This window comes from Ranitomeya imitator, chromosome 4 (assembly GCF_032444005.1).
Source record: "Ranitomeya imitator isolate aRanImi1 chromosome 4, aRanImi1.pri, whole genome shotgun sequence".
Lineage (NCBI taxonomy): Eukaryota > Metazoa > Chordata > Amphibia > Anura > Dendrobatidae > Ranitomeya > Ranitomeya imitator.
In genome coordinates this window covers 196,649,828-196,707,099 of record NC_091285.1, presented here as the reverse complement: position 1 = coordinate 196,707,099, position 57,272 = coordinate 196,649,828, and the positions used below count along the sequence as shown (strand labels likewise).

The 57,272-nt window shown below is 43.2% G+C and overlaps 1 protein-coding gene across 3 annotated transcripts; it reads right to left on the bottom strand.

Moving 5' to 3' along the window:
- Positions 1–9,253: 9,253 nt before the first annotated feature.
- On the bottom strand, positions 9,254–34,640 carry UQCC6 (ubiquinol-cytochrome c reductase complex assembly factor 6). 3 transcript variants are annotated; one of them, XM_069764244.1, is made up of 4 exons: positions 34,513–34,640; positions 25,038–25,161; positions 21,189–21,290; positions 9,254–9,776 (listed from the first exon to the last, which is right to left on the bottom strand). In XM_069764244.1, the coding sequence occupies exons 1-3, from the start codon at positions 34,623–34,625 to the stop codon at positions 21,201–21,203; spliced, it is 327 nt and encodes a 108-aa protein (XP_069620345.1). In that variant the 5' UTR covers positions 34,626–34,640; the 3' UTR covers positions 9,254–9,776; positions 21,189–21,200. The 3 variants fall into 3 exon arrangements, with proteins under 3 accessions (XP_069620345.1, XP_069620346.1, XP_069620343.1); XM_069764245.1 differs by lacking the exon at positions 9,254–9,776 and adding an exon at positions 9,802–12,845; XM_069764242.1 differs by lacking the exon at positions 9,254–9,776 and having other exon boundaries at positions 21,075–21,290.
- Between the last annotated feature and the right edge of the window lie 22,632 nt (positions 34,641–57,272).

The window sequence follows — 57,272 nt, the reverse complement described above, 5'->3', positions numbered from 1 at the left end:
TCCTGAGACCAAAGCATTTAATAGCAGCGTGACGGGAAACCTTCGATATTATTTGCTTCACTAACTATAGGTCTAAAGGAATCATTTACAAAGCCACATGTCAGGGCAGGATAGAATATCTGAACAAGACTAAAAGAGAATTTAGGAGAAGCGTGGGGGAGCATCTTTGAGATCAGAAATCGTAGAGAGACCCCACTGGCCAGACATGTGAATAGTGAACACCAAAGAAAAACTGAGCGATCATCAAATTTGTGGGGATAGACCAGATAATAATCTTAATAATAATAATCTTTATTTTTATATAGCGCTAACATATTCTGCAGCACTTTACAGGTTGCACACATCATTGCTGTGCCCGATGGGGCTCACAATCTAAATTCCCTATCAGTATGTCTTTAGAATGTCGGAGGAAACTGGAGTACCCGGAGGAAACCCACACAAACAAGGGGAGAACATATAAACTCCTTGCAGATGTTGTCTTTGGTGGGATTTGAACCCAGGACCCCAGCGCTGCAAGGCTGCAGTGCTAACCACCAGATCACAGTGCCACACAGGGGAGGCGACTTGGACCATAAGATCCTACAGAAGGAAACATGATGGATATACCAGTTGAATACCACTGCCCCTAACTGTCTGAATGAGCAACTCTCATACCAGAGCTACCTATAAACTCAAGAGAGAGATAGGGAAAGGCAGATAGGGTACAGCCGTTGCCGAGTAGGGGTGCCATTGCGCAGGGACACTAGGGTGCCAACCTCCACTGTTAGGTAGCATCATAATAGATCAGATGTTAATAGGGTTGAGAACATACTATCCATCCCCTGGCATCGCTTCTGAGGGCCTCTCTCTGCTTACCTGTCACCCAAGTCCTTATTCTGTTTCTCCATTTAGGGGCCTCTTTTTGTCTCTCTTGGTTTGCCCACCTCCCATTAACCTATGACATACCGACTCCCTGTGTGGTGCTTGCATCACATAATCGTACCTCTTTCACTTCATGTATACGTGTGAACAAGGTTGAGGACACATTTATATATTAGTGCTGTCCTTTGGCTATTGGAATCCTCCATGGTTCTAATCTGGTCTATTCCCACTCTCTGGGGTGTTGATGTACCAGGAGGGGATAATCATTGACCCTCCAGGACACAAGAATTGTTAAGCCCTCAGGTTTTACAGTCAAATGTCCTGAACAAAGGAGCTGAAAATGCGCACGCGGTCTCAGGTGTCCACATTGGAGATGCTGTAGGGAGCGTTTGTCATATCCCTCCTGCGTCACCCATCATGCTTATTCAGATCTGGGAACCCTGTGCGGATGATTACACTGCCTGTGAGTGACATATGCATGTCACCGCCGGCTGATGCGCTCCATGCACCGGAAGTGTAGCAGTCACTACCGCAAGTGACGCAGCGACGAGATAACGCAGCAGTTTAAAGCCTACCCACAGGCACCGCATGGCTACCGCTATTAGCAGTGACAGGGTGCCAATAAGATGGGATGGTAGCCCATAACATAGCATAAGTCTGCAAAGAAAAACATCAGCTCACCTTCACAATACAGTAGATTCCACCTAAGGAAACCTGTAGTGCTGTAGTTAGAAAGCCACCTGGAAAAATAGGAAAAAATCCAGCGTGTTTAACATAAAATTAGAAGTCTTTATTGAAGATATTAAAAAGTTACACCACTGTGCATGGGTAAGAAAAAATGTGCAAATCTGCCAAACGCGTTTCGGAATTCAATCCTTATTCATTGAATTCATGAATGATTGAATTTGGAAACACGACTGGTGCAACTTTTTAATATCTTCAATAAAGACTTCTAATTTTGTATTCAACACCCTGGATATTTTTCCTATTTTTTCATATAGTATAAGTGTCTCCTGATGAATCTGCTGCCAGAAGAAAAGCGTCGAGAGCAGTGCACCACATACCATGCCCTGGATATGATGTACTGAGATCAGGCCCATATGAAGGGAACATGTTGAACCAGGCCATGTGACTCCTGCAAGCTGTATATGGGGTGAGAGGGTTCCAAATCTCAATTTAATATTATGCATATTGGTATCTCTTGCTGCGAGACAGGAGTTTTCATTAAGCCACTAATACACTGAGGCGGGACACATACTGCACCAATAACTGGAGGTTTAAAAAGTGGCAACATTTTTGTTGCATTATTTTCATATCTGTCACAGAGTGTGCTTGTTTCGAGGTGTTATTATATTTGCCAGGGTTGATACCCAATAGACCCTTTTAGGGAACATATTAAACACCCCTAAACCACTAACAAACAAATATAGCGGTGCTTTGAACTGTATTATGTTAACAAATATTTTGATCAAGAAGGGGTTCTCACAGTAGTGGACAACCCCTTAATCCCATATAACGTACTATCCCGTCAAGGTGACCTGGGCCTTAATTCCCAGTGACGGGATAGTACGTCATATGCGATCGGCCGCGCTCACGGGCAGAGCGTGGCTGATCGCGGCCGGTTGTCAGCTGACTATCGCAGCTGACATCCGGCACTATGTACCAGAAGTGGTCACGGACCGCTCCTGACACATTAACCCCTGGCACACTGCAATCAAAGATGATCGCAGCGTTCCGGCCATACAGGGAAGCTTTGCGCAGGGAGGGGCCTCCCTGTGTGCTTCCCTGAGACCCTTGGAGCAATGCGACGTCATCACGTTGCTCCGAGGGTGTCCTACCTCCTCCTCCCTGCAGGCCCCGGATCCAATATGGCCACGGGGCTGCTTCCGAGTCCTGCAGGGAGGTGGCTCAGAGCAGGCGCCTGCAAGCCTCCAGCAGTGCATGTCAGATCGCTGATCTGACACAGTGCACTAAAAAGTGCCCCCCCAGGGGCAATGTTGTAAAGCAAAAAAAAATATTCACATATGTAAAAAAAAAAAAAAAATTCCTAAAGAAAAAAATATATATATATTGTTCCCATAAATACATTTCTTTATCTAAAAAAAAAATAAAAGTACACATATTTAGTATTGCCGCGTCCGTAACGACCCGACCTATAAAACTGTCCCACTAGTTAACCCCTTCAGTGAGCATTATAAAAAAAAAAGCGAGGAAAAAAAACAAACACTTTATTATCGTACTGCCGAACAAAAAGTGGAATAACACGCGATCAAAAATACGGATATAAATAACCATGGTACCGCAGAAAACGTCATCTTGTCCCGCAAAAAACGAGTCACCATACAGCATCATCAGCGAAAAAATATAAAAAAGTTATAGTCCTCAGAATAAAGCGATGCAAAAATAATCATTTTTTCTATAAAAGTTTTTATCGTATAAAAGCACCAAACCATAAAAAAATGATAGAAATGAGGTATCGCTGTAATCATACTGACCCGAAGAATAAAACTGCTTTATCCATTTTACCAAACGTGGAACGGTATAAACGCCCCCTCCCCCCCCCAAAAAAAAAGAAATACATGAATAGCTGGTTTTTGGTCATTCTGCCTCACAAAAATGGGAATAAAAGAATAAAAAGCGATCAAAAACTCTCACGTGCCTGAAAATGGTACCAATAAAAACGTCAACTCGTCCCACAAAAAACAAGACCTCACATGACTCTGTGGACCAAAATATGGAAAAATGATAGCTCTCAAAATGTGGAGACGCAAAAACTATTTTTTTGCAATAAAATGCATCTTTTAGTGTTTGACAGCTGCCAATCATAAAAATCCGCTAAAAAAACCCGCTATAAAAGTAAATCAAACCCCCCCTTCATCACCCCCTTTTTTTTAATCAGATATTTTAATTGATCAATAAGGATAATACATGGAAATTGCATTAGTGTAAACAGTAAACATACGTATTTTTACTTTTTGAGAAACATTTTAGCCCCAAACCACCTCCCACTCCCCCTCCCCCCCACACTTTAGAGACCTGACGAGAGCCGCCCCAGTTTGCTACATCATACATAGATAAAAAAGAAAAGGAAGATGGCATATCGATAACGCTCCCGAGAGGGCAAAAGGCCCAAGAACAGGAACAAGGTCACTTAAATCAAGTTGACTCAAGCCAAGGATTCCACAACCTGTGGAAGAGGTCCATCTTGTTTTTCTTAAAGTAGATACTCCTCTCCAAAGCAATAATATAATCCACTTGCGTCATGAAGTCTCTTCTTGTTGGTGGCTCTTCCCTAATCCAGAACTTGGCGATCAATTTTCGCGCAATAAATAGCAATCTAGCAATAACCATTTTATACAAATTGTCAGTTACAATCTCTTCTACGTAACCTAGAACACATACCAAGGGATTTCGCGGTATAGAACAATTATATGTCAGTCCCACTTTGCTCAGCACCACAATCCAAAAGGAGGACAGCCTGGGGCATTACCACATCATATGGAGGATACCCGCCTCGGACTGCGAGCACCTAGGGCATTCTGAATTAGGTCTCAGACCAGCCTTAAATAACATGTCCGGAGTTCTGTAAGCCCTATGGATAACAAATAGTTGTGACAACCTCCCAGGCTCACTCATCGAGATTTTGGGTACGTATTCCAATATTGAGTCCCAACGATCATTGTCGATCACGCCCAGATCATTTTCCCATTTCGCTCTGGTTCTAATAGGGTGCCACTCTAAGAAAGAGAATAGAAGAAATTCATATATTCCCGAGATCGCCCCCTTCGTGCCTCCCCCCATAAGGATAAAATCCAGCATGAGGTCTACCTGAATCTCCACAGGCCCTCTCCTACACTGTGCCTGAAACGCATGAGAGATGCGGTTATACTGATATACCTCAGAGTTTGGCAGTAGAAATTCTTCCTACAGTACCTCGAAATTCTGCCCCGATGTAAAATTTGTCCCATACGAGAAATGCCTGCCTCCTTCCAGACATGGAATCCCGGCATCTGTCTGAACTCCTGTAGAAAACAGTTATTCCAGATGGGTGAGAACCTAGTAAGTGCCCTCACTCCCCTAATTCCCTTTACTTTGTCCCAGACCTTACGAATAAGCCTAATAGTGCAGAATTTAGAACCTTTCTCCCGGAAATGTCCACCCTCCAGACCAGTGGTTCTCAACCTTTCTAATGCCGTGACCCCGCAATACAGTTCCTCATGTTGCGGTGACCCCCAACCCAAAAAATAATTTTGGTGGCTACTTTAAAACTGTAATTTTATTAGTTATGATTCGGAATGTAAATATCTGATATGCATTATGTATAGAGGTAATACAGAGATCACTGGTGACATTATACACAGGACCTCTATATAGTATACAGTGTATAGTGTCAGTGTATAGGTCAGACTGACTCACCAGTGACGTCTCTAGGTGAAGTCCTTCATCTTTCATCCAGCACAGACCGCCATCATTCCTTCCAGCCAGGACTCGTTTCTGCAGGAAATAACACAGTTATCTAGAGCTCCGCTTGCAGAACACATTACTTAATTTTTCACAACTTCTACATTACACCACATCAAGATAAAAAGGCGATATAGTGTCACTCTGCACAGTAACAGGACCGCCCCCCCATTTAAAACAGTATACTCAAAAAATAAAATAAATACATCACTGCAGTAATAATATCCCTTAATTATCCCCTATTATGCCTATGGTAACACTATTCCCCACCCTGGCCCCGTTTATCTCATTCCTGGCTCCAGCCATATGTTCTCGCATCCTGCCCTCATGAGTATCCATTCTACTCCATATGATCTCCCCATCCTGCCCCACCAGCCTCCATCGTATCCATCCTGCCCCATGATCCAATCCTGCCCCGTGTCTCCAATCATGCCCCGTATCTACATTCTGCCCATGCCTCAAGTCCTGCCCCCAGTGTGTCCAGCATATTACCCCCATGTTGTCCAGCAATCTGCCCCAGTGTGTCCAGCATATTACCCCCAGTGTCCAGCATTGCCCCAGTGTGTCCAGCATATTACCCCCAGTGTGTCCAGCAATCTGCCCCAGTGTCCAGCATTGCCCCAGTGTGTCCAGAAGTCTGCCCCAGGGTCTCCAGCATTGCCTCAATGTGTCCAGAAATCTGCCAAAGGGTCTCCAGTATTGCCCCAGTGTGTCCAGCAATCTGCCCCATAGTCTCCTGTATTGCCCCAGTGTGTCCAGCAATCTGCCCCATGGTCTCCTGTATTGCCCCAGTGTGTCCAGCAATCTGCCCCATGGTCTCCAGTATTGCCCCAGTGTGTCCAGCAATCTGCCCCATAGTCTCCTGTATTGCCCCAGTGTGTCCAGCAATCTGCCCCATGGTCTCCAGTATTGCCCCAGTGTGTCCAGCATTCTGCCCCATGGTCTCCTGTATTGCCCCAGTGTGTCCAGCATTCTGCCCCATGGTCTCCAGTATTGCCCCAGTGTGTCCAGCAATCTGCCCCATAGTAGTCTCCTGTATTGCCCCAGTGTGTCCAGCAATCTGCCCCATGGTCTCCTGTATTGCCCCAGTGTGTCCAGCATTCTGCCCCATGGTCTCCAGTATTGCCCCAGTGTTTCCAGCAATCTGCCCCATAGTCTCCTGTATTGCCCCAGTGTGTCCAGCAATCTGCCCCATGGTCTCCAGTATTGCCCCAGTGTGTCCAGCATTCTGCCCCATGGTCTCCTGTATTGCCCCAGTGTCCAGCATTCTGCCACATGGTCTCCTGTATTGCCCCAGTGTGTCCAGCAATCTGCCCCATGGTCTCCAGTATTGCCCCAGTGTGTCCAGCATTGCCCCCAGACAGTCAGACATAAAGAAAAAAAAAAAAAAGTAAAATCCTCACCTCTCCCGTTCCTAGCGCAGGTCCGGTGCAGCCAGTCAGCGTCTCTCCGGCTCTGCGACGCTCAGGACAGAAAGGCAGAGCGGCGCGCACAGTGGTCACGTCATCGCGCCCTCTGCCCTGAGACGTCGCAGAGTCAGGACGCTGCAGCTGCCAGTGCCGCAGGAACCAATAGAGGTGAGTATTAGAGCGGGGGCGGGGGGAGCTGGCCCTGGTCGTGGCGGCGGACGGCGCCGCCCGAAGATTTAAAGGGGCGTCTTTTTTTTTTTTTTCTTCTTCTCCCCCCTTCCTACGCCACTGGTGGCGACCCCTGTGTTTTGGTCGTTCGACCCCCCCTCGGGGTCGCGACCCCCAGGTTGAGAACCGCTGCTCCAGACCCTCACTCAATACCCTTAAACCCATCAGTGTCTTCAGGCTACAGGGTGCCCGCGCCCCACCAGACTTCTCGCCCTATCCCCTAAAATGCTGACATTGTGATGCCAAAAAGTATAACCAAGGATTAGGGAGCACCAACCCACCCTCCATCTTTAGCCTTTGTAGAATTTCCTGTTTAAATCTGGGGCTTTTTCCTCCCAAGATCAACTCACCAAACAAGGATCTGATCCTACGAAATCTATTCTGCGATATCCAGATAGGGGAGTTGTGTAACACATAAAGAAGTTGCGGCATCACAATCATCTTTCTCAGATTGAGTGCCGTTGACTTATTGGGCATAAAGCCTGACTGATCCGGGAGAACTAGTTTGTCAATCACCCGAGTCAACCTATTTGCCAAGGCTTTTGCCAAAATCTTTATGTCAGCCGTCAGAAGTGATATTGGTCTATAGGATTCTGGTAGCTGTAAGTCCTTGTCGGCTTTAGGGATGACCACCACAATAGCCTCTCTCATTGACAAAGGTAGCTCCCCTCTTTCCAAAGAACTATTGTACACCCCCGCCAATTTGGTCAACAAAGTTTCTTTCAAAATCTTATAGACCTCAGCTGGAATACCGTCCGCCCCCGGAGCCTTACCCCCAGCAACGCCAAAGCAGCCCCCAATTCTTCCTCCCCAATCGGCTCCTCCAACAACTCACATTCCTCTCTGCTCAGCCTAGGCAAATCAATCCCCTTCAAGTACCTGGTCATGTCCTCTGACCCCCTCCCCACACTAGAAGTATGTAACTTCCCATAGAATTTTCTAAACACTTCCAAAATTTGCTCCCCCCGAGTAACCAGAGTCCCATCCTCAGTTTTTATGGAGTAGACATGCGAGGAACCTCTCTGTGCTGAAACCACTACCGAAAGTAAATGCCCCACCTTCTCCCCTTCTGAATAAAAAGTTTCTTTTTGAAAAGCCCGCAACCTCTCCGCTTTTCTCAAATATAGCTGATTAACCTCCTGCTGAGCCAGCCTCATACGGCTCTGAGACTCCTTAGTGCAATGGGCACCCAGTGCCACCTCAGTTGCCTTCAGTTCCTCCAAGACAGCTTGATCCTGTGCTCTAGTCTTCGTCTTATGTCTTGAGATGTCTCGGAACAAAATTCCCCTTAAATACACTTTCATAATGTCCCACACTACATGGCGTTCAGCACTACCTTCATTGATCTTCAAAAATGTCCTCAATCTCTGCCCCCACCCTTTCCATGTCCAAAAGTTGTAGCCAGGAGGGGTGAATTTTCCAACCCATCCTCCCCGATCCAGCCTGATCTGACAACTTCAGAGAAACCTGAACTGGGCTATGATCTGACAAAATCCTAGGACTACATTCTACCCCGCTTAGCAATTCGTTCATCTCATTACCCAAGGCGATATCAATTTGTGACATAGAGCTGTAAGTAGTCGAATAACAGGAGTAAGAGTATGTGTTAACATTGCGAACCCGCCATAAGTCGATCCATCCTATTTCTCTAAGATAGTTTCGAAAAGGAGTGTCATTGCCGTCTCTGCGCAACAATGGGTGATTACTTTTGTCCCAGTGGTCATCAGCTATATTGTTCACATCTCCCACCACAAGAAGGGGAACCCCATCCCATCCTCTCATAGACTCCAATATCTTCCTGAATTTTCTTACCAGAGTATGGCGGTGGTATATATAAAATAACAATGTAGATCAAACGATTGAAGATTTTACACACTAAAAGAATATACTGATCGTCCTTATCAATTTTAACCTCAATTTCTTCAAATGGGGTATTCATATGAATTAAAACTGACACCCCCCTTGCATGATTAGAGAACGTCGAGTGATACGCCTTGCGCACCCATCGCTTCTGTAGCATATCGACTTTTTTCTTCACTAAATGGGTTTCTTGCAGACATATCACCGAGGGCCTCTGTTTCAGTAGGTACTGAAATATTGCCGCACGCTTGGTAGCGTCCGCTAACCCCCTGACATTCCAACTTATAATATTAACATCCCCTCCCATTTCCTTAAAGATAATAAGTGAGTACCGTCTCCCCCAGGTCTCCGCCATTACTGCCTTCCCCCCACCGCCACAACCAATCCAACCTTCCCCATCTGAAACTCAATAAAATTCAAATAAAACAAACTTTCTCTGTATAAGAACTGAGAGCATTTAATAACAACCTAGAACTATGCCCTTCACCGTCCATCTCTCACACTCCCACCCCGACCAGTATGAACTATTCATTGCGCCGCCAAACAGAATACTTTGACTTTTGGGTGCATTCTGTATGATAACACGAAACACATTCAAAGATCAAGAAGAGGTAAAACCAGTAAAATTACGAATCCTCGGTATCAGTCTCATCGGTTCCACTCTGTGCCAATTTTCTTGGCATTAGTATCCAACCAATGCGTAGCTTCCTCCGGACTTTGGAAAAAATGAACACGATCCAGCACCACCACCCTGAGCTTAGCCGGGTAGAGCATCGAATATTTCAGGTCCAGTTCTCGGAGCCGCCGCTTGACTTCACCAAACTTCATTCTGAGTTTTTGCACCGATGCCGAGTAGTCCGGATAAATGGAGATCCGATTTCCGTTTATACTTAGGCCATCACTGATCCTAGCCTTCCTTAGTATGGTTTCTCGATCCTGGTAGTTCTTCATCACCCCCTTAGTTACAGAAAAATAATAAAATTAAAAAAATGTATTTATTTCCATTTTCCCATTAGGGTTAGGGTTGGGACTAGGGTTAGGGCTAAAGTTAGGGTTGGGGCTAGGGTTAGGGTTGGGGCTACAGTTAGGGTTGGGACTAAAGTTAGGGTTAGTGCTAAGGTTAGGGTTTGGATTACATTTACGGCTGGGATTAGGGGTGTGTCAGGGTTAGGGGTGTTAGGGTTCGGTTGGGATTAGGGGTGTGTTGGAGTTAGGGTTGGGATTAGGGTTGTGTTGGGGTTAGGGGTGTGTTGGGGTTAGGGGTGTGGTTAGGGTTATGGTTAGAGTTGGGATTAGAGTTAGGGATGTGTTTGGGATAGGGTTTCAGTTAGAATTGGGGGTTTCCACTGATTAGGCACATCAAGGGCTCTCCAAACACGACATGGTGTCCGATCTCAATTCCAGCCAATTCTGCATTGAAAAAGTAAAACAGTGCTCCTTCCCTTCCGAGCTCTCCCGTGCGCCCAAACGGGTTTACCCCAATATATGGGGTATCAGCTTATTCAGGACAAACTGGACAACTTTGGGGTCCAATTTCTCTTGTTATCCTTGGGAAAATAAAAATTTGGGGGGCTAAAAAACCATTTTTGTGGGAAAAAAATGATTTTTTATTTTCACAGCTTTGCGTTATAAACTGTAGTGAAACACTTGGGGGTTCAAAGTTCTCACAACACATCTAGATAAGTTCCTTGGGGGGTCACTTGTGGGGTTTTCTACTGTTTAGGTACATTAGGGGCTCTGCAAACGCAATGTGACACCTGCAGACCATTCCATCTAACTCTGCATTCCAAACGGCGTTCCTTCCCTTCCGAGCTCTGCCATGCGCCCAAACGGTGGTTCCCCCCACATATCATATCAGCGTACTCAGGACGAATTGCACAACAACGTTTGGGGTCCAATTTATTCTCTTACCCTTGAGAATATAAAAAAATTGGGGCGAAAAGATAATTTTTGTGAAAAAATATGATTTTTTATTTTTACGGCTCTGCATTATAAACTTCTGTGAAGCACTTGGTGGGTTAAAGTGCTCACCACACCTCTAGAGAAGTTCCTTAGGGGGTCTACTTTCCAAAACGGTGTCACTTGTGGGGGGTTTCAATGTTTAGGCACATCAGTTGCTCTCCAAATGCAACATGGCATCCCATCTTAATTCCAGTCAATTTTGCATTGAAAAGTCAAATGGCGTTCCTTCCTTTCCGAGCTCTGCCATGCGCTCAAACGGTGGTTCCCCCCCCCACATATGGGGTATCAGCGTACTCAGGACAAATTGGACAACTTCTGGGGTCCAATTTTTCCTGTTACCCTTGGGAAAATACAAAACTGAAGGCTAAAAAATAATTTTTGTGGAATAAAAATGATTTTTTATTTTCACGGCTCTGCGTTATAAACTGTAGTGAAACACTTGGGGGTTCAAAGCTCTCACAACACATCTAGATAAGTTCTTTAGTTGTCTACTTTTCAAAATGGTGTCACTTGTAGGGGGTTTCAATGTTTAGGCACATCAGGTGCTCTCCAAACGCGACAGGGTGTCCCATCTTAATTCCAGTCAATTTTGCATTGAAAAGTCAAACGGCGCTCCTTCCCTTCTGAGCTCTGCCATGAGTCCAAACAGTGGATTACCCCCACATATGGGGTATCGGCATACTCAGGACAAATTGTACAACAACGTTTGGGGTCCATTTTCTCCTGTTACCTTTGGTAAAATAAAACAAATTGGAGCTAAAATAATTTTTTTGTGAAAAAAAGTTAAATGTTCATTTTTTTTTTAAACATTCCAAAAATTCCTGTGAAACACCTGAAGGGTTAATAAACTTCTTGAATGTGGTTTTGAGCACTTTGAGGGGTGCAGTTTATAGAATGGTGTCACACTTGTTTATTTTCTATCAAATAGACCCCTCAAAATGACTTCAAATGTGATGTGGTCTCTAAAAAAAATGGTGTTGTAAAAAATGAGAAATTGCTGGTCAACTTTTAACCCTTATAACTCCCTAACAACAAAAAAAATTTGGTTCCAATATTGTGCTGATGTAAAGTAAACATGTGGGAAATATTACTTATTATTAAGTATTTTGTGTGACATCTCTGTGATTTAAGGGCATAAAAATTCAAAGTTGGAAAATTGCAAAATTTTCACCAAATTTCCGTTTTTTTTCATAAACGCAGGTAATATCAAAGAAATTTTACCACTATCATGAAGTACAATATGTCCCGAGAAAACAATGTCAGAATCATCAGGATCCGTTGAAACATTCCAGAGTTATAACCTCATAAAGGGACAGTGGTCAGAATTGTAAAAATTGGCCCGGTCATTAACGTGCAAACCTCCCTTGGGGCTTAAGGGGTTAAGCAATGTGGAAGAAAAAAAATAATTTTTTTTCACAAACATTTTTACTTCAGACCCAATTTTTATTTCACAAGGGTAACAGGAGAAAATGGACATAAAGAATTGTTGTACAATTTCCCCGAGTACTCTGATACCCTATATGTGGTGAAAAACTACGGTTTGTGAGCACAGTGGGGTTAGGAATGGAAGGAGTAACGGTTTGGAGTACAGACTTTGATGGAATAGTCTGCACTTGCCTTGTCTTGTTTGGAGAGCCCAGGTTTTGCCTAGACTGGAAACCCCTGCCCCCACGTGACCCTATTTTGTAAACTTGACACCCGAAGGAATTTATCTAGATGTGTGGTGAGCACCTTGAACCACTAGGTTCTTTACAGAAATTTATAATACAGAGCCGTAAAAATTAAAAAAAACAAACAAATTTTTTGGACAAAAATAATTTTTTTATAAGAAAATTAGTATATTTTCTCAAGGGTAACAGGAGAAAATGGACCCCTTAACTGTTGTGCAATTTCTCCTGAGTGCGCAGATATGCCATATGTGGGTAAAACTACTGTTTAGGCGCCTGACAGGGCTTGGAAGGGAAGACGCACCAAGTTGGACTTTTTGAACACAAAATTGGCTGGAATCGAGAGTGGAAGCCACCTTGAATCTTCAGATGCTTCGTAGAAATTTATAACGTTGAGCTGTGAAAATAAAAAAAAATCAAGTTTATTTTCCACAAAAATGTCTTTTAGCCCCTTTTTTTATTTTCACAAGGGTAAGGCTACGTTCACATTAGCGTCTTTGGGCGCAGCGTCATCGACGGATACCGACGCATGCGTCATGCACCCCTATCTTTAACATGGGGGGCGCATGGACATGCGCCGGTATGCGTTGGCAAGCGTTGTACGACACATGCGTCATTTGGGCGCACCAGACAGGGCGCGGCCGACGCTACATGTTGCATTTTTCCTAATTTTTCCAAATTTCCAGTAAACAACGCATGCAACGCACTTGCGTCATAAATGCTCCAGAAAAACACATTAGTGTCTATGTAAAACGCATAGGGCGCAGGTGCCTGCGTTGTTCGACGCATGCGCCTTTTGAGTAAAAAACAAGTGATGAAGTGTCTAGACAGTGACAAGAGCATTAGCCAAGACAAAATCCAACTCCATATTCATGTAGATACTCTCCATGGGACACTCCATCTTGATGCTGGAAACACAAGCAAAATGGGAGGAATTCATCTCTGCAAGGGCATATATACACAAATTCCATTACACCCACCCTCTTCTATCACATTGGTGGTCTTTCTCGTAGTGTCTAGACACTTTGTGGGGCGTTTTTATCTTCAATTGTGTCAAGAATAAATAACATTTTAGGACAACGCATGCGTCAAAAAACGCTGCGTTGTGTATGCGGTTTGACATGCGTTTTGGGTTGCGTCGATGACGCTGCGCCCAAAGACGCTAATGTGAACGTAGCCTAACAGGAGAAAATGGACCCCAAAAACTGTTGTGTAATTTCCCAAGTATGCAGATACCCCATATGCGGTGGAAATCTATAGAAGATTTTGTGAAAATTTTCTTTTTAGAAATCTTTTTAGATTTTTTTTTTTTAAATTTTTCACAAAATGTTTTTAGCCCCATTTTTTTTACTTTCCCAAGTATAAAAGGAGAAAATGGACTCCAAAAATTGTTGTTCTATTCCCCCCTGAGTACGCTAATACTCCATATATGGTGGAAAGAGGGACATGCACAAAAGCATTGTACAGTGCCGTCTGTACAATGTGCACACCCAAATTTTTGTACCATACTTTAGCTTTTCGCATGACACTGTATGGTTTGAAGACCTGATCTGAGAGATCTGCACCCACCATGTATTTATTATAATCCAAGATACAATCTGGCTTTGGGACTTGTGTTGTGGTACCTCAGACAGTGACAATGGAGCTGCTGTCACGATGTATGGTGGTCAAGATACTGGTTGTCCTTATATTTAACTACCAGTGTGTTGTCGATGCTTTGTGTTCTACTTTTGCCCTTTCTCAGCAATTGCCAAATTAGTGGCTTAAGGAGGCCTCTCTGATGTTTTTGCACAGTGCCACATGCAACTGGCAGAGAGGGTCTTGAAAAGTGGGATGCCAATGTAAAAGTTATTTATGTGCAGAGGATAACCCTCATCCAGCAGTGGGTGCAGCAATTCCCATACAATTTTCCCACTCACGCCCAGGACAGGAGGGCCTTCAGGGAGGTCAATCTGTGTGTCCTCTTCGTAGACCACAATTCTGTGGGTGTACTCTGAGGTACTTTCGCACAGCTTGTATAGTTTAATTCTGTACTTGTCCCTCTTACTGGGCAGGTATTGTCAACATTTTAAATTAACCATAGATTCACCTATACAGATGTCCCTTTGGGGGTTGTGATTATTTCACTATGTCCCGAACAATTAATGTCCAGATGCTGCTGGTGCTAGTACAAGAGAGGCCTGAACTGTGGGATCCACGAGACCCCAACTATCAAAACCGAAATCTAAGGGACGCATCGTGTCAGCAATTGTTTACGAATTATGCTGAAAGTGCCCAGGATGTGCAGCTGGGAATTAGTAACTTTGAACATTTTTTTCCTATATGTAGAAGCTGTTTTTACAAGAGCATTGTTTTAGTGTACATTTATATTTAACACAGAAAACAGGTCCCCTTTGCAACTTTTAAAGTGCCATTCTTTTTTTCACTGTACTAGAAAATGTTTCTTCTTTACACCCATACAAAAATTGCTTAAAAAACACCCTTGTCTCATGTGTTGGGGTCGTATACATGTACGTATGAGTTTTTTCACTCTCTACTTGTTCCCATACTGTTTGCTTACCAGCCTCATTTGCCATTCTGACATTTAACCCCTTAGTGACAGAGCCAATTTGGTACTTAATGACGGAGCCAATTTTTGCAATTCTGACCACTGTCACTTTATGAGGTTATAACTCTGGAACGCTTCAACAGATCCCGCTGATTCTGAGACTGTTTTTTCGTGACATATTGTACGTCATGTTAGTGGTAACATTTCTTCGATATTACTTGCGATTATTTATGAAAAAAACGGAAATATGGCGAAAATTTTTAAAATTTTGCAATTTTCAAACTTTGTATTTTTATGCCCTTAAATCAGAGAGATATGTCACGAAAAATAGTTAATAAATAACATTTCCCACATGTCTACTTTACATCAGCACAATTTTGGGAACAAAATTTTTTTTGTTAGGGAGTTACAAGGGTTAAAAGTTGACCAGCAATTTCTCATTTTTACAACACCTTTTTTTTTTAGGGACCACATCACATTTGAAGTCATTTTGAGGGGTCTATATGATAGAAAATACCCAAGTGTGACACCATTCTAAAAACTGCACCCCTCAAGGTGCTCAAAACCACATTCAAGAAGTTTATTAACCCTTTACGTGCTTCACAGGAACTGAAACAATGTGGAAGGAAAAAATGAACATTTAACTTTTTTTTGCAAACATCTTAATTTAGAACCATTTTTTTTATTTTCATAAGTGTAAAAAAACAGAAATGTAACCATAAATTTTGTTATGCAATTTCTCCTGAATACGCCAATACCCCATATGTGGGGGTAAACCACTGTTTGGGCGCACCGCAGAACTTGGAAGTGAAGGAGCGCCGTTTGACTTTTTCAATGCAGAATTGGCTGGAATTGAGATCGGACACCATGTCACGTTTAGAGAGCCCCTGATGTGCCTAAACAGTGGAAACCCCCCACAAGTGACACCATTTTGGAAACTAGACCCCTTAAGGAACTTATCTAGATGTGTGGTGAGCACTTTGAACCCCCAAGAGCTTCACAGAAGATTATAACGTAGAGCCGTGAAAATAAAAAATCGCATTTGTTTACACAAAAATGATCTTTTCGCCCACAAATTCTTATTTTCACAAGGGTAACAGGAGAAATTAGACCACAAAAGTTGTTGTGCGATTTCTCCTGAATACGCCAATACCCCATATGTGAGGGTAAACCACTGTTTGGGCGCACCGCAGAGCTTGGAAGTGAAGGAGTGCCGTTTTACTTTTTCAATGTAGAATTGTCTGGAATTGAGATTGGACGCCATGTCGCGTTTGCAGAGCCCCTGATGTGCCTAAACAGTGGAAACCCCCCACAAGTGACCCCATTTTGGAAACTAGACCCCCCATGGAACTTATCTAGATGTGTGGTGAGAACTTTGAATGCCCAAGTGCTTCACAGAAGTTTAGAATGCAGAGTCGTGAAAATAAAAAATATTTATTTTTTCACAAAAAAGATATTGTAGCCCCCAAGTTTTTATTTTCACAAGGGTAACAGGAGAAATTGGACCCCAGAAGTTGTTGTCCAATTTATCCCGAGTACGCTGACGCCCCATATGTGGGGGTAACCCACTGTTTGGGCGCACGGCAGAGCTCAGAAGGTCAGAGCTCAGAGCGCAAAATTGGCTGTCGTGTTTGGAGACCCCCTGATGTAACTAAACAGTGGAAACCCCCGAATTCTAGCTCCAACCCTAACACACCCATAATCCTAATCACTAACCCTAACGATAATCACAACCCTTACCCCAAAACAACCCTAATGTCAACCCTAACCATAACCCTAATCAAAACCCTAAATCCAACACACCCCTAATCCTAATCTCAACCCTAACCTCAAACCTAACCCTAATCCCAATACACCCCTAATCACAACCCTAACCTTAACCCTAATCCCAAACCTAACCCTAATCCCAAGCGTAACCCTAATGCCAACCCTAACCCTAATACCAACTCTAATCCAAACCCTAACCCCAAATCTAACCCTAACTTTAGCCCCAACCCTAGCCCTAACTTTAGCCCCAACCCTAACCCTAAGGCTACTTTCACACTTGCGTCGTTTGGCATCCGTCGCAATCCGTCGTTTTGGACAAAAAACGGATCCTCCAAATGTGCCCGCAGGATGTTTTTTTGCCCATAGACTTGTATTGCCGACAGATCGTGACGGATGGCCACACGTCGCGTCCGTCGTGCACTGGATCAGTTGTGTTTTGGCGGACCGTCGGCACAAAAAACGTTCAATGTAACGTTTTTTTGTACGTGGCGTCCGCCATTTCTGACCGCGCATGCGTGGCCTTAACTCCGCCCCCTCCTCCCCAGGACATAGATTGGGCAGCGGATGCGTTGAAAAACTACATCCGCTGCCCACGTTGTGCACAATTTTCACAACATGCGTCGGTATGTCGGGCCGACGCATTGCGACGGCCCCGTACCGACGTAAGTGTGAAAGAACCCTAACCCTGAATTTAGCCCCAACCCTAACCCTAAATTTAGCCCCAACCCTAACCCTAAATTTAGCCCCAACCCTAACCCTAAGCCCTAACCCTAGCCCTAACCCTAATTTTAGCCCCAACTGCTCTTCTCCTGTCGGCCGGCAGATGGCGATAGATGGCGGGCGAACTGCGCATGCGCCCGCCATTTTCTTTTCCCCCGGCAGCCAGGAGAAGCAGCAGGAGGATCCAGGGACACCGGTAAGTATAATAGGGTCCCCGAATCCCCCATTTCTCTGTCCTCTGATGTGCGATCACATCAGAGGACAGAGAATTACACTTTGATTTTTTTTTTTTTTTTTTTTTGCAGTCGCCGGTAAACAGTTAATTACCGGCGATCGCAAAACAGGGGTCGATAAAACCGACCCCGATCATGTTCTTTGGGGTCTCGGCTACCCCTGGTAGCCGAGACCCCAAAGATTCTCCCGGTGCCGGCCGGCGGGTGCACTGCGCATGCGCCCGCCATTTTGAAGATGGCGGCGCCGACCGGGAGCCACGAGGAGCATCGGGGGAGATAGGTGAGTATCGGGGGGCTATCTGGGACCCCTTTTCTCTGTCCTCTGATGTGCGATCACATCAGAGGACAGAGAAATTAAAAAGAGATTGCGGTTTTTTTTTTTGCGATCGCCGGTAAACGGTTAATTACCGGCGATCGCAAATGCGGGGTCGGTAAAAAAAACCCCGAATCATGTTCTCTGGGGTCTCAGCTACCCCCGGCAGCCAAGACCCCGGAGAAAATCCGACTCTGGGGGGCGCTATTTACTTTTTCCACAGCGCCATTAATTAACGGCGCTGTGGTTTAAGTACCCTTAGCGGCCGCCGTTAAAAGGCGTATCGGCGGTCGCTAAGGGGAAATGCGAGCATCGCTGACCCCCGTCACGTGATCGGGGGTCAGCGATGCATCGGCATGACAACCAGAGGTCTCAAGGAGACCTCTATGGTTATTGATGCCGGATTGCTGTGAGCGCCACCCTGTGGTCGGCGCTCATAGCACTGCTGTAATTCTCTTACATAGAGGCGATCTGAGCGTCGCCTCTATGTAGCAGAAGCAATTGAGTTGTGCCAGCTTCTAGCCTCCCATGGAGGATATTGAAGCATGGCAAAAGTTTAAAAAAAATGTTTTAAAAAAATATGAGAAAATAAAAAAAATATATATAAAAGTTAAAATCACGCCCCATTCAAAATAAAATAACAAAAAAAAAAAATTAAATATACACATATTTGTTATCGCCGCGTTCAGAATCGCCCGATCTGTCAATAAAAAAAAAAAAAAGGATTAACCTGATCGCTAAACGACGTAGCGAGAAAAAAAATTCGAAACGCCAGAATTATTTTTTTGGGTCGCCGCGACATTGCATTAAAATGCAATAACGGGCGATCAAAAGAACATATCTGCACCAAAATGTCAGCTCGGGATGCAAAAAATAAGCCATTACCTAACCCGAGATCACTAAAAATGGAGACGCTACGGGTATCGGAAAATTGCGCAATTTTTTTTTTTTTTAAAGTTTGGAATATTTTTTTTCCACTTAGATAAAAAAGAACCTAGACATCTTTGGTGTCTATGAACTCGTAATGACCTGGAGAATCATAATGGCAGGTTAGTTTTAGCATTTAGTGAACCTAGCAAAAAAGCCAAACAAAAAACCAGTGTGGGATTGCACTTTTTTTGCAATTTCACCGCACTTGGAATTTTTTTCCCGTTTTCTAGTACATGACATGGTAAAACTAATGGTGTCGTTCAAAGGCACAACTCGTCCCGCAAAAAATAAGCCTTCACATGGCCATATTGATGGAAAAATAAAAAAGATATGGCTCTGGGAAGGAGGGGAGCGAAAAACAAAAACATGAAAATACCCAGGGTCATGAAGGGGTTAAAACAGTGGGGATGGGTGTGTAAGTGGTGCTTTTACACGTGTACTGTGTGAGGCTTGTGTAAAGGGTAGCATTTATTATATAAAGTAGAGAAGAAAAAATAAAACAACAATCAGATGTAAAAAAAAACAAAGTTTGTGTGCACGGAGCGATCCTGGATGGTTCCCAGGGTCTGAAGGAGAGGAGACTCTCCTTCAGGCCCTGGGATCCATATTCATGTAAAAAATAAAGAATAAAAAATATGGATATACTCACCCCTCCGAAGGACCCTGGCTCTCAGCGCTGCTATCATCTGCCTCCGTTCCTAAGAATGCAGTGAGTGAAGGACCTTCGATGACGTCGCGGTCACGTGAGCGGTCAGGTGACCGGTCACCTGACCGCGACGTCATCGAAGGTCCTTCACTCACTGCATTCTTAGGAACGGAGGCAGACGCTTGCAGCGCTGAGAGCCAGGGTCCGTCGGAGGGGTGAGTATATCCATATTTTTTATTTTAATTCTTTATTTTTTACATGAATATGGATCCCAGGGCCTGAAGGAGAGTCTCCTCTCCTCCAGACCCTGGGAACCACACGCCGTATAAGATGACTGGGCGTATAAGATGACCCCTGTCTTACACGGCGGGTATATCCCAAATTCCATATTTTATATGGAAAAGTTGGGGTCGTCTTATACGCCCAGTCGTCTTATACACCAGAAAATATGGTACTCTATACTAACTGTGTTTCTCTAAAACAAAATCGGACGTCACTAATACTGCGGCGTCTGCTACTCTAGTGCATTGTAGTAACATATATATATTTTTTTTTCTAAAAAAAACATTTAATATCACTTACAATGTGACATCTGCTACTTCAGTTAAAAAAAATTAAAAAGTTCTTTGGCGCAGACTACGATCAGCAACAATACTGATCGGAGCGCTGCAGCCATGGGAAGAGCACAAATGCTCAGCGCAGGACACCACGCTTCGCATATAAAAAAAAGCGCAAAAACTACAAATTGGGCGTGGGGGATTGGAGGGGGCCTGGATCAGGGATTAAGCAATAAATAAGAACATGAGAGCGCATGTTTTTACCTAAAACAGTGCTGCCTGCATTATTTAGAAAGCGGTTATCAATAGGTGAAATTATATTACCGTAAGTCATGTTCACCTAGTTATATCCTCAGATTTTTTTTAGAAGTGGGAAATTTGGGAATAAATAATGCATAACCCATGCAAATGTCCACAGTAATATTCTCCCTCACAATGTAGCCAGTATACTGTTCGTTGTACACATATCCCCTGTCACCTACACAATTTGGCCCATCTGTCACAAATCCCCAAGGGAAAAGGGTATTTTCTCACTGCTGCTAACATGCAAATATCAAATGCAACCGGTCACCTGAGCTTCAGCTAAAACTGAAACTTGCATCATCCCCACTAAAATCCTGGAACTACTACAATGACACATTGTGCTGGTTTCATTGCAAAAATAACATAAATAAATAATAACAATTGGCCTCATTTATGAAAACTAAAAAACTAAGAGTAAAGCTGGCCTTGTAGTGATGTACATGAAAATTAAAGGGGTTGTCTGGGACTTTAAATAGACTCTCGGGGGAATGGGGTGAGGTGCTAGGTGTTGCCGCATTGGGTATAAAGCCGCCATGTCAGCACATCTAGTATACACCCTTTATGTACATCGGCGGACTTATCTTATAATGATCAGCCAGTCCATGGAGCTAGATTATACATATAGCAGTTTATGTCCTTTCAGGTCCATGTCCGTTATATACAGTGAAATTAGCAGGACCAGATGTATATACAATAAACAATTCTTTATAAAATGACAAGAACCATGCGTGAAGGCTAGCTTGTCTGCTTATTTTCTTTCTTTGTCTGTAATCCAAGCAGTTCTGTCCTCAGCTCTCCAGGTTTTGGGGGGACCTCAGGCACGCTCTGCAACACACATTACATATTAATCAGAATTTATTAACTTTTTGTTATGATGGTAAACTAGCAGATAGAACAGTAAAAGGTCCCTCACACCTTTAGTATTAAACTAATGTACAGGTACATAAATACACTATATGGTCAATATACAGTACATACACTGTGTGTCAGCATACTGCGATATTCATGAACACATGAACTTCACTATTGCTATATATGTACAAAAACAACAATTTATTTAGTTAACTTTTTTTTTTTTTAAAACAAAAAGCGTACAGCCATCCATCCAACCATGACACGGTGACCTTATTTTGGATTGTGTGTGCCTTTTTCGTAGTATCCTTTGAGGGGGCAGTCTCCCTCCATGGCCAGGCACCCATATCCACCCATGGCTCTCAGAGAGGTTTTAATCATGAGCTATGCCTGGTTTCTTTTCACTTGTCCAGTCCAGACCAGACCTGGATGGGTACATGGAGACGTAGGACATTAATGATAGAGGCCATCTAAATGAGGTCACCTTGTCATAATGGGATGTGGCTCTACAATTTTTGATTAAAAAAATCTTGAGTAGCATACAATTTTTTTTACATTTGTAGCAAGAATGGCGCTCATGTATTCACTAATCGCAGCGTGATAAAACATCATGTACTGTACGTGTGTATGGAAACTAGAAAGTGGCAGTTAATAACAAGAACGCCTGGTTTCTACGATACGATACGATACACTTTATTAATCCCGTGGGAAATTATGGTATCACAGCAGCACAACTTAAATCAAATCATAAAAATCATAAAAGAATTACATAGTTGACATGACAGTGGAGTTGACAGAAGAACATTATACATTAGAATAGGACATACACAACGAGTGAACTGAAATGTATAGAAATAAGTAGACATTCACCTTGGTGGTTTAACCCTAATGTTATTGTTGTACATTCCCATGGCAGTTGGCACAAACGATTTCCTATATTTTTCCTTCCTACACCTCAGAAGTATAAGCTGGTTACTGAAGGTGCTCTTCTGTCTCATGAATAGCTCATATAGTGGATGTGCATTATTGTTCATAATTGCCATACACTTTCTCAGAGTTCTTTTCTCCACTACCTCCCCAAAAGAGTCCAGATTACAGCCCACAGCAGAACTTGCCTTCTTAATAATCTTATTCAGCTTATTAGCATCAGAGGCCCGCACACTACTACCCCAGCATGTGATTGCAAAAAAGATGGCACTTGCCACCACAGACTGGTAGAACATTTCTAACATTTTGCTGCACACATTAAAAGACCTCAGTTTCCTTAGGAAATACAATCTGCTCATCCCCTTCTTGTAGACAAACTCTGAGTGGCATCTCCAGTCCAGTTTGCTATCCAAATGGACCCCCAAATATTTGTAACTCTCCACCTGCTCGACCTCCTGACCAGCAATAGTGATCGGTAAGCATTCCAACTTAATCCTGCTATAGTTGGCCACCAACTCCTTGGTTTTCTTAACATTTAGTTGTAGATAGTTGCCATTGCACCAATCCACGAAATTCGACACCACCCTTCTATATTCCTCATCCCCCTGATCTCCCCTAATGCATCCCACAACCACAGAGTCATCCGAAAATTTTTGAAGGTGGCAAAGTTCAGATTTATACTGAAAGTCTGATGTATACAGTGTGAGTAGGAAGGGCGCAAGCACCGTTCCCTGGGGGGCACCAACACTGCTCAGTAATCTGCTTGACACCACTGCTCCCATCTGTACAAACTGTGGCCGATCTGATAGGTAGTCAGTTATCCAATTTCTCATCCCCTCCTCAACCTTCATATCAGTCATCTTTTTGTGTAGTAAAAGTGGCTGCAGAGAGTTAAATGCACTCGAGAAATCAAAGAACATCGCTCGCACCATGGTACCGTCAGTCTCCAGAAATGAATGTACCCTATGTAACAGAGAGAGAATAGCATCATCCACCCCCAATCTATGTCGGTAAGCAAACTGAAGGGGATCGATAAAAGCATTGACCCTTGGTCTTAAGTGAGCAAGCACTAATCTTTCCAAAGCCTTCATAGCGTGAGATGTTAAGGCTACAGGACGATAGTCATTTAGGGTTGCAGGAGAAGAAGTCTAGATTTGTGTAGCACCTTATATTCTGGATTGTTCACTCAAAAGGCACAAAAAAATCCCTGCAATAAAAGTGAAGACGTTTTACCGAACAACTATGATTTCTCACGACTTATTCGAGGTTCTTCTAAAGCTATGTGCCCACGTTGCATTTTTTTAGCGTTTCAGCAGCGTTTTTCCACTGCGGAAACGCTTAAAAAACGCATCCCAATAATTTTATTTGCATTCCCTAATTGCTGTGCCCATGCGGAATCGCATCATGGTAAAATACGCAGCATGTTCATTTTTTTTGCGGAATCACGGCGATTCCGCCACCGTAGACTTGTATTGCAGTGCTCGAAATCCGCAAATATTAAAAATGTTTGCGGATTTCAAGCGCATTTGCTGTGGTTTTGTAAATCAAAGGAAGTGACATCATGGGCATCCCATCATGCCATCCCATGAGCACCCCATAATCCAGGAAGAAGAGAATCCCAGGTCATTCCTGCCTTCCTGGATGATGGCTGGTATGATTTTTTTTTATTTTTGTCCCAACTTTATTTGTGCTCAAAAAACTGCATGGAAAAAGCTTGAAAAACGCATCAAAATCCGCATGCGTTTTCCCTGGCAAAGGTGTGCGGTTTTGATGAGGAAAAATCTGCTTCTATTCTGCAACGTGGGCACAGAGCCTAAATGTCATCACACTACTTGTACACAGCAGTAATAGGGCACCCATAGAAGTTTATATGGCCTTTACTGTGCCTCCAATTTCATATGCACGTATAAGTTACTGTTTTTTATGCATTCTGTAGAAATCTAACAGGAAAAAGCTTTAGTTTGTCCCACACACACACGATCCAATGGCGCATAGTGTGACGGCACATGGTGTCCTGCGCATTAGCAGGGAGCCACAATATCTGCACCATCTGTACGAGTGTGACCATCTTCTACCATGAACACATATGCTGGAATGTCTACAGGGAGAAAAGTGATAATCTGAAGACCTGCGGCAGAGAATGGAAACATTGCAGTGCAGGATCCGTCCGCAAACAACCACTGCTTCGTATTATTTTATCGGAGAGGTTCTGTTCACATTAGTGCTGAGCTCTGTTCCATAAGGGTTGCTGTTACTTTGTTCCATAAGGCTTGCTGTTGCTTTCTGAGCTCACGTATAGCGTAATGCTGCACTATTCAGAAACCCTTTATGTTTGACAGTAATGCAACCAACCAGATATACAGGCCGTAAGTTCTACACATACAATTTAAGAGGGGACTGGATACCTTTCTGGAAAAGTATAATGTTACACGGTATATACACTAGATTCCTTGATAGGGCGTTGATCCAGGGAACTAGTCTGATTGCCGTTTGTGGAGTCGGGAAGGAATTTTTTTCCCCAATGTGAAGCTTAATCTTTGCACATGGGGTTTTTTTGCCTTCCTCTGGATCAACATGTTAGGCCATGTTAGGTTAGGCTATGGGTTGAACTAGATGGACTTATAGTCTTCCTTCAACCTTAAATACTGTGTTACTATGTTACAGGTCTGGTCAATTCTAACAGCTTCATGCTAAAATTAATGTTCTTACATCTATCTAGGAAATCTGATGCAACTGCTTTGAAATCAACTGCAATAAACTGTCCTATATTACTAAGCGTAGCTGCATTCTTACCAGATCTGGCCTGTAGTATCTGTGCACAACTTCTGCCCCGGCGAACATAGATACGATGGTAGCAGTAAACATCTTCAAGTATTGGGGCCAGGAAACTCCCGCAGGCATAGTGATAGCGTGCTTCCTTCAAGAGAAACACAAAGAATATATTAGTGGATCTTACAGATTGCAAGGCTTCAAAGTCATGAGAGTTAATATGATCTGATGGTGCCATGGTGGTAAGATCAGAATAACCAAGAACTGAACGATTAAAAAGATTTTTAGAGATTGGTAGGAAAGGAGTCATTTTCCCCCAGACAGCTTCTTTCATCTGTCATATGAGCCCAGCACCTCCATTATTGTCTGGATCTAATATCCTTCCTCTGTGACGGCCCTATTGGGCTTTATTCGCACTACATCCAAATCATACGTTTACTGTTAGACTGGGACAGGCTCCTGGTGTATGCGGAAAATGCATCCATAGGGCTCCGTTATCTGATCGAGGCCAAGAGTTTCCTTTTCACCACCTTCGGTTTGAGATACCTTAAAGGGAACCTGTCACCCCGTTTTTTCAGATTGAGATAAAAATACTGTTAAATAGGGCCTGCGCTGTGCGTTACAATAGTGTATGTAGTGTACCCTGATTCCCCACCTATGCTGCGAAATACATTACCAAAGTCGCCGTTTTCGCCTGTCAATCAGGCTGGTCAGGTCAGGTGGGCTTGGTGACATCGCTGTTTCTTCCCCAGCTTTCCGTTGGTGGCGTAGTGGTGTGCGCATGTCCAAGTGCCGAATCCACTGTGCGCAGGTGAAGAAAAAGCGCACGATCTGCGCTATTACCCTTTTCATCGGTGGGGGCGGCCATCTTCCTGAGGCCGCGCATGCGCAGATGGAGTGCTCTGCTGCACGGGGCTTCAGGAAAATGGCCGCGGGATGCCGCGCGTGCGCAGATGGAGATCGCGGCGGCCATTTTCCTGAAGCCGAGATGCAAACTCCGCTTTGGGAAAATGGCCGCCGCGATCTCCATCTGCGCACGCGCGGCATCCCGCGGTGCTCCATCTCCGCTATGTAAATTACCCATACACTTTCATTAGATGCGGTAAAACCGCATTATCTCCCTAGTCACATGCGTATTGAGTGCAGGAACGCAGCTTACTACGCATGTGTACTAATTTACATAACGGTGAATCTTGTGACACAGCCGGACGTACATGACACAGAAAGTGGAGGAAAGCACAGAGAGAGGTCCCCTCCTTTTGAATAAATAATTTTAAAAAAAATTGCGTGGGGTCCCCCTATATATGTTAACCAGCCAGAGTAAAGCAGACTAATGGGACTGGTATTTCAGGCTAGTAAAGATTCAATATCCATGAACCTTACCAGTCTGATAATACTAGGCAGCAGCAGTCTACTTACCTTGGATGGTTAGCAAAAATAGTGGGATCCCCTCCAAAAAGAAACAGCGTGGGGTCCCCCTATTTTTATTAACCAGCCAAGGAAAAAGCAGACAGCTGCCGCCTGGATTTTGGCCCTCACCAGCCTAAAAATAGCAGCCTGCAGCTGCCCCACAATTGGCACATCCAAAGATGCGCCAATTGTGGCACTTTACCAGGCTCTTCCCACTTGCCCTGTAGCGGTGGTAAGTGGGGTAATATTTGTGGGGTTCATGTCACCTTTGTATTGTCCGGTGACTTCAAGCCCACGGATTAGTAATGGGCTGCACTGCAGTTCTCCCGATCAGCTGACCGTGAGAACTTTGCTAGTGACCAGAGATAACCCCGGTGGTCACATGCACGGCAGTTCTCGCGGTCAGCTGATCTCATCGTGAGAACTGCAATGTACACGAACTTCCGGCTGAAACAAGGCAAGACATTATTTAAATTAGTACACGTGTAGTCAGCTGCATTTCAGCACTTACTACGCATGTGACTATAAAGATGATGCTGTTTTACCACATCTAATGATAGTCTATGGGAAATTTATGCTGCTGCGGAGACTGAGTGTCTCTGCAACATAAATAGACATTCTGCGGTCTGAAAAGACGCGTCGCATGTCCGTTTACGCACTATGCTGTAACATCTGGACGCTGCGGGATGGACGCTCCGGCTGTACGCAGTGTCAAACCCGCAGCATTTACTGACCGTGAAAACACACCCTTATGAAAGAACTGCCATGTAGATTTAAATCTGCACCAAATCTGCAAGTGACAAATAAGCAACGTGTGCACGAGACTTCAAGATTCTCAGGGTATGTGCACACGTTGCAGATTTGCCTGCGGATTTTTCCGCACTGAATCAGCATCTCTTGGCAGAAAACACAGATGCGTTTTTGAAAGCTAAATAAAGATCTATTATTGAACAAAAAAAAAGCGGTCTCACCGCTGAAGATTCCTGATCATCGCCGGGAACCTGCTTTGGGAAGCGCGGTTTCACCGCTGAGGATCCGGCAACATCGCCTGTGAGGTAAGGGGTGACTGTCACCGGCCGGGACAGGTCTAACACCCTTTCCTCACACATCCCAACAAGAGTCACTGCCGCGTACATACTTGGGAAACTGCAGCACGTGTATATACATTTGAACAGAAGGTAATTAATATGCCAATTAGGTAACTGTTTGGTTACGGTATAAACTATTTTTTCCTATGTAAACGGTTTTGTTACCATCTGGTTTTAAAATCATTGGGGACCTCCAGCGCAAATATATATATATATATATAGATATAGCTATGTGTCTATAGCTATATCTATCTACATCTATCCATAGATGTTTATTAATGAACAATGTTTAATTTAAAAATAAAAAAAAAACGGAAAAAATGGCATGGGCTCCCGCTTAATTTTCTGCGCCGAGGGCCTTATATTTGCAGCCTGGGAATGGGGTAATACCTATGGCCCTTCTCAGACTATGAATATCAGCCCGCAGCTGTCTGAATAGCCTTTACTGGCTATTAAAATAGGGAGACCCCCCCCCCCCCCCAAAGAAAAAAAAAAAAAAAAAAATGACCTGTGTCCTCCCTGCGGGCTGATATTCATAGCTTAGGTAGGGGCCATGGATATTGCGCCCCCCCCCCCCCACGGCTTCAAATACCAGCACCCAGCCTCCCCAGAAATGGCGCACTTAGCCTCTCTCTCTTCCCACTACCGTGTAGCAGTGGGATATGGGGTAATAAGGGGTTAATGTCACCATTAGATGACATTAAGCCTGGTTAGTAATGGAGAGGCGTCAATAAGACACATATCGATTATTAATCCTATAGTAGTGAAGTACTAAAAAAAAAAAAAAAAAAAGACACAGCCAGAAAAAGTATTTTAATATTCTTAATTTCACCATACTTACAACCACGCCTAATTCCTGCGACGCCCTCGATTGCCTGCAAAAAATAAAAAATAATAAACCAACCGTATACTCCCTGTCCGACGCAGTCCAATTAATAACGAGTGTCCCACGACGATCTCCCCTATAGAACAGTGACATCGGGTGATGTCACTGCTCTATATGACCCTCAGTGACACACTGACAGGAGACAATGGCTCCTGCAGTGCATCACTGAGAAGTTACCTGAGTTCATTGCTCTCACTTTATGGTAATGCTGCGTGCCACAAGTGACAGTATGAACTATACTCACCGCGGCGGAGGGATACAGTGTGGAAAGATACCTTTCGTCATTGTATCCCGAAGCCCCTGGAGAGCGGTCGCATCAGCTGATGTGGCAGCTCTCGACGGGAGATTGTCGTGGGACACTCGTATTAATTGTATTACTGTGGATCAGGGAGTATATTGTTGGTTTATTATTTTAATATTTTTTTTAGGTGATCGATGGCTTCGGGATCAAGGTGATTGGTGAGTATGTACTCTATGTTGTATGTTATGCTGTATATACTGTATGTCTATTTGTATGTACTGTATATGTGTGTATGTGTTTTTTGTTCTTTTTTTTACATTCAACACATTAGCCGGATGATGGGACTACTACTGTCCCATCATTGGCTAATGTGTCAATCACTGTCACTGCAGCAGGCATAGACCGATCGGACGATGCCTGCGCACGCACACACACAGCACCACAGACCCCCGGACAGCCCCGGCAGACCCCTGAACAGCCCACAGACAGCTCCGGCAGACACCCGCACACCCACGGACAGCCCCGCCGACCACACAGACACGCATAGCTCCGCCCACACTCTTCCCTCCTCCCAATCTGCAGCGTTTCATCTACAGCTAAACCACAGATCTTTTTTACATCTTGACTCAATGCAAGTCAATGGGTGCAGAAACTCTGCAGATCCGCAAAGAATTGACATGCTGCGAAAAAAGACAACGCTGCGTTCGGCACGTTTTTTCTGCAGAATGTGCACAGTGGATTTGGTTTTCCATAGGTTAACATGATACTCTAAACCACATGGAAAACAGCTGCGAATCCGCAGCGTCAAAAACACTGCGGATCTGCTGGAAAATCTGCAACGTGTGCACATACCCTCACTCACTTTGCTGGGAATAGGAAACCCTTGAGGTTTTGTGACAAATCTGCACTAAACAAAAAAACGCAATGTGTGCACACAGCCTTAGGCTATGTGCACTTGTTCAGGAATGTCTGCAGAATTTTCCTGAACAAATAATGGACTTTTCTGCAGGAAATCCGCGTGTGGTTGTTTTCTTTTGCGTTTTTATTGCCTTTTTTTTCTTGTGTGGATTTTCGCTTTTTTCCAGAGCTTCCTAATGCAATAATATAACGGCAAAAACGTGAAAAATACACTAAATTAATGAACATGCTGCGTTTTTCTTTTACCACGAAGCGTTTTTTTCGAAGAAAAAAAATGTAGAATGTGCACAAAAATTGCGGAATGCATTGAAATGATGGGATGCTTAATGTAAGCTTTTTTTAGCGTTTTTTTTCCGCGGAATACGGCCAAAAAAACGCGAAAAATCCTGAACGTGTGCACATAGCCTTAGGCATCACATGACTTCATAACATCAAGGAACCTAACAAATGCAAGAGGACTTTTGTTCACTTGGTGAAACATATTTAGTTGCCTCCTTAGGCCGGCTTCACACTCAGCGTATGAAAATACGGTCCGTATATTACGGCCGTAATACGCTGAAAAGTCCTGAAAATAGTGGTCCGTAGCTCCTCCGTAGGCAGAGTGTGTCACCGTTTTTTGCGCGTGGCATCCTCCGTATGTAATCCGTATGGCAGCCGTAATGCGTGTTTTTATCGCAGGCTTGCAAAACCGACATACGGCTATAGAAGGGATCCATGTGTAAAAAAAACACAAAAAAAAACCCATATATACTGTGTACATATATATATATATATATATATATATATATATATATCAGTAGACACATATATGTATATATATTAATATTTCATCCAGCGCGATATAGCAGAAAGCCGGTAATTCAATTACCGGCTTTTGCTTTCTCCTTCCTAAAACCCGACATGATATGAGACCTGGTTTACATACAGTAAACCATCTCATATCCCCATTTTTTTTTGCATATTCCACACTACTAATGTCAGTAGTGTGTATATGCAAAATTTGGTCGTTCTAGCTAGTAAATTAAGGGGTTAAATGGCGGAAAAAATTGGCGTGGGCTCCCGCGCAATTTTCTCCGCCAGAGTGGTAAAGCCAGTGACTGAGGGCAGATATTAATAGCCTGGAGAGGGTCCACGGTTATTGGCTTCCCCCCTGGCTAAAAACACCTGCCCCCAGCCACCCCAGAAAAGGCACATCTGGAAGATGCGCCTATTCTGGCACTTGGCCACTCTCTTCCCATTCCCGTGTAGCGGTGGGATATGGGGTAATGAAGGGTTAATGTCACCTTGCTATTGTAAGGTGACATTAAGCCAGATTAATAATGGAGAGGCGTCAATTATGACACCTATCCATTATTAATCCAATACTAGGAAAGGGTTAAAAAAAAAAACACACACACATTATTAAAAATTAATTTAATGAAAAAAACACAAAGGCTGTTGTATTAATTTATTCTACTCTCAATCCACTCACTGAAGACCCTCGATCTGTAAATCAAAAAAAATAATAAACCAAGAATATACATACCTTCCGAGGATCTGTAAGGTTCAACGATGTAAATCCATCTGAAGGGGTTAAAATATTTTGCAGGCAGGAGTTCTGTTAATGCAGCACTACTCCTGCCTGCAAAACCCCAGGGAATGAAGGTAAAGTAGGTCAATGACCTATATTTAGCTTCATTTGCGGTGAGGCGCCCTCTGCTGGCTGTTCCTAGATCATGGGAACTTTCCTAGAAAGCTCCCTGGCTCGAGATCATAAGAGGCGCCCTCTGCTGGTTGTCCTCATATGAACTTGAGCCAGGGAGCTTTCTAGGAAAATTCCCACGATCTAGGAACAGCCAGCAGAGGGCGCCTCACCGCAAATGAAGCTAAATATAGGTCATTGACCTACTTTACCTTCATTCGCTGGGGTTTTGCAGGCAGGAGTAGCGCTGCATTAACAGAACTCCTGCCTGCAAAATATTTTAACCCCTTCAGATGGATTTACATCGTTGGACATTACAGATCCTCGGAAGGTACCGTATATACTCGAGTATAAGCCGACCCCCCTAATTTTGCCACAAAAAACTGGGAAAACTTAATGACTCGAGTATAAGCCTAGGGTGGAAAATGCAGCAGCTACCTGTAAATGTCAAAAGTAAAAATAGATACCAATAAAAGTCAAATTAATTGAGACATCAGTAGGTTAAGTGTTTTTGAATATCCATATTGAATCAGGAGCCCCATATAATGCTCCATAAAGTTTATGATGGCCCCATAAGATGCTCCATATTAAAATATGCCCCATATAATCCTGCATAAAGGTTAATAATGGCCCCATAAGATGCTCCATAGACAGATTTGCCCAATATAATGCTGCACAAATGTTGATTATGGCCCCATAAGATGCTCCATAATGATATTTGCCCCATATAGTGCTGCACAAACGTTGATTATGGCCCCATACAGACACTTTCCCCATATAATGCTGCACAAACGTTATGGTCCCAGAAGATGCTCCATACAGACACTTGCCCCATTTGCTGTTGCTGCAATAAAAATAAATAAATAAAAAAAATAAACACATACTCACCTGTCGCTCAGGCCCCCGGCACTTTCAATATTCACCTGAATTCGTTCCGGCGCCGCTCCATCTTCAGCGTCTTCTGCACTGACGTTCAGGCAGAGGGTTCTCACTAACCACGTCACCGCGCCCTCTGACCTGAGCGTCACTGCAGAAGACACTGAAGACGGAGCGGCGGCTGGAACAGGGAGCAGGTGAATATCGTGCAGCGCTCCACTCCCTTCCCCATTATACTCACCTGCTCCTGGCGCGGTGCAGTCCCTGGTTCCCCGTTGCTGATGTTTCCTCCTCTATTGAGCGATCACCGTTACCACTCATTACAGTAATGAATATGCGGCTCCACCCTTATGGGTGGTGGAGCTGCATATTCATTACTGTAATGAGCGGTACCATGTGACCGCTCAGTACAGGAAGAAGCTGTCGGCACCGGGAAAAAAAAGACGTGCAGGGACCGCACCAGGAGTAGGTGAGTATAATTAGACGGCCCCAGCTCCCCCTTCCCTGCCGACCCCCGGGTATGACTCGAGTATAAGCCGAGAGGGGGAATTTCAGCCCCCAAAAATGGGCTGAAAATCTCGGCTTATACTCGAGTATATACGGTATGTATATTCTTGGTTTATTTTTATTTTTTTTATTTACAGATCGAGGGTCTTCAGTGAGTGGATTGAGAGTAGAATAAATTAATACAACAACCTTTGTGTTTTTTTCATTAAATTAATTTTTAATAATGTGTGTGTGTTTTTTTTAACCCTTTACTAGTATTGGATTAATAATGGATAGGTGTCATAATTGACGCCTCTCCATTATTAATTTGGCTTAATGTCACCTTACAATAGCAAGGTGACATTAACCCTTCATTACCCCATATCCCACCGCTACACGGGAATGGGAAGAGAGTGGCCAAGTGCCAGAATAGGCGCATCTTACAGATGTGCCTTTTCTGGGGTGGCTGGGGGCAAATGTGCTTAGCCAGGGGGGGGCCAATAACCATGGACCCTCTCCAGGCTATTAATATCTGCCCTCAGTCACTGGCTTTACTACTCTGGCGGAGAAAATTGCGCGGGAGCCCACGCCAATTTTTTCCGCCATTTAACCCCTTAATTTACTAGCTAGAACGACCAAATTTTGCATATACACACTACTAACATTAGTAGTGTGGAATATGCAAAAAAATGGTGATATGAGATGGTTTACTGGATGTAAACCAGGTCTCATATCATGTCGGGTTTTAGGAAGGAGAAAGCAAAAGCCGGCAATTGAATTACCGGCTTTCTGCTATATCGCGCTGGATGAAATATTAATATATATACATATATGTGTCTCACTGACATATATATATATATATATATATATATATATATATATATATATATACCTATTCTATGTGTACACATTTATTCTACCTATTCTACTGTAAGCTGTCAGTGTGATTTTACTGCACACCGCACTGAATTGCCGGCTTTTCTCTCTAACAGCGCTGCGTATTCCTCGCAAGTCACACTGCTGGTCTAATCCGTATTTTTGGGGCTTCCATAGACTTTCATTGACGTTTTATTTGCGCAATACGGTGACAAACGCAGCATGCTGCGATTTTCTACGGCCGTAGAAAGCCGTATAATACTGATCAGTTTAATACGGCAGATAGGAGCAGGGGCATAGAGAATAATTGTGCCGTATTTTTTGCGAGTTTTACGGACGTAGTTTCTGCGCTCTTACGTCCGTAAAACTCGCAAGTGTGACGCCGGCCTTAGGAGACCTGAACCTGCGGGTGTGTGGTCCCTCGCACTACAGCCCACAAAACAACCGTTTTACAGCATAGAGTGGAGATCTCAGTCTCCGATCCAGCTCAGCCATAGAAGTGGCCACGGTGGGCTTCAGCAAGATCCCGACTGCCACTGGAACCGATTCAGGGGGCAGATGGACCCCAGTGTACGCACCCCAGCAACAGATCTGCGGCAGCCAAACCTCAACTGACTGCCAGACAGATGCCCACTATGTAACACAGCCGGCATCTACATCATGGGCTGCAGGCTCAGCTCCTGAGCACCCTTCACACGTGTGGACCACTGGGCAAGAGGTTTATTCCCAGGAAAGGGAAAGGGTTAACCGTGCACCTCTCATACATGCACACAACAAGTGCAGACTGTGCTGGAGTAATGGGGGATGTGGTCACTATGGGCACCCTCACCTAGGGGGGCACCCTCACCTAGGGGGGCACCCTCACCTAGGGGGGCACCCTGCAAACCTGTATGTATGGGCTGAGTCTGACTACCACTACCCAGCCCTGCAGAAGGCACCATAGCACAGTGTGCCGCAGGCTGTACCTCCATACCGCCCTCACCTAAAAGCAGGGGGTGCGAACATAGTGTCTCACACGCCGCCATACACGTCCTCACCTTGTCCGTCGTCCGGCTCCCATACACCGTGAGGACGAGCTATCTTCTCTCTCTGCCCCCGAACACAGAACGACTTGGTCGCTAGAGGTCAACGTCAGACTGTCTCCGCACATAAAAAATGACTTTCACAGCAACTGCCTTCTGCCCTGCAATACAATACTATAGGATGACTTCAACAAAATGGCTGCCACATACAGCTGCGAGCTCTCTGTTCTGCTCAGATTCTCACTCTTTCTTGTAACTGGGAAAGAATCCAGAGCTTCTCTTGGCAAATACTCTCCTGGCGTTCGAGGTTTTGTAATACTGTGTAGTGAGCTTGGTTTCTGGCAGGCTGAAGCTCTGTATGAACGTGCACAGAACATCAGGTTTTCTCTGTCAAGTTGAGATTAAAATCTTCATAAAAATGGGAAAGTACAATTTGGATGTTTTCCCATTTTATATGTGTATGGGAGCAATGTGTCTGTCTTTGTGGAGGAGCTGTGGTTTTTATGGTTATACTATTAATGTCATTAGGTAGAAACTTAGGCTTTATGGTAGCGCTATGGCAGCCATTATTAGGGTGCTGTTATTGGGCTATGTGACCGTAGATATGAGGGCACTACCAAAGTTATAATGGGAGCACTATAGCAGCCATTATTAGGGTGCTGTTATTGGGCTATGTGACCGTAGATATGAGGGCACTACCATAGTTATAATGGTAGCGCTATAGCAGCCATTATTAGGGAGCTGTTATTGGGCTATGTGACCGTAGTTATGAGGGCACTACCATAGTTATAATGGTAGCGCTATAGCAGCCATTATTAGGGTGCTGTTATTGGGCTATGTGACCGTAGTTATGAGGGCACTACCATAGTTATAATGGTAGCGCTATAGCAGCCATTATTAGGGAGCTGTTATTGGGCTATGTGACCGTAGTTATGAGGGCACTACCATAGTTATAATGGGAGCACTATGGCAGCCATTATTAGGGTGCTGTTATTGGGCTATGTGACCGTAGATATGAGGGCACTACCATAGTTATAATGGTAGCGCTATAGCAGCCATTATTAGGGAGCTGTTATTGGGCTATGTGACCGTAGATATGAGGGCACTACCATAGTTATAATGGTAGCGCTATAGCAGCCATTATTAGGGTGCTGTTATTGGGCTATGTGACCGTAGTTATGAGGGCACTACCATAGTTATAATGGTAGCGCTATAGCAGCCATTATTAGGGTGCTGTTATTGGGCTATGTGACCGTAGATATGAGGGCACTACCATAGTTATAATGGTAGCGCTATGGCAGCCATTATTAGGGTGCTGTTATTGGGCTATGTGACCGTAGATATGAGGGCACTACCATAGTTATAATGGTAGCGCTATAGCAGCCATTATTAGGGAGCTGTTATTGGGCTATGTGACCGTAGTTATGAGGGCACTACCATAGTTATAATGGTAGCGCTATAGCAGCCATTATTAGGGTGCTGTTATTGGGCTATGTGACCGTAGATATAAGGGCACTACCATAGTTATAATGGTAGCGCTATGGCAGCCATTATTAGGGAGCTGTTATTGGGCTATGTGACCGTAGATATGAGGGCACTACCATAGTTATAATGGTAGCGCTATGGCAGCCATTATTAGGGAGCTGTTATTGGGCTATGTGACCGTAGTTATGAGGGCACTACCATAGTTATAATGGTAGCGCTATAGCAGCCATTATTAGGGTGCTGTTATTGGGCTATGTGACCGTAGATATGAGGGCACTACCATAGTTATAATGGTAGCGCTATAGCAGCCATTATTAGGGTGCTGTTATTGGGCTATGTGACCGTAGATATGAGGGCACTACCAAAGTTATAATGGGAGCACTATAGCAGCCATTATTACGGTGCTGTTATTGGGCTATGTGACCGTAGATATGAGGGCACTACCATAGTTATAATGGTAGCGCTATGGCAGCCATTATTAGGGAGCTGTTATTGGGCTATGTGACCGTAGTTATGAGGGCACTACCATAGTTATAATGGTAGCGCTATAGCAGCCATTATTAGGGTGCTGTTATTGGGCTATGTGACCGTAGTTATGAGGGCACTACCATAGTTATAATGGTAGCGCTATAGCAGCCATTATTAGGGAGCTGTTATTGGGCTATGTGACCGTAGTTATGAGGGCACTACCATAGTTATAATGGGAGCACTATGGCAGCCATTATTAGGGTGCTGTTATTGGGCTATGTGACCGTAGATATGAGGGCACTACCATAGTTATAATGGTAGCGCTATAGCAGCCATTATTAGGGAGCTGTTATTGGGCTATGTGACCGTAGATATGAGGGCACTACCATAGTTATAATGGTAGCGCTATAGCAGCCATTATTAGGGTGCTGTTATTGGGCTATGTGACCGTAGTTATGAGGGCACTACCATAGTTATAATGGTAGCGCTATAGCAGCCATTATTAGGGTGCTGTTATTGGGCTATGTGACCGTAGATATGAGGGCACTACCATAGTTATAATGGTAGCGCTATGGCAGCCATTATTAGGGTGCTGTTATTGGGCTATGTGACCGTAGATATGAGGGCACTACCATAGTTATAATGGTAGCGCTATAGCAGCCATTATTAGGGAGCTGTTATTGGGCTATGTGACCGTAGTTATGAGGGCACTACCATAGTTCTAATGGTAGCGCTATAGCAGCCATTATTAGGGTGCTGTTATTGGGCTATGTGACCGTAGATATAAGGGCACTACCATAGTTATAATGGTAGCGCTATGGCAGCCATTATTAGGGAGCTGTTATTGGGCTATGTGACCGTAGATATGAGGGCACTACCATAGTTATAATGGTAGCGCTATGGCAGCCATTATTAGGGAGCTGTTATTGGGCTATGTGACCGTAGTTATGAGGGCACTACCATAGTTATAATGGTAGCGCTATAGCAGCCATTATTAGGGTGCTGTTATTGGGCTATGTGACCGTAGATATGAGGGCACTACCATAGTTATAATGGTAGCGCTATAGCAGCCATTATTAGGGTGCTGTTATTGGGCTATGTGACCGTAGATATGAGGGCACTACCATAGTTATAATGGTAGCGCTATGGCAGCCATTATTAGGGAGCTGTTATTGGGCTATGTGACCGTAGTTATGAGGGCACTACCATAGTTATAATGGTAGCGCTATAGCAGCCATTATTAGGGTGCTGTTATTGGGCTATGTGACCGTAGTTATGAGGGCACTACCATAGTTATAATGGTAGCGCTATAGCAGCCATTATTAGGGAGCTGTTATTGGGCTATGTGACCGTAGTTATGAGGGCACTACCATAGTTATAATGGGAGCACTATGGCAGCCATTATTAGGGTGCTGTTATTGGGCTATGTGACCGTAGATATGAGGGCACTACCATAGTTATAATGGTAGCGCTATAGCAGCCATTATTAGGGAGCTGTTATTGGGCTATGTGACCGTAGATATGAGGGCACTACCATAGTTATAATGGTAGCGCTATAGCAGCCATTATTAGGGTGCAGTTATTGGGCTATGTGACCGTAGTTATGAGGGCACTACCATAGTTATAATGGTAGCGCTATAGCAGCCATTATTAGGGTGCTGTTATTGGGCTATGTGACCGTAGATATGAGGGCACTACCATAGTTATAATGGTAGCGCTATGGCAGCCATTATTAGGGTGCTGTTATTGGGCTATGTGACCGTAGATATGAGGGCACTACCATAGTTATAATGGTAGCGCTATAGCAGCCATTATTAGGGAGCTGTTATTGGGCTATGTGACCGTAGTTATGAGGGCACTACCATAGTTATAATGGTAGCGCTATAGCAGCCATTATTAGGGTGCTGTTATTGGGCTATGTGACCGTAGATATGAGGGCACTACCATAGTTATAATGGTAGCGCTATAGCAGCCATTATTAGGGAGCTGTTATTGGGCTATGTGACCGTAGATATGAGGGCACTACCATAGTTATAATGGTAGCGCTATGGCAGCCATTATTAGGGAGCTGTTATTGGGCTATGTGACCGTAGTTATGAGGGCACTACCATAGTTATAATGGTAGCGCTATAGCAGCCATTATTAGGGTGCTGTTATTGGGCTATGTGACCGTAGATATGAGGGCACTACCATAGTTATAATGGTAGCGCTATAGCAGCCATTATTAGGGTGCTGTTATTGGGCTATGTGACCGTAGATATGAGGGCACTACCATAGTTATAATGGTAGCGCTATGGCAGCCATTATTAGGGAGCTGTTATTGGGCTATGTGACCGTAGTTATGAGGGCACTACCATAGTTATAATGGTAGCGCTATAGCAGCCATTATTAGGGTGCTGTTATTGGGCTATGTGACCGTAGATATGAGGACACTACCATAGTTATAATGGGAGCACTATAGCAGCCATTATTAGGGTGCTGTTATTGGGCTATGTAACCGTAGTTATGAGGGCACTACCATAGTTATAATGGTAGCGCTATGGCAGCCATTATTAGGGTGCTGTTATTGGGCTATGTGACCGTAGATATAAGGGCACTACCATAGTTATAATGGGAGCACTATAGCAGCCATTATTAGGGTGCTGTTATTGGGCTTTGTAACCGTAGTTATGAGGGCACTACCATAGTTATAATGGGAGCACTATAGCAGCCATTATTAGGGTGCTGTTATTGGGCTATGTAACCGTAGTTATGAGGGCACTACCATAGTTATAATGGTAGCGCTATGGCAGCCATGATTAGGGTGCTGTTATTGGGCTATGTGACCGTAGTTATGAGGGCACTACCATAGTTATAATGGGAGCACTATAGCAGCCATTATTAGGGTGCTGTTATTGGGCTATGTGACCGTAGTTATGAGGGCACTACCATAGTTATAATGGTAGCGCTATGGCAGCCATTATTAGGGTGCTGTTATTGGGCTATGTGACCGTAGTTATGAGGGCACTACCATAGTTATAATGGGAGCACTATAGCAGCCATTATTAGGGTGCTGTTATTGGGCTATGTGACCGTAGTTATGAGGGCACTACCATAGTTATAATGGGAGCACTATAGCAGCCATTATTAGGGTGCTGTTATTGGGCTATGTGACCGTAGATATGAGGGCACTACCATAGTTATAATGGTAGCGCTATGGCAGCCATTATTAGGGTGCTGTTATTGGGCTATGTGACCGTAGATATGAGGGCACTACCATAGTTATAATGGGAGCACTATGGCAGCCATTATTAGGGTGCTGTTATTGGGCTATGTGACCGTAGATATGAGGGCACTACCATAGTTATAATGGGAGCACTATAGCAGCCATTATTAGGGTGCTGTTATTGGGCTATGTGACCGTAGTTATGAGGGCACTACCATAGTTATAATGGGAGCACTATAGCAGCCATTATTAGGGTGCTGTTATTGGGCTATGTGACCGTAGATATGAGGGCACTACCATAGTTATGATGGGAGCACTATAGCAGCCATTATTAGGGTGCTGTTATTGGGCTATGTGACCGTAGTTATGAGGGCACTACCATAGTTATAATGGTAGCGCTATGGCAGCCATTATTAGGGTGCTGTTATTGGGCTATTTGACCGTAGATATGAGGGCACTACCATAGTTATAATGGGAGCACTATAGCAGCCATTATTAGGGTGCTGCTATTGGGCTATGTGACCGTAGTTATGAGGGCACTACCATAGTTATAATGGTAGCGCTATGGCAGCCATTATTAGGGTGCTGTTATTGGGCTATGTGACCGTAGTTATGAGGGCACTACCATAGTTATAATGGTAGCGCTATGGCAGCCATTATTAGGGTGCTGTTATTGGGCTATGTGACCGTAGTTATGAGGGCACTACCATAGTTATAATGGGAGCACTATAGCAGCCATTATTAGGGTGCTGTTATTGGGCTATGTGACCGTAGTTATGAGGGCACTACCATAGTTATAATGGTAGCGCTATGGCAGCCATTATTAGGGTGCTGTTATTGGGCTATGTGACCGTAGTTATGAGGGCACTACCATAGTTATAATGGGAGCACTATGGCAGCCATTATTAGGGTGCTGTTATTGGGCTATGTGACCGTAGTTATGAGGGCACTACCATAGTTATAATGGGAGCACTATAGCAGCCATTATTAGGGTGCTGTTATTGGGCTATGTGACCGTAGTTATGAGGGCACTACCATAGTTATAATGGGAGCACTATAGCAGCTATTATTAGGGTGCTGTTATTGGGCTATGTGACCGTAGTTATGAGGGCACCACCATAGTTATAATGGGAGCACTATAGCAGCCATTATTAGGGTGCTGTTATTGGGCTATGTGACCGTAGTTATGAGGGCACTACCATAGTTATAATGGGAGCACTATAGCAGCCATTATTAGGGTGCTGTTATTGGGCTATGTGACCGTAGTTATGAGGGCACTACCATAGTTATAATGGGAGCACTATAGCAGCTATTATTAGGGTGCTGTTATTGGGCTATGTGACCGTAGTTATGAGGGCACTACCATAGTTATAATGGTAGCGCTATGGCAGCCATTATTAGGGTGCTGTTATTGGGCTATGTGACCGTAGTTATGAGGGCACTACCATAGTTATAATGGGAGCACTATAGCAGGCATTATTAGGGTGCTGTTATTGGGCTATGTGACCGTAGTTATGAGGGCACTACCATAGTTATAATGGTAGCGCTATGGCAGCCATTATTAGGGTGCTGTTATTGGGCTATGTGACCGTAGTTATGAGGGCACTACCATAGTTATAATAGGAGCACTATAGCAGCCATTATTAGGGTGCTGTTATTGGGCTATGTGACCGTAGTTATGAGGGCACTACCATAGTTATAATGGTAGCGCTATGGCAGCCATTATTAGGGTGCTGTTACTGGGCTATGTGACCGTAGTTATGAGGGCACTACCATAGTTAAAATGGGAGCACTATAGCAGCCATTATTAGGGTGCTGTTATTGGGCTATGTGACCGTAGTTATGAGGGCACTACCATAGTTATAATGGGAGCACTATAGCAGCCATTATTAGGGTGCTGTTATTGGGCTATGTGACCGTAGTTATGAGGGCACTACCATAGTTATAATGGTAGCGCTATGGCAGCCATTATTAGGGTGCTGTTATTGGGCTATGTGACCGTAGTTATGAGAGCACTACCATAGTTAAAATGCGAGCACTATAGCAGCCATTATTAGGGTGCTGTTATTGGGCTATGTGACCGTAGTTATGAGGGCACTACCATAGTTATAATGGGAGCACTATAGCAGCCATTATTAGGGTGCTGTTATTGGGCTATGTGACCGTAGTTATGATGGCACTACCATAGTTATAATGGGAGCACTATAGCAGCCATTATTAGGGTGCTGTTACTGGGCTATGTGACCGTAGTTATGAGGGCACTACCATAGTTATAATGGTAGCGCTATGGCAGCCATTATTAGGGTGCTGTTACTGGGCTATGTGACTGTAGTTATGAGGGCACTACCATAGTTAAAATGGGAGCACTATAGCAGCCATTATTAGGGTGCTGTTATTGGGCTATGTGACTGTAGTTATGAGGGCACTACCATAGTTATAATGGGAGCACTATAGCAGCCATTATTAGGGTGCTGTTATTGGGCTATGTGACCGTAGTTATGAGGGCACTACCATAGTTATAATGGTAGCGCTATGGCAGCCATTATTAGGGTGGTGTTATTGGGCTATGTTACCGTAGTTATGAGAGCACTACCATAGTTAAAATGGGAGCACTATAGCAGCCATTATTAGTGTGCTGTTATTGGGCTATGTGACCGTAGTTATGAGGGCACTACCATAGTTATAATGGTAGCGCTATGGCAGCCATTATTAGTGTGCTGTTATTGGGCTATGTGACTGTAGTTATGATAGCACTACCATAGTTATAATGGGAGCACTATAGCAGCCATTATTAGGGTGCTGTTATTGGGCTATGTGACCGTAGTTATGAGGGCACTACCATAGTTATAATGGGAGCACTATAGCAGCCATTATTAGGGTGCTGTTATTGGGCTATGTGACCGTAGTTATGAGGGCACTACCATAGTTATAATGGGAGCACTATAGCAGCCATTATTAGGGTGCTGTTACTGGGCTATGTGACCATAGTTATGAAGACATTACCATAGCTATAATGGGAGCACTATGGATACCATTATTAGGGTGTCATCCCTAGGATTTATGGCTAGTTATCAGGCCACAGTCATAGCTGTTATGGGAGCACTATGGATACTATTATTAGGGTTTCATCCCTAGGATTCATGGCTAGTTATCAGGCCACAGTCATAGCTGTTATGGGAGCACTATGGCTGACAATTGTAGGGTGCTGTTTCAGGCCATTTTTATTAGGGAGCAACCATAGCTTTTATGGAAGCACTGTGGATACTTAAGGTGCTGTTCCTGGAATTTTTCACCAGAGTTATGAGGGCACTGCCATAGCTGTTATGGAAGCACTATGGCTGTCATTATAAGGTTGCTGTTTCTTGGCTTTCTGGCTGAATTTATGAGGGTGCTACTATAGCTATTATTGAAGCACTATGGCTGCCGATTTTAGAGAATTGTTCCTGGGCTTTATTGCTGTAGTTATGAGGGCACTACCATAGCTGTTAGTGGAGTACTATGGATGCCATTATTTGGACGCTGTTCCTGGGCTTTTTGGTTACATTTATGAGGGCACTACCATAGCTGTTACTGGAGTACTATGGATGCCATTATTTGGACGCTGTTCCTGGGTTTTTTGGTTACATTTATGAGGGCACTACTATAGCTATTATAACTGGATTATTAAGGACTATGACTGTCACTATTAGGCTACTTTCACACTAGCGTTAATTGTAATCCGCCGCAATGCATCATTTTGCAGAAAAAACGCATCCTGCAAAAGTGCTTGCAGGATGCGTTTTTTCCTCATAGACTTGTATTGACGACGCATTGCGACGGATTGCCACACGTCGCATTCTGTCGTGCGACGGATGCGTCGTGCTTCTGCGGACCGTCGTGAGCAAAAAACGCTACATGTAACGTTTTTTGCTCCTGACGGACCGGAACTCCGCCCCCACCTCCCCGCACCTTACAATGGGGCAGCAGATGCGCCGGAGAAATGCATCCGCTGCCTCCATTGTGCAATGCGTTAAACGCTAGCGTCGGAATCTCTCCCCGACGCATTGCGACGGGGAGATTCCGACGCTGGTGTGAAAGTAGCCTTAGGGCTCCTTCTCACTTGCGTAAAATACGGCCGAGTCTCGCAGGTTAAAACCCGGCTCTGCCGCCGGCACTCCAGAGCGGAGCGTGCAGCTCCATGTATTGCTGTGTGGCCGCACGCTCCGCTCTGGAGTGCTGGTGGCAGAGCCGGGTTTTAACCTGTGAGACTCGGCCATATTTTACGCAAGTGAGAAGGAGCCCTAAGTGTGCTGTTCCTGGGCTATGTAGCAATAGTTATGAGGGCGCTAATGTAGCTATTAATCGGGGCACTGATCCCGGGCTGTAGTTATGAGTGCTCTACCATATCATCTTGTAAGCTCATTGCCCAATGCAAAATATCAATCATGCACTCATCATACACAGATCTTTGCAGCACCACTCCAGAGTTTTGGGGTTTTTTTATTTCAAGACTGGAGTGGTGCAACTGATCCCTAATCCAAGTAATATATTTACCAGCCATCTTCAGCTGTTCCCGACGTGGGTTCGAACGTTGCGCCAGCCTATGCTAACGCATTTATGAACCATTTTGAAAAAATACACGTGTTCACTAACGGATTGTATCTGCAACATGTTGTATGCTATCATCGCTACATCGATGACATTTTTCTCATCTGGACAGGCACTTTAGACACATTACAATCCTTTCATTTGCACCTCAACTCGATTCTCCCAGAACTTCAGTTCACTATTCATTCTAATGCCAACTCAGTACCTTTTTTGGACACCAGAGTCATCAAGGATATCAATGGAAATCTCTCCACTGATGTTTATTGCAAACCAACTGACTGTAATAGTCTTTTGCAATACACTAGCTGTCATCCACGCTTATTAAAAGATAGCCTACCACGGTCTCAGCTCAATAGGGTAGCTCGCATTGTTTCAGATCCCATAACACTCAACGATAGATTGGATACCATGACCTCCAAATTTTTAACACGAGGCTATCCTTCTAAACTTCTTACTAAGGAGAAAGCACGTATTCTTTCACCTCCATCACCTCGGCCCCCCAGTACTACACGAGAAAGGGTTCCGTTTGTACATGTGTTTCATCCGTTGGTACCCAAAGTCCATTCTATTATCAGAAGACACTGGCCCCTTCTAGCCAAGTCATACCCGACCATTTCTCCATTCAAGGAACCAGTCCTAATGTGCAACAAAAGACCACCCAACATCAGGGACAAACTCGTAAGAGCTGATGTTGGTAGCAAACGGCCCACTACCACACAGAGACTGCTAGGTACCCGACGTAATGGCACTTTTCCTTGTCTAAATTGTGCATCCTGCTCTAATGTCATTAAATCTGACACCATAACCCACCCAAGAACAGGTAAATCCTATCCAGTACGCGGATTCCATACATGTGACTCCAATTTTGTCATATATCTAATCAAATGCCCATGTGGCCTCCTATATATAGGGGAAACCACACAACACATCAGGGACATAATTGCTAGCCATAAATCTACCATTAGGTGCGAAAAAAACTGGCTACCACTACCAGAGCATTTCTCCAAATCCAGACATACTGTAGCACAGCTCAAATTCCAAGTGGTTAAGCATGTCCCTCGCCCCAGAAGAGGGGGCGATCATATTAAACTCCTCAAAGCACGTGAAACCCACTGGATATATAAGCTTGACACACTGGCCCCCAAAGGGCTCAACAGGGAGATCGATTGGTTTATATGAGCCTTGTTATACTCTTTAATGATTGTACCTTCCTTTCTTTTCAGACCCGTTAGTATATGACTGCCCAGCATCCACTAAATCTAGCATAGGTGAGTCGCCTCTAGCTGCACCCCCCCACTTTATCCTATTTTACCCCTTATTTTGCTCCCCTATAGTATTAAGTATTTAATAGTATTTAGCAATTTTCATTATTTATCATAAACTATAGTCAATCCTTTTTTGTTTCCCCCAGTGATGTTAGCTATCGAGTTCCACATTACTAGTTTTAGCCTCCGGGACACTATACATGTCAATACTGCTTGTAATTGCACTGTACAGCCTCCTGTCTTGAGCTACAAGCAGCACTTAGTTACCAGGTTGCCACAACAGTAGCTGCATATGCGCACTGAGGCCCCACACAATAGCGATATGTCACTTCCGGTTTTGCGCTACCTACTTCCGGTTCGGCGGTGTCTTAACTAACACACGCCGTCCCTGCCATAGACCTGACACACGCTTCTACTGAGCACAGCGCGGGAGCGCCGCTCTGAACACTGATACTGCAGGTAAACATTCTACAACAGGTTTTTGTTTCTCTGGGCGTATATCAGACATCCGCATATATTACATACATGCTATTTGCTTCTATCAGGTCCACACTACCTAAAGGGAGCCTCTTTTAGAGTACTGAGTGGAGTATCCAAGGTATTTTATTAGTTCCTAGGAGCGCTATTTGTTTAGTTTCTTACTTTATACCAGCTAACTCTATATCACTGTTCCCTGCAGCTCACCGCTGGGATTCCTCCTTTTTTTCCCCATCTTTACACTATCTTGTGCCTGAAATAAGGTAATCATTTATTATATTGTGAGATAGACTTGACCTCATGTAATATTTTCTCATGTGGTATCCTGGTACGCACTACCTCTCTCCAACCATGTCTATATCTTTCTATGTTGGCACTGATTGTATCATCCCTACCCACAGGATACACAACTTACCCAGACATATGATTCCCTGGTCAACATTTCTATGGATGTCCTTACACGTTTGTGTTGGTGGGCATCTCCCTCCTTCTGCTTGACGTCTAGGACTACCAATCGCATTTATAATGTATTATGTATTATTTTGTTGTTTTATTTTATCCATGTTATTTATTTTATTTTGTGTTTTGCATATTCTTTTTTCCACAGCGAATACGTGACAAAGGCTCTGGTGGAGCCGAAACGTTGTTAATCGCATATACTGTAATATTCTGTTACGCTCCTAAATATACTCTAATAAATTGGCACAACCTTTTTCATCATTATCCTAAGAGAGTGCGGTGAATTTAAATTTTACTATATAGGGGCCTCTGGTCCATTACACCAGCACCTCGCTCTATTCAGGCTGAGTGCACGCCAAAAACCTCCTTCAATGCAAAATATCAATCATGCACTCATCATACACAGATCTTTGCAGCACCACTCCAGAGTTTTTTTTTTTTTTTTTATTTCAAGACTGGAGTGGTGCAACTGATCCCTAATCCAAGTAATATATTTACCAGCCATCTTCAGCTGTTCCCGACGCCACTCTGTTTCTCCACCGCCATCTGAGAACAGTACCGTAACTGTCACAATAAGCCCATAATAACAACCATTATAAAGAACATGTCACTTATATAGGTTCTCCATTTTAACAGTTTCATGAAGGTGCCCTCATATAGTGAGAATTACAATGCCCCATAAAGATGACCACAGTTCCCCATAACATTGTCAGCTTTGTAAGGAAAACTGTTAGGGAAATTAAGAGTTAAAAGTTATAAATATATTTACAATAATTGTTCTCATGGCAGGGACAAAAGACTGTTTGTAGATTTGTATAGTATTAACCAATAAGAAATAGAGAAGTATATCTGAGTGACTCTGTTGTATTCTAAGGGTATGTGTCCACGTTCAGGATTGCATCAGGATTTGGTCAGGATTTTACATCAGTATTTGTAAGCCAAAACCAGGAGTGGGTGATAAATGCAGAAGTGGAGCATATGTTTCTATTATACTTTTCCTCTAATTGTTCCACTCCTGGTTTTGGCTTACAAATACTGATGAAAAATCCTGACCAAATCCTGATGCAATCCTGAACGTGGACACATACCCTAAGGCTATGTGCACACGTATAATGGTCCACTTTTTCCGCAGCGGATTTGATAAATCTGCAGGGCAAAATCGCTGCGTTTTTGCTGCAGATTTATTGCAGATTTACCGCGTTTTTTCTGCGGATTTCACTGCGGTTTTACAACTGCAGTTTTCTATAGGAGCAGCTGTAAAACCGCTGCAGAATCCGCAGAAAGAAGTGACATGCTGCAGAATGTAAACCGCTGCCTTTCCGCGCGTTTTTTTCAGCAGCATGTGCACAGCGTTTTTTGTTTCCCATAGGTTTACAATGTAATGTAAACTGATGGGAAACTGCTGCGGACCCGCAGCTGCGAAAACGCTGTGGATCCGCAGCGTTTTCCGCATCGTGTGCACATACCCTAAGAATATAAAAAGTCTGGCGATGTACAATAAGTTATACAATGCCTTGTCTACTTGTTGCGAGATAAGAATAAAAAAAAAAAAAAAAAAAAGCACCTTGTTCAGGATTACACATGCCTGGTCTAAGAGGCTTCTGCATTTCAATGCATTATATCAACGATCAGACTAATAAAACTTAAAGTCCCATAGAGGGACTAAATACAAAAGTAAAACTAAATTACAAAAATATATATATTTTTTTAAATATCCCAAAATAAATAATAAAAATGAAAATAATATTATACCAATAAAAAGGTATATTTATGTAAAAACAAAAGTAAGCAAAAAAAAGCACACATTTTGTATCGCCACGACCGAATTGACCCGATCTATAAAGCTATCACACTTAATAACCCCCTTCAGTCCAAAGAACAAAAAAGTGGCAAAAAACTATGCTTTGTTATCATACTGCCGAACAAAAAGTGGAATAAAACGCAATCAAAAAGTTGAATGAAAATAAAAATTGTATCTTTGAAACATAATTTTGTCCTGCAAAAAATAAGCTTCAATCAAGCTCCATGAGCGGAGAAATAAAAAAGTTATAGCTCTCAGAATACAGTGATCCAAAACAATTCTTTTTTCTATAAAATAGCTTTTATTGTGTAAAAGTGGCAAAATATAGAAATATTATATAAATTACATAAAAGTGATATCGCTGTAATTGCACTGTCCTAAAGCCATGTTATCACTTTTAGTACAAGGTGAAAGGAATTACAAAAAAAGTCCTGAATTGCTGGTTTTTATTAATTTTGCCTCCTGAAAATCAGAATAGAAAGTGATAAAAATAATCTTACGTGCAAAAAATGATACCAATAAAAACAGTAAATCGTTCTGCAAAAAAAAAATCCCTAACATAACTTTGAAGAAATATGGAAAAGTTATAGCTCTCAAAATATGGCAATACAAAAACTTGTTTTTGCAAATAAAAGTGTTTTTTAGTATGTGACAGTAGCCAAACATTAAAAATATAGAAATCTGGTATCGCTGTAATCGCACAAACCCAAAGAATAAAGTAATGTTATCACCTGTACCACACGAGAAATGGCATAAAAATAAATAAAAAACTATTTTTGACCTGCTGTTGATTTGCCTCTCAAAGATCGCAGCAAGACTCAGCTCACATTTGTCCTGCGCTCTACGTTGAACGCTTACAACAGGGTTTCCATGTAAATCTCTGAAATACGTGATTCAGACAGAATCCTCGGTGACGATTCCCTATAAAGAGGCAGATAGAAACATTGTGGACCCTGGTAAACCACACTTTTATGCACCTCTGAAAAGAAGGACACCGTTGAATAGAGGCTAGACAGAGTCCAAAGAAATTCTGGTGCTTCATTATAATGCAGTGTTCCCCAACTCCGGTCCTCAAGAGCCACCAACAGGTCATGTTTTCAGGATTTCCTTAGTATTGCACAGGTGATAATTGCATCACCTGGACAGGTGCAATAGTAAGGAAATCCTGAGAACATGACCTGTTGGTGGCTCTTGAGGACCAGAATTGGGGAACACTGTAATGAATTGATCCCTCAGGGCTTCAACCAAAACACGTAATTTGGAGATTTAGATGGAAACCCTTATGCAAGAGCTCAGCGTAAAGTGCAGGATAAATGTGATCCCATTGTAAAATGTAACCAATAAAAGCTTAAACACAATACACAAATAATGCACCCACTCAGATCCATCATCTGTCAATGGAAATATAGTGGGCTTCCACGTTACTGGTAGCACAAAGGCTCTGGAAAAGCACTATGGCTTCTTGCCCAAAAAAGGAATCTAGCGAATTCTGTACTCCCAAATAAAAATGCCCCCCCCCTGCCTTCTGAGCCCCAGTGTACCTAAACCACATTTATCATCCACACATCTGTAGCGATGAGCGTCCACTTACTTTACAGGGTGCATGTCTCCAGAAGCACAAGGTGGACACAATGTATGTGAATTACAATGTACTGGGCACTACAACATACTGGGCACTTCAATGTACGAACACTACAATGGCTGATTTACAATATTCACTCAGCAACATCCACTGCTCCTTCCCTCCCGAGTCTAACTGTGTGGCTGTGTGAAAGCAAAATTATCAGGTGATGCGCCAATTCTGGGTAGGCTGCGGGCTTGTATTTTTAGGCTGCGAAGAGCCCAATAACCAGAGATCTTTCCAGCTGTCTGCTTCACCTTGTATGGTTATCAAAAATAGGGGGAATCCCACATAATTTTTTTTAAATGATTTATTTATTAGGTTCAACCAGGCTAAAAACACAACACAACTTTTTTTAACTGCTGATTCTCCACATCTAATGTGGATAAAGTCTATGGGGAAATTCTGCACAGAAGACTGAGCGTTTCCGCAAGAGAAATTGACATTCAGCGACTTGGAAACATGCACTACAGGTGAGTTTTGTGCAGTGTAAAAAAAGAAGCATATTGATTTCTATTAATTTCATCTACTGTGCTTGTATTGTACAACACAGTTTTTGGACGCAGCAAAAAAAAAAAATGCTGCGTCAAGAATGTTAGTAATACTGATCGTGAGAACGTACTCTTAAAGGCAAACACAGCAAGAGGTAAAAATGATGACCAGTTATTCTGCTGAACATCAATTAAATGCCTTAAAATTTGTTCCAACTATTGATTTGTCCTTTCTGTCTGACTATTGATTTCAGAGTGGTAAGCAGATGAAATTTACAAATCAATCCTCAATTTCAAACATATTGTCCTCCAGAATTTGGACACAAATTGCACCCCCCTATCAGATATAATTGTCACGAGTGTGTCTCCTCCTCCTGGGAGATCTGAGGTTAGATGATTACTACATAGTATGAATCACAGATCTTCCATTTAGCCTGTGTGTTTCTGTCCCATATTCAATGGATTTGGTTTCCTTTGGTGATGAAGAGATTAACGACCCTTTCTATGCTGGTCAGAAGTATGCAGCTCCATTTCAGCTGCTTCTGATCTGTTCATTACTTCTCCCTATAAATCCTGGCCAGACCTTCTGTTTCTTGCCAGTGATAGCTTTGCTTCCTTGCTCCTTGGAGTCGCTATGCTGAATTGGAGATCATTGTTACTACTGGAGATTGTTGTATGCTGTTTTCGTGCATATGCTTTCCTCATTGTACTATTCCCATTTGATTGATACATTCCCATCCTTCCATTTATACCTCTTTCCCTTTGGGAGCAGGGATAGTTAGGGTCACAGTCCTAGGGTCGGTTCAGGGCCCCTTTCCCTAATCACAAACAGTCACAGCGTGACAACAATGCTCAGAGGGATTACATGCAATCTCACCACATAATTGATAAATTGGGAAGTGTTTCAGCATTTGGTAGCCCCAATAACAGAACAAAATGAGCCTGTTTATTGACTCAGTCAACTACCACCAAAATAAGTTTTCTCTCCAGGCAAATGCAAATCCGTGATGAAATCCATGAACAAATAAGTCTACTGTCTTACTGGAGTTTGCAATGGAGCCAATTCCACGGCCAGCCGGTTATGACAGAGCGGTTACAAAATCTTTAAAATCATTTAGCAAGAATGGCCAGTCTAAGAACACATACGAATAAGAACAAAGGCACATATGTAAAGTCTTGTCTAAAGTCCACTTTAAGGGAGGATATTAGCGAAGGGAATGAAGATGTCGAGTCCATATGGGTTGAAATTCATGGAGGGAAAAATGGTAACAAAATTCTCATTGGGGTCTGTTACAAACCCCCAAATATAACAGAAAGCATGGAAAGTCTACTTCTAAAGCAGATAGATGAAGCTGCAACCCATAATGAGGTCCTGGTTATGGGGGACTTTAACTACCCGGATATTAACTGGGAAACAGAAACCTGTGAAACGCATAAAGGCAACAGGTTTCTGCTAATAACCAAGAAAAATTATCTTTCACAATTGGTGCAGAATCCAACCAGAGGAGCAGCACTTTTAGACCTAATACTATCTAATAGACCTGACAGAATAACAAATCTGCAGGTGGTTGGGCATTTAGGAAATAGCGACCACAATATTGTGCAGTTTCACCTGTCTTTCACTAGGGGGACTTGTCAGGGAGTCACAAAAACATTGAACTTTAGGAAGGCAAAGTTTGAACAGCTTAGAGATGCCCTTAATCTGGTAGACTGGGACAATATCCTCAGAAATGAGAATACAGATAATAAATGGGAAATGTTTAAGAACATCCTAAATAGGCAGTGTAAGCGGTTTATACCTTGTGGGAATAAAAGGACTAGAAATAGGAAAAACCCAATGTGGCTAAACAAAGAAGTAAGACAGGCAATTAACAGTAAAAAGAAAGCATTTTCACTACTAAAGCAGGATGGCACCATTGAAGCTCTAAAAAACTATAGGGAGAAAAATACTTTATCTAAAAAACTAATTAAAGCTGCCAAAAAGGAAACAGAGAAGCACATTGCTAAGGAGAGTAAAACTAATCCCAAACTGTTCTTCAACTATATCAATAGTAAAAGAATAAAAACTGAAAATGTAGGCCCCTTAAAAAATAGTGAGGAAAGAATGGTTGTAGATGACGAGGAAAAAGCTAACATATTAAACACCTTCTTCTCCACGGTATTCACGGTGGAAAATGAAATGCTAGGTGAAATCCCAAGAAACAATGAAAACCCTATATTAAGGGTCACCAATCTAACCCAAGAAGAGGTGCGAAACCGGCTAAATAAGATTAAAATAGATAAATCTCCGGGTCCGGATGGCATACACCCACGAGTACTAAGAGAACTAAGTAATGTAATAGATAAACCATTATTTCTTATTTTTAGTGACTCTATAGCGACAGGGTCTGTTCCGCAGGACTGGCGCATAGCAAATGTGGTGCCAATATTCAAAAAGGGCTCTAAAAGTGAACCTGGAAATTATAGGCCAGTAAGTCTAACCTCTATTGTTGGTAAAATATTTGAAGGGTTTCTGAGGGATGTTATTCTGGATTATCTCAATGAGAATAACTGTTTAACTCCATATCAGCATGGGTTTATGAGAAATCGCTCCTGTCAAACCAATCTAATCAGTTTTTATGAAGAGGTAAGCTATAGACTGGACCACGGTGAGTCATTGGACGTGGTATATCTCGATTTTTCCAAAGCGTTTGATACCGTGCCGCACAAGAGGTTGGTACACAAAATGAGAATGCTTGGTCTGGGGGAAAATGTGTGTAAATGGGTTAGTAACTGGCTTAGTGATAGAAAGCAGAGGGTGGTTATAAATGGTATAGTCTCTAACTGGGTCGCTGTGACCAGTGGGGTACCGCAGGGGTCAGTATTGGGACCTGTTCTCTTCAACATATTCATTAATGATCTGGTAGAAGGTTTACACAGTAAAATATCGATATTTGCAGATGATACAAAACTATGTAAAGCAGTTAATACAAGAGAAGATAGTATTCTGCTACAGATGGATCTGGATAAGTTGGAAACTTGGGCTGAAAGGTGGCAGATGAGGTTTAACAATGATAAATGTAAGGTTATACACATGGGAAGAGGGAATCAATATCACCATTACACACTGAACGGGAAACCACTGGGTAAATCTGACAGGGAGAAGGACTTGGGGATCCTAGTTAATGATAAACTTACCTGGAGCAGCCAGTGCCAGGCAGCAGCTGCCAAGGCAAACAGGATCATGGGGTGCATTAAAAGAGGTCTGGATACACATGATGAGAGCATTATACTGCCTCTGTACAAATCCCTAGTTAGACCGCACATGGAGTACTGTGTCCAGTTTTGGGCACCGGTGCTCAGGAAGGATATAATGGAACTAGAGAGAGTACAAAGGAGGGCAACAAAATTAATAAAGGGGATGGGAGAACTACAATACCCAGATAGATTAGCGAAATTAGGATTATTTAGTCTAGAAAAAAGACGACTGAGGGGCGATCTAATAACCATGTATAAGTATATAAGGGGACAATACAAATATCTCGCTGAGGATCTGTTTATACCAAGGAAGGTGAAGGGCACAAGGGGGCATTCTTTGCGTCTGGAGGAGAGAAGGTTTTTCCACCAACATAGAAGAGGATTCTTTACTGTTAGGGCAGTGAGAATCTGGAATTGCTTGCCTGAGGAGGTGGTGATGGCGAACTCAGTCGAGGGGTTCAAGAGAGGCCTGGATGTCTTCCTGGAGCAGAACAATATTGTATCATACAATTATTAGGTTCTGTAGAAGGACGTAGATCTGGGTATTTATTATGATGGAATATAGGCTGAACTGGATGGACAAATGTCTTTTTTCGGCCTTACTAACTATGTTACTATGTTACTATGTATGTTACAAATAATTATTTTTTTTTCTAAATTCTTTATTTATAAACAAACGTAGGCACATAAGCAAATTCACAAAGATTTTGACAATTAGCACAATAAATCAAGCATTGGAATCTCTAGGACTACGTTGTTAGAAAGTGAGAAGAGGGAAAGTTTGTATGAAAAGGGGGAGGGGACAGAGTTGGAGTTTAAGGTTGAAGGGGAAAAAAGGGTGGGAAAGGGAGCAAGAGACAAGGGATAAAACAGAGGAGAGGACAGGGAGTTTCAACTAATACAACTTGAAATGGTACCATAAGCTGAGTCCTAGCAGATAACAAAATGAATTCTATGAAAGTACAACCAGTGATAACTTAAACGATTTAGGCATACAATGAAATACGAAGGCAAGTTAAACAGATTGGGTGGCTCGTAATTCTTTCCAAGGGGACCAAACCCATTCAAACAGGTCACAGCTGTTCATTTCCCAACTGGATAATTCTTCAAGTCGCGAGATTTGGTCAACCTTGGAAAACCACTCTGCCATGGTTGAAGGGAAAACATCTCTCCAGTGCAAGGTGATTAAATGTTTAGCAGCGCTAAGCAGCAGTAGTAGAAGTCTGTGTTTCTTAGGCCTGTAATTTTTAGATGGGAAGGAGAGTAGAACTTCAGAAGCCTGTAGATTAGTCTTGGTTAACTGTAGTCTCTTCACAAACTTATTAATTTCCCCCCAAAATTTTCTCAATTTAGGGCAGTCCCAGAAAATATGAGTGTGATGGCCTAAAGAACTATGGCAGCGCCAACAAGAGCTATCGTCAGCAAGACCTAATTGAGTCAGTTTAGCTGGGGTTAAATGCCACCTAGTCAAAATTTTATATGAATTCTCTTGAAGTAATATGCATCGAGAGAAACCACGTGCATTAGCTAAAATTTTTGAAATTTGCGTCTCAGTGAAGGTAACCCCCAATTCCATCTCCCAGGAGTGGATAAATGTAGGTTTAGATTGGTTGTAAAGGAAATTAAGGTGTGCGTAGACACGAGAGACACTTTTCATTTTAGGATGAGGGGTTCTAGACACTATGTCAAGTCAAAACCAGTTAGTTTTGTAGGGGAACTTCTTTTTGAAATTGAGGAGCGTGCGTCTGATATGTTGCGTTTGTAGATGCATCTACATATCAAGGCCTCCTGATGATCCGCTGAGGTGAAACGCGTTGAGGTGCATTATACATCAACTTTGATAAGTATCTGTTCTCACCCTCTGCTATTATCTGTGATATACCATGCAATGTTCAGCTATAGATAGAACTGACTAATGCTATTTTCCTGGCACTGCCGTTTTGACTATACATATCATATGTGTGGCTACTTTCAATTTGTTAATCTGAGAATTATCATCAGCTCAGTTACAGGGAATCTGAGGGTCAGCCACCGGTGAGTGGGGGCGCCATATCCGCTGACAAGTAGGGTGCCAACCTCTACAGCCAGGCAGGTGCACAGCAGTAGGAGTCAGAGGTAGTGAGTTGAGGTTTTTAGTTTTTAGCACGAGCACTGTTTTGTCTACACTATTGTTTGAGTCCGTGTATCTCACCCTGGCACACACCAAAGGCTAAGATATATGTGTATCCATATATATATATATATATATATATATATATATATATATATATATATATATATATATATATATATATACATAATAACTAGCCTTTTTGTTATCCTGCCCATCTTTTTTCCGGTGGAATATATGACGAGGCATCAGTGACACCTTTTAACAGGGGATATAGTAGGAGTCATAGGGTCAGCCGACGGTGAGCGGGGGCGCCAATTTCGTTTGTATGTGTAGGGTGCCAACCTCTGCTGATAGGCAGGATTTGTATATAGGTGCTAATAACAGGGCAATCTAGAGCGCACGGTTGTGTGTTATTTTTGTGTATATCTGGTTGTAGTTGTGTCATGGTTTTAATTGAACGTAATAAACTTGATGTTTTATCTATATCATCGTAGAAAATTAATGGTTATTTGCTTTACTTAATTTGAATTTTTCTGACTCTTTTGGTGGCTGTATTAGCCTATGGTTGCTATATAACATGTTGCGTTTGGAGAAAATTTTTAGGTTGTTTTAGGGAATCTGCAGGCCAATTCCCTCCGAGAAAGATTCTATTATTGTAGAAGTTCTTCAGGGGTTCTTTGGGAAGAGAAGACCACAAGCCATATGGATCTCCATAACTCGGGTCCAGCAGAAATGGTATAGTGCAAATTGGGGCCAACATAGAGGGGAAGGAGTCTAATGGAAGTTCCTTGTTTAATTAGCGTCTAATTCTAAGTGTTGTTAAAGTCACCTCATCTAGTCTAAATTCGGTAGGAGGCTTAGCCATTGACCAGAGGCAGGGTATTCCAGTAGGCCCCAGCAATGCTAGATCTATGTTGTCATGGTCTCCTTTCTCGTAGCTAGCTACCATCCTTAACCATCTACATAAGTGAACTGCTCGGAAATATAGAGCTGGGTCAGGAACTCTCAAACCACCTGACAAGCTCGAGTGTGAAAGAAAGCTATATGTGATTCTAGCTGGTTTCGGTTTCCAGATAAACTTGGTTATTAAGGATTTTAGGTTCCTAAAATAAGTTTGTGGGATATGAATAGGGACCATGTTTAGGGTGTATAAGATGATTGGCATGATGTACGCTTTAAAAACGTTAATGTGTCCCAACCATGACAGTGTGGGCAAATTATATGATTTCAACAGGCCTTGCACCTTTTTGGATAATGTGGAATAGTTGGCTTGGAAGAGATGACTAGGGTCTCTTGTTATAGTTATGCCTAAATATTTTATAGAATGCGTGGACCACAGGCACAAATAATTTTGACCCTGGAGGAGTGTAAGGCTACGGTCACACTATCAGTATGTGGTCAGTATTTTACATCAGTGTTTGTAAGCCAAAACCAGGAGTGGAACAAACAGAGGGGAAAACTATAATAGAAACACGTCACCAAGTCTGTATTTTTGACCCACTTCTGGTTTTGGCTAACAAATACTGATGTGAAACACTGACCAAATACTGATAGTGTGATCGTAGA

What these genes read in the sequence shown, in the direction of transcription:
- UQCC6 (XM_069764244.1), bottom strand. Translation starts at nt 34,625, where the DNA reads ATGTGCGGAGACAGTCTGACGTTGACCTCTAGCGACCAAGTCGTTCTG. An exon ending in GGAGCCGGACGACGGACAAG is followed by an intron (nt 25,162 to 34,512) that starts GTGAGGACGTGT and finishes TTTCTCTTGAAG; the next exon opens with GAAGCACGCTATCACTATGC. An exon ending in GATACTACAGGCCAGATCTG is followed by an intron (nt 21,291 to 25,037) that starts GTAAGAATGCAG and finishes TGTGTGTTGCAG; the next exon opens with AGCGTGCCTGAGGTCCCCCC.